Source organism: Calypte anna, chromosome 27 (assembly GCF_003957555.1).
Source record: "Calypte anna isolate BGI_N300 chromosome 27, bCalAnn1_v1.p, whole genome shotgun sequence".
Taxonomy (NCBI): domain Eukaryota; kingdom Metazoa; phylum Chordata; class Aves; order Apodiformes; family Trochilidae; genus Calypte; species Calypte anna.
The window spans coordinates 1,587,500-1,654,665 of NC_044272.1; the positions used below are offsets into that span (position 1 = coordinate 1,587,500).

At 45.9% G+C, this 67,166-nt stretch overlaps 8 protein-coding genes across 9 annotated transcripts in view; all 8 read right to left on the minus strand.

The window, feature by feature from the left end:
• Positions 1–970, minus strand: part of LOC103539184 (keratin, type I cytoskeletal 19) — a 4,604-nt gene extending 3,634 nt beyond the window's left edge. Inside the window, exon 1 of the mRNA XM_008505665.2 lies at positions 439–970. Coding sequence (XP_008503887.1) covers positions 439–900 — 462 coding nt within the window. The 5' untranslated portion in view covers positions 901–970. The remainder of the gene's footprint in view (positions 1–438) is intronic.
• A 6,584-nt stretch (positions 971–7,554) lies between these two features.
• On the minus strand, positions 7,555–10,963 carry LOC103539285 (keratin, type I cytoskeletal 15). The gene is made up of 8 exons (XM_030466073.1): positions 10,511–10,963; positions 10,075–10,157; positions 9,776–9,932; positions 9,430–9,591; positions 9,087–9,212; positions 8,750–8,976; positions 8,131–8,211; positions 7,555–7,806 (listed from the first exon to the last, which is right to left on the minus strand). The coding sequence occupies exons 1-8, from the start codon at positions 10,961–10,963 to the stop codon at positions 7,776–7,778; spliced, it is 1,320 nt and encodes a 439-aa protein (XP_030321933.1). The 3' UTR covers positions 7,555–7,775.
• Positions 10,964–15,053: 4,090 nt separating this feature from the next.
• On the minus strand, positions 15,054–17,773 carry LOC103539186 (keratin, type I cytoskeletal 14). The gene is made up of 6 exons (XM_008505667.2): positions 17,327–17,773; positions 16,488–16,570; positions 16,162–16,318; positions 15,861–16,022; positions 15,407–15,532; positions 15,054–15,308 (listed from the first exon to the last, which is right to left on the minus strand). Exons 1-6 carry the CDS (start codon positions 17,771–17,773, stop codon positions 15,054–15,056), a joined length of 1,230 nt encoding a protein of 409 aa, XP_008503889.2.
• A 2,631-nt stretch (positions 17,774–20,404) lies between these two features.
• LOC103539185 (keratin, type I cytoskeletal 14) lies at positions 20,405–24,953 on the minus strand. Of its 2 annotated transcripts, XM_008505666.2 has the most exons (8): positions 24,228–24,953; positions 23,771–23,853; positions 23,167–23,323; positions 22,865–23,026; positions 22,402–22,527; positions 21,944–22,170; positions 20,848–21,215; positions 20,405–20,477 (listed from the first exon to the last, which is right to left on the minus strand). In XM_008505666.2, exons 1-8 carry the CDS (start codon positions 24,951–24,953, stop codon positions 20,452–20,454), a joined length of 1,875 nt encoding a protein of 624 aa, XP_008503888.2. In that variant the 3' UTR covers positions 20,405–20,451. The 2 variants fall into 2 exon arrangements, with proteins under 2 accessions (XP_008503888.2, XP_030321931.1); XM_030466071.1 differs by lacking the exons at positions 20,405–20,477; positions 20,848–21,215 and having other exon boundaries at positions 21,940–22,170; positions 24,228–24,433; positions 24,509–24,686.
• Positions 24,954–31,021: 6,068 nt separating this feature from the next.
• Positions 31,022–35,232, minus strand: LOC103539286 (keratin, type I cytoskeletal 10). Its single transcript, XM_030465724.1, has 8 exons — positions 34,621–35,232; positions 34,233–34,315; positions 33,684–33,840; positions 33,323–33,484; positions 32,915–33,040; positions 32,503–32,726; positions 31,626–31,936; positions 31,022–31,179 (listed from the first exon to the last, which is right to left on the minus strand). Exons 1-8 carry the CDS (start codon positions 35,230–35,232, stop codon positions 31,022–31,024), a joined length of 1,833 nt encoding a protein of 610 aa, XP_030321584.1.
• A 6,345-nt stretch (positions 35,233–41,577) lies between these two features.
• On the minus strand, positions 41,578–45,607 carry LOC103539187 (keratin, type I cytoskeletal 13). Its single transcript, XM_008505669.2, has 8 exons — positions 45,119–45,607; positions 44,250–44,332; positions 43,538–43,694; positions 43,000–43,161; positions 42,419–42,544; positions 42,093–42,319; positions 41,764–41,888; positions 41,578–41,603 (listed from the first exon to the last, which is right to left on the minus strand). Exons 1-8 carry the CDS (start codon positions 45,605–45,607, stop codon positions 41,578–41,580), a joined length of 1,395 nt encoding a protein of 464 aa, XP_008503891.1.
• Positions 45,608–50,352: 4,745 nt separating this feature from the next.
• On the minus strand, positions 50,353–55,072 carry LOC103539188 (keratin, type I cytoskeletal 13). The gene is made up of 8 exons (XM_008505670.2): positions 54,488–55,072; positions 53,515–53,597; positions 52,837–52,993; positions 52,476–52,637; positions 51,954–52,079; positions 51,616–51,842; positions 51,141–51,286; positions 50,353–50,378 (listed from the first exon to the last, which is right to left on the minus strand). The coding sequence occupies exons 1-8, from the start codon at positions 55,070–55,072 to the stop codon at positions 50,353–50,355; spliced, it is 1,512 nt and encodes a 503-aa protein (XP_008503892.2).
• A 6,695-nt stretch (positions 55,073–61,767) lies between these two features.
• Positions 61,768–65,226, minus strand: LOC103539287 (keratin, type I cytoskeletal 19). The gene is made up of 7 exons (XM_008505780.2): positions 64,693–65,226; positions 64,260–64,342; positions 63,833–63,989; positions 63,571–63,732; positions 63,123–63,248; positions 62,759–62,985; positions 61,768–61,855 (listed from the first exon to the last, which is right to left on the minus strand). The coding sequence occupies exons 1-7, from the start codon at positions 65,224–65,226 to the stop codon at positions 61,768–61,770; spliced, it is 1,377 nt and encodes a 458-aa protein (XP_008504002.2).
• Positions 65,227–67,166: the final 1,940 nt, after the last annotated feature.

The window sequence follows — 67,166 nt, forward strand, 5'->3', positions numbered from 1 at the left end:
GTTCAAGCAGTGTGTGTGTGCCTCTGAAGTTTTTCAAGCTATGTGGCAGGTAACAGACTGAGGCAGGCAGGCTGCTGTCATTGTTTGGTTCTTTCTGTATTGATCAGTGTATACATATATCATGAGGGTGGATATGACCATGATGTGTGTATTTAGGTACTCTGTTAAATACAAATTATGAGAGGATTAAGTACTGTGGCTTCCCAGACTGACTGCTCTTTACATTCTCTTGGCTAACATTTTAAAAAGTAGACAATTCCATACTGATAATTCTCTTTATCCACCCCGCCAATGGTTACATATTAATTTAACCTTCCTCTCCTTTCACAGTCCACAATGCCTCCTGGATGTCTTCCTAGGAGGCTTTTCTCTTTGGGTTTTTATGCTTCTTTCCCAAATACAAATCCAAGATGATTTTTAATAAATATTAACACTTACCTGGTCTCGAAGGTCTTCAATAGTCTTGTAATATGGGCTGTAGTCCCGAGCTGGGCCTGGGCCTTGTTTTTGGTACCAGTCTCGGATTTTAATTTCCAGATCAGAGTTTGCCTCTTCCAGTGCACACACTTTGTCCAGGTAGGATGCGAGGCGCTCGTTCAGGCTTTGCATCGTTGCCTTTTCATTTCCTGAGAGAAGGCCATCACCACCACCAAAACCACCACCCAAACCACCACCATAGCCACCAGCAAAGCTGCTGCTAAAGCTGCTTCCATACCCACCACCCAGGCCACTTCGGAGACCTGAGGAGACAAATCTAGCAGAAGAGACTGACACACCCCTGCCACCAGATCCTCCGTGGATGCTTGGAGCCCTAAAGCCACTTCTCCCAAAGTGGATTGAGGACCCACCAGGTCCCCCTGCCACAGAAGAGGTAGTTTGCCTGAAGCTGTAACTGGCCATAGTGAGAAATGCCAAGGACCTAACCCAAGCTGCAGAGTTTGTGATCCTGAGGCAGGAGTGTGTGCTCCGTCCCCCCACCCCACCTCTTTTATGCCTGTGACAAAGGGAGTTGTCTCCAGAATGTGTTATCTGAGACCCGTGGAATTTATCAGCCAAAAGCCTTCTGCCAACACGGCAATTCCTCTTATTGGTCAGTTGCTCTGAAGTGGGCTGTGTTTCTTTCTCAAATACCCTCACCTACAGGAGCTGATTCCCTTCCCCTGACCAGTGGGATTCAGAGGAGGCGTCACCCTGCTGGGGGAGCACTCACAAACCCAGTTACAGTTCATTGACATGGAAACAAAAGGGCTGGGAGTGCCCAGTCCTGCTGCAGCCAAGGCTGTGTCCACAGCAAAGTCACACAATGACTTTATTCATGTGATCTCAGGAAAGAGGTTTAACAGACTAAGTTAATAGTTGGTAGACTGATAACAAGACTTGAATGGAGTCCAAGTCGTGAACAGTATGTATGGACTTTGACAAAAGGGGTTCCAACCCCTCTGGTTTCCTGGAGAAAAATTATTTTTTCAGAAGTATCATTTTCACTGTTTCTTTCTTTTCTCTTGATTGGTTTTGGGCTGACAGCAGAAGAGAGGGGCTGACAGAGAACATGCCTTGTCTCAAAATATCTGGTTTTCTACAGAAACCAGAATCCCTTTTAAGAACTGCTTCAAAGCAAGAGGCAGGCAGCTGGCCCACTGGCTTTCACAGCTTTCTGGGAGCAAATTCTGTCTGTGGCAGAAACTGCCACCTACAAGCCCTTCCACCAAACAGAACCTTTGGAGCACAAGATGCATGCTGTGATGTTTCAATGAGAAATCAATTTAATGCCAAAATAAAGAATGGAAGATAAGCCAAATGGACAGCATGCTCTCTGTGTGTGTCTGTCTAGTCCTTCTGCACCAATAAAAAATGCATCAGGTACTTCAGGCCACGCATGAGTGCTGTAGTGGCTTTGTACAGAGGAATGTGACACTGCAGGGCAGCTATAGGGTGGGTAAAAGAACAAATATTCATGTTGGCAGCTGCCTGAGGCACCTATATCAACAGCCCTGTTGGTCTGAGCTGTATCAGAAAGAGAAATTCTGCAATGACTCGGGTGCAGAATATCACTTGATATAAACAATATATGTACCATCCATTACCTGGCATTCACACAACTCTCCAGCATGCTCAGTAAAGCTGTACAGTCTTCCCTGAGAAAGAGGACACTTGTGTCTCCCAGAAATTCACTGCTCATCCCTTTGGAGATATGAATGTCCTGTTCAGACCTCAGGAGGAGAAACCTGCCCAGCAGGTAACTCTTCCAAATCCTGTGAGCAGTTGAAATAATAGTATCAGGCAGGGCCAGTCTTCCTGCAGCCAGAAAGAAAGCTACAGAGGAACAATTACTGCATTGTTAAATATAAAGTCCATAGCTAGAGCATAAGGAACTCGTCTGCTTTTCTTCACTGAACATGAATGCAAGAAGCTTGAAGGAGAAAAATACCAATATATTCTGATTTGCCTCCTGCTGCAAGGAGAGAGGACTATCCTTCCCTCCAGGTATTCCTTCCTCATTCCCTTGTGTCCCATGGCAGGTTCCCAGAGAATTGTATTTTGCCACTCCCAAGCTCCTGGCTGAGATCTGGTTTTGCTTCAGCTTTATCTGCTCTGCCATACTAATCACTACTGCTTTGCTCATTTTTATTAATTGTCCTATAAAGCACTTTCTGTTGCAGAACTTTTCTGTTCTTGAGTGACACTGGCATTTATTTTGTTCTTCTCACATCCTGCAAAATTTGCTTCCAGGGACTGATAATGCAATTACAATTAAATTATCTCTGTGCACATTTTTACCTACTTCATTGGTGTCTGCAAATCCATTCTTCTACGGATGAATGAGGAAAGTCATATTACTCAAATTTACCTTTTGATCTTTAAGTGTTTCACCCTTCTGATAATTCTTCCTTTCTACGTTTGCTTCCACCAGTGACAATGTGATTCGTGACTCTTTGCTATGTGCATCTTTGGTCTTCATCTCTCATCTTGGTCATCAAAACTTTGGCCACCCCACCCAACTGATCATGTCAATTGCCCATTAAACCCACAACTTAGTGTGGTTTTCTCTTCTTTTGAAGATCACAGGCATGAAACATTAGCATCTATAGAACTGAAAGGCAAAAATTTATATATTTTTTTTAATCTTCTTTGTGGAAAGAACCAAGGATAAAAAGAACTGATCTGCAGCTGTGACAGAAAGGACTGTCTTGAGTGTCTGCCTAAGATACAACTCTTAGCTTTCTTGGATTTTATAGCCCATCATAAATCTTTTTTTTCTTATCTTCTCTTCTCAAACCTTGCATTGCGACATATTTACTGACTGTGCCAACAGAATGTGCCCACTGAATGTTTACGTGCTGAAAAGGCAGGTCCTAGCACATCACACACAGCTGTTAACATTTTAAAAAGGGGATTGGGAAGAGCAGAGAGCTCTGTTAACTTGCTCAAAATTACTACTTTTGCTAAGTAGAGAGAATGTGATTTAGTGAAGAGAAATGTATGTGGGGACCCTGACTTCTGCAGTGCAAGAAATGAGAAATAAAGTAACTGAAGTGTTCAGTTTTAAAAGAAATGTTGGGAGTAAGGTGCAGAATTCATTTTTATCCAGGGGTCTGATTCTTTCATGGCAGAAAGGAAAGTGTTGAGTGATTTGAGCTGAACTTACAAAATGTGAATTCCTGTTGAGCTGCTTCTTTAGTGGTATTGGGGCATAAAATTTAGTTTCTCAAGGCTTACAATGTTTTAATAGATTAATTTGAGGAAAATACATAAAAAATCATGAAGAACTGAAATATTTGAATAACTGAGAGCAATGTAAATACTTGGCAAATACTTGAAACTGATGTGGTGTTGACTTTTGGAAATACTTCAGTATTGTCTTTGTTTCCTTAGAAACACAAATAGTTTTAGACTCTTGACCTCTCTGTCAATCCAGAACTGTAATGATAATGCACATCAGAGAATACAGTACCTCAGATAGGAAAATGAAATGTTTTTTTCTTATAGAATGATTAAAAATCATGTGGGAAGAAAGGATCAGTTAGGACACCAAACCCTGTTGAGGGAAAGGTAAGTATATTTTTACACTTCCTTTAACCTGTTATCTGGTTGGTAAATCTCAGCAAGGTATCATGGGGCTGGAAACTATTATTAAGAGTCAAACATCAAACTGACAAGAGGATGTGTTCCAAAAGTCAGGTTTCTGCAGGCAGCAGCAATAAACACTTCAGAGGCCATTGCCAAAAACACGTAGACTAAACCTGTTCCCCTCCAGAGGAGCAGGTCCCTGCTGCCTGCCCATCACCTGCAGGGACTGGAGATTGGGGCTGCTCAGGGGGCAGCTCCCCACAGCACACATGGAAATTTCCTACTCAAAAAAAAAAAATCCCAGACTTGGTAGAAACAGAGTAGATGGGTTTCAATGCCAGAGAACTGAGCTATTTTATTCTGTGCATGTCTGTAGAAAATTTGGGTAGCATATTTGGGTTTGTGTTGTTTATGATTATGTACACTTATAGTTGTATTTAGATGCAATAATTTATTTGTATTAATTAGATATTTATATGATTTACTTATATCTACCAGCTCAAAGTTCTCAGCTTTAAATCTTCTCATTAAACACTAAGGCCTGCACCAACTGTCTTATGTATTTTGGGCAGACTACCACCCCTAAATCAAACTGAACTACTTGCTGACTCCTTTTTCACTCTTTCTAATGGATTCAGCTTTGATATCTAACAAAACCTGTAAGATTCTGGTGAATGTGATTTCTAGCAGCATTCTCAACAGAAAGGAGGTGTCAGCATTTGTTTAAAATCTTTGCTTGTGTGTGATCATTATCAGCATTTTGGTACTGCCATCGTTTTTGTCAGTCTGACATCAGGTTGTGGGAAAGAACTGAACTAAGATTAGAAATGTAAGAAAATGTTGATTATTGAGGCTGCAAGCGCCTTGGCTCAGCAGTGGTGCTCCTGCTGCCAGGGCTGGTGGAGCAGGGGAGTGCCTGCCAGAGGAAAGGTGTTCCCTGCAGCCAGGCTTTGCAATGCATCCCTCAGCGTGGGCTCATAAATCCTGGGTTATTAGGAGTAATTGCAGTGTGCATAAACCTCTCTTTAGGCAGTACTAAATAAGTTATGAAAGTCAGCTCCAGTGCACCTGAAACTGTGTGTTCCCTATCAGCCATGAGAGAGCTTTTGTCCTTAATGTCTGTCATAGCATGAGAGTGCATGCATTTGGAAGTCTGTTGGGATTACTGCTCCAAAATGTTATCTGTTACATGAAGCTTCATAGGAATTTGTTACTTGGAATACAGATAGAAAGGTTTTTCCTACAAGAATCTCTGTACTTGCTCAACTTGACTGCTGGTATTTTTCATGATTGTGGTAGGCTGGTAAACGTGAGAAATGTCTCAAGAGTAACTTCCTTTCATCTGGTTTCTTATCAGAGGCATGGTGAATCACAGAGTTTCTTTTTTCAGTGCTGGAGAAGGTGGTGGAGGAGGGGAAGGTCTGTGCAGAAGCTCTCTGGAGTGGCAGGGCCTGGAGCCCTTCCCTTGTGCCCAGCAGTGCCAGAGACTTCAGCAAGGGTCTGCACAAAGCTTCAGGGCTCAGCAGCCAGGGGCTGTGGTACCTGTCCAGACCTGGCCGGTGCCTTTGCAAACAAAAACATTTGCTGTGAATCAAGACCCTTGCAAGTACACGATAGTCCTAATCCAACATGAAGCCCCTTTCAGTCCATTTCTTGTTCTATCCAGTGTTTTTCCCCTCCGATCTTCCCCCTCCTGTAAATCTTATATTGTGCAAGCAGAGATGATTCCCAGAATTAAGAAACTGCAACACACCCAAAGGTGCAGAATGCCTGTGGAAATAGTACCAGTACAAAATGTCAGCATCTCCACAGTCCCCCCTACAGGCCTGGTGTTTAAACACAGCACCATTTACTTGAACCTCATTCTTAAAAAAATCACTTGCTAATACCTGGCAAGAATAATCCATGAGGTTTTGGCTTAATCTGAATTTGTTGTTTTCTGATGGAATTACCTAAAAACATCTAGGCAGAATGACATGAAACATCCTCTCTTTTCTTCCCTGTCCTTTGTTTCTAGATAGTTTCTAACCTTATAACTCTGTCTGTTAATGTCACATTAATGGGGTAATGTCTTAGCCCATCTGGTATCACATTACCCCTTTAAAAGACTTATCTATTTTATTGGTATTTAAGCCATTCTTTCCTTGACTTAACCATTTCCCAAGTCTGAGTCTTGTAATTTAATTTTGAGGTAGTTTTGATCAGCTTCTGTCACAAACCCTATTGTATATTCCATATATTTTCTGGATGTGCCACAAGAGGATGTTGTGTGAGCCGACGTGTGAATGGGCTGACCTGCTACACTGCCAGCTTTGATTTTACACATCTCCTTTCTTTTGTAAGGAAATAGTTTCTGTGATCTGTCTCTTTTTCTGCTGTGCAAAGAATTCAGCTTTGGATTGTAACACGCAGACACTTTGGTGCCTTTTTAAAGAATATGTTGGTATCTAAAAAAGATTTTACCTGACTGCAAACCAAAATGGAAGTGCAAAGCTGTGGGACAGAACATGTTAGTGATTTATGTGCTATTCAGAGAACAATGAGGGCTTGTGAGACCCACCCTTCTTTGTTCCAGGGCAGGAGCTGAATCACTCACCTGGCATGTGGTAGCCCCTGTTCAGCTGCTTTTTCAGCCCATTGCAGATCAGAGACTGAAATGCAGATTTGTAAGTTTTAAATGTGCGAGATACTGCACCATTTTTTCTTCCTCTTTTGTGTCAGAGTGTTACAGAAGTACAACAGTTTTAGTAAAAAATTGAGTCTTGCCTCTACCCTCCATCCTCCACCCCTGCAGCCAGAATGCTGCACAGCCCTGGAGCTGGTACGTAGGGCTGCACACTTGCTTTATTTTGAGCCATCAGATAAAAAACCTGACCCCAGATCTTCTAACATGACAGGAGCAGTATTCCTAATAATTGAACTCTCTGTTACAAGGAGAACTTCTCTGCTTACTCGTCACTTTTTTCCTGACCTAATCCTTTGATTTTGTTGAACAAAATTAGATAGAGCCCTAATCTAAAAGATGGGATAGAGGGCTGCCTATGACTGATTTCTCATTCTGTGACCCAAAGGAAAATGCTTTTGATTTGCCAAAATTTTGACGAATTTTTGCTGTTAATTAATCCTGATTCAGTTTCAGTTCAGCTGCTCAACTGGCAAGTCGACTGCTTGCATATCCCTTGCAATATGCTCTGACAGAGGGTTTCACCCATCCTTTTGCCTTCCCTCTAGGTGTCACTCTTGAGTTTTCTGTGAATGGGTTCCTTTCTTTCGGCTATTTCATCCGGACATCTGATGAAGTTGGGATACCCAGTTCTCCTTGGGGCCTCAACCTCTCTGTGAAGGTCTATCTCATTTATTCCACCTTAATTAGAGTACAGTATTGAGATACCAAATAGATTGTTGCACACAGTTTTCTTTGCATTGCAGGAAAGTTTTATTAGAAGCATTACTGCCAGCAGAATGTAGATAAGAGTTGCACTGCAGGTAACCAATTGGTACACAGTCACTGCAGGTGAACAATATAAGAACACAGAAGAAGATCACTTTAGGAGAGTCCTGTAAATTATTCATCTCAGCTTCATGAATAATATTAGTAGAGCACTCTGTGTGCTGGAGGGCACACAGTGACTGTGCTGTGGGGATTGCTGTGCTGGAGGCTGGGCTGCTCAGATGGCATCAGGCAAGATCTGTCCGTTGGTGGTATCTCAACACACTCTTGATTGTCCTGTGGAATCAAGGAAGAAACCATTAATCTGATGGGGAAATCAAGAGTTCCTTGCAGCACTGCCATTTCAGATGTATCTTATTTAAATGTCCATTAGTGTTAGCAAAAGCATGGGAAAGGAGCTCAGCCTGTTTTGTTTCTGTAATTGAAGCTAAGACACCTTGAAATTAAGAGATTTGGGAGTGAATGATTTAATCCCTGTTGCAGTTGCAAATAGGGAAGTCATTAATACAGGACACAGTATTAACAAGAAACAAGATTAGACACCAACTATGAAAGCCATGGGCACAGGATAACTTAGGATTCTCTTGGGAAGGTGTTTCTTACCTCCCCCACCAGATGAACCTTGACAGTAGGAACTAGAAGAATAAGACTGGGAGGATGTTCCCCCTCCCTGACCAGCTCCTTGGCATGATCTGTGCAAGGAAAGGAGAATGATAAATACATTCACAGAGAAACATACTATGACTTCATGTGAAGTTCATGTAACAGCTTGGATTTTCCTGGACCTTGCAAACATTTCCTGTATTTTTACTTCATTCCCTTCAGCTATGTTTTCCTAGAAAGCTGTAGAAGCATAAATTACAAAAAACTGTGGAAGTATGATTTTTTTTCTCTCACAGTCCATCAGTGCTTACTCATCTGCTGACAGAAGGCAGTATGTTACAGTTCAGGTTTGTCTGGTGATTCAGGAAATTTCAGTCTGCACTAACAGGCAAAGAAGAACTGATTAACTGAAAATATCCAGTAACTGTGTGCTCCACGTTTCCCTCTGTCTTTCAAGTGCTTATCAAGCTTATGATATACACAGTTCATTGCACATGATGAGAAAAATCTGTTGTATTTCGATTTCAGCTGCAGCCTGATAAAATGTTCTATGCTGTCTTTTGTGAGTCCCAGTAGAGAAAAGATTGTGATAGAGTTTATGCCCTTAATAGCAGACAGAATACATACGTCATGCCTTGCTGTCCCTCCTGCAGCAGTGCCCGGTACTGAGCAATCTCCTGTTCCAGACGGGTCTTGATGCCCAGGAGCATCTGGTACTCCTGGTTCTGACTCTCAATCTCACAGCGGATGCTGGCCAGCTCCTCCTCTACACAGTTGATCTGCCCTTGGATTTGTTGCAGCATACAGCCATAGCGGGATTCTGTTTCTGCGACAGAGCTTTCCAGAGAGGATTTCTGGAAGTGCCAAAGAAGGAGTTTAGGGCCAGAGCTCTCCCCTTCCTGCCCCAGGCAGGAGTTTCCTGTTGGGAGGAGGGCCAGGCCTTTGGCCTCGCTGCCCCACGTACCGTGCTGAGCTGTGTCTGCAGCTCGATCTCCAGGTTCTGCATTTCCCGTTTCAGTTCAGTGAGCTGCTGGCTGCTCATCTCCATGTCCTGGCTGCTCGTGGTGACCTGGCGATTGACTTCTTCAATCTGCAGGAGCCAAACCCCAAACACATTTCCTGAGTGAGGCATCCAGTGAGGAGCAGATTTGCTGAGCGAGAACTAAGACATTCAGAGAGCCTGGCCCTCTCCTGGTGTCCTTCTGGAGGACAGCTTGGTCATTGCTCTATAGCTCCTGATTTTTCACCCTCCTTAGTGCCTCATCCCTGGCCTGATGCCCCTCTGCCACTCCTGCATTACTACATACCTTGGCTTCATACCACTGCTCAACCTCTCTGCGGTTCTTCTCAATGATCTGCTCATATTCACATCTCAGGTCATTCAGTATCTTTGTCAAATCTACTCCAGGGGCAGCGTTGACCTCCACGTTCACATCACCACCAGTTTGAGACTGCATCTGTCTGAGTTCCTGCAGAGAGTCCAAAGAGAAAAGAAGGGAGCACAGGTTATCTTCTGTGTGGGATCCGTGGGCAAAGCAGTCAGAAGGTACAAAGGACTGACAATCACTTGAGAAAGCTTGAACTGATTTGATACAGAACCCTGGAGAATCAAAGGACTGTGCCTTGGCCATGCTACCTATGATTGGATCGTACCTCCTCATGGTTTCTCTTCAGAGCCATCAGCTCATCCTTCAAGGACTCCAGCTCTGATTCCAGTGAAGATCTAACCAGAGTTAAGTCATCCAGGAGATTTCTCAAGCCATTAATATCAGACTCCACACTCTGACGGATGACCAGCTCATTCTCATACCTATACCAAAGAAAGAAGAATCATTAAACATTTATTTCATTACAGTGGCTTGGTCATTCCACTTGGTGCATTTTCACCTGCATTCACAAATCTCATAAAATTCATGACATGAAACATGCAAATCTCCCAGGGAGGTACTCACTTCATTCGGAAGTCATCAGCAGTCATCTTGCTGTTATCAATGTCCAGAACCAGTTTGTTGTTGTCCACTGTGGCAGAAATGATCTGTGAAAGACAAGTTGGAGGGGCATCTTTCTGTGTTCAAGACACCCCTGAGAAGAAGAAACAAGACCCAAAGTTTTGGTAGGGCTTTGTTGCGGGTCTTGCAATTGTTTCCTGCAATAATACAGGGGCCAGAGAAAGGTGATGGAATGGCATGCCCCAGGATGTGATGTGTGTGAGATTTTGGCTTCCCCAAATATTCTTATGAAATAATATGGGGGAAAGAAGAGTATTTACGTAAGGCTGTCCAGTAGCTCCCTGCCAGCCCTGAGAGGCAGTGCCAGAGGGCTTGGGAAGTTCCCACAGGGGGGAATAATGCGTGGGAGATGGAGCTGTGTTAGTTGGGGCTCTCCTACCTGGTTCTGGAGTTGTTCGATGGTCTGGTAGTAGGAGCTGTAGTCCTTGGAGTCAGTGGGTGCCTGTTTGCGGTACCACTCCCGGATGCTCTGCTCCAGCTGAGTGTTTTCTTCCTCCAGCATCCTCACTTTGTCCAGATAAGCAGCCAGGCGGTCGTTGAGGTTCTGCATGGTGACCTTCTCATTGCCACTCAGAAGGCCTTCACCCCCAGCACCTCCTCCAAGGCCACCCCCAAAGCCCCCAGCATGGCTGCCACCGTTCATGCCCCCTCCACTGCCAGTGCCGCAAGCTCCCCCGCCATAGCTGCCACCACCTGCCATGGAGGAGGCATATCTCCTGCAGGAGGCAGAGGAACTCCTGCCACTGCTACCACCACAGGCACCTCCACCACCACCACCACCACCACCGCTCCTGTAAGAGGTACTGGATGTTCTCTTCATGCTGCAGCTCATGGTGGAAGCAATCGGATTTTCAGCCCCAAATTCAAAGCCCACTGCACAGCTTGATCCAGGAACTCCAAGTGCAGCCTGTGTCCTGCACAGGCTACTTATACCCTGTTGGGTGGGTGTCACCTGCAAGGCATCCAGCTTCCCAAGAAGTTTGCCAGCCTTAAAGCTCATGCAGAAAGTGATGTGCTAAGGGGAATTTCATTTGGGGCTTGGGACAGCCCTCCCCACAGTTATTGTCTTTGCATGCTGATTCACTCAAAGCACGCGCTATAATTTTGGGTGGGTGGCTGTGTGTTAGATTTTGTTTCAGATACCGTGCTACTGGCTACTTAGTGAGACTCATGTTAATAGTTCCTCTTTGTTCTTTGTAGTAATTTTTTGTCCTGAAAACAGGTGGTGAAAGCACCACCCAGTTACTCTGGTTTAATTTCTGAGCTGGAGAAATATGAACTCGGGCACCCTGTGCCTGAGTCTTGTTTCATTTTTTCTGCAGACTTGCCAGTAACTGATGATTTTGGAAATGGAATCTCTGAGAATTTGATGTGTAGAATCTGTAAGGCATCACTGACTCTTTCTTGGGAGAGGAAAGCAAAAGGATTCAGCTTTTCGGCTTAGCAAAATGGAGGCCAAGGTGACTGTCAGCTTGGGCTCTGGGAAGGAGACACCAGGGACATTTAAATAAAGGACAATCCTCTTGTCCACATAGGAAAGGGTGTAATTTGCTTTTAAGTGTATTTGGGTTGGAAACTAAGGGCAACTTTTTATCTATGGAAGGTGTAAAGGTTTGGAAGAGATTAGGATGTGATGAACCCTTCTTTAGAAATGAAATTATGGCTTCTAGGTAACTTTTGGAAAACATACCTTTTAAGCCTGAAAGACTCCTTACATGAGAGTTAAACTTTGGTGGGAATTCTGCCTTATTTTCCGCTAAAAATTACCATTTCATTTTATGATTATTTTCTTCATTTACAATCTTACTTATCCACAGCTTGCAGCTGTGGCTGGAGCAACATTTTCTCTCTTAGCCACAATGATTATGAGACCCATGAAAGTTACTAATGTGTTTTGGCTGACTGAAGGATCATAGAAAACCTTTTACCCTCTTTTCTTGGTGCCCCTACACACATTTTCATAGATATGCTGAGGATAATGCAGTACTTTGATCTTCATAATTATAATTGTTCTTTTATTGGTAGCTCTCTAATTAGCTGCACGTCAGAACCAGTTGCTTTGCATATGTTAGTGAGTCATCATTATTAAAAAATAAAAATTAGTTTCTCACAGGGTGTGATTTCTTAGTCATGTTTTCCTCATTAGGTTGTTGAAATGCACCTTTATTCTTCCCTATGAGATGTTTATTGCTGATTGGCATTGATGCCAGAGGTGTTGATTTTATTCCTCCTTCTGAGCCACGTTGCATCATAACATCTGAACCAACAATTTCAAACATTTCCCAATGCTGTAATTCCACATCATTAACAGATACCTTTTCACTGGCTCTGTCCCTCACTTCTTTTTTTTTTAAACAGCTGATTTGTTGTGCTGACTGCTGTGACTCTTAGGTAGGGTGAAAACCCTTTCAATGACAGAAAAAGTTCAGACATTTTCTGTTGTAGAGGGGACAGAGGCTCCTCAGCCATTTGAAGAGACTATTAGATCTTTGAAATCAAATCTTCCCCTGGAAGGCTTTTTCCTCATAATGCAGCTTATGAACATCTGTAAATCAGAAATGTTTGTTTGCAGTAACAGTGTTGTGAAGCCTTTCCAAGTGCTGTTTACTGACTGGAGAAACTGGATGTAGAACCACAAACAGATACTCTGAATTGGCAAAGGAACCCAAAGTATTCAGTGGTTTTCACAGAAGCTGTGATGGTGTTACTGGATATATATCCTTAGTCACACAAGAGGGAGAGAACAACCTGAGAAACAATTACTGGAAATTAATTGCTCTACAACAAATGAATCAGCTGGGGTCTTGGTGAGAAGAGTGCTGCTCCCCTGGGTTTCATCAGGAACTCCATCTGTGTATTCCTCATCACCCTGCAGCATCACTCACTGAATGTTTCTGCAGCTGGCTCACAGGTGAACAATTTCCAGAGCCCCAGATTCTATTCTTATTTTTCTCTTATGTGACTCCCTGGGATGGACCCTTATACCTTGCACTTGTGTAGACCTACAGAACATCCTGTTAAATGTGAGTTAATTCTATAGTCTAAGTCGTTATTCAATAGTCTTTCCTACCACTGGAAAAGGAAAAGTTTAAAAGTAATTCCCAAGAGAAATGAAGCTCTTCCAGTATAGCAATCCTTTCCCATTCGCTTTCTCTCCATCTGCTGGAATAATAAACTTCACAAAGCCCTTACACAAACTCTTATTTCAGAAAGGGGGAAAGGCTTACTGCAGCTCTGGTGTCTCTTGAGTTCTCTGGACATGGAAGGTTATGGTTTTGATCTTTCTTATACTTTGCTTCTGGAAGATTAGAAGGAAGCTGAAGTAACCTTTCAGCACTTATATATGTGCAGTAACTGTACTTAAGGTTTCCACAGTCCTGCATCAAAGATCTCTGCTGAAGTTGTTTTGGCTGTGTTAGGTACACACAAAAGATTTCTGCCAGCCTTTGGAGAGGCAAGTCATGTTTGCATTTGGTTTAGGTCACTTTCTATATTGTTAAAATGAAAAATGAGCTTGTTTTTCTTTGGAGAAGTGCTTTTGCTCATACGAATTCCTGATGCCAGACTGGAAAAAGTCAGTCTGCAAACAGAGTTTTTCAGTGAGTAGAAGTTGCCCCCACTTAGTGTGTGTTTACTGCAGGCAGCAGCTACAATACTGGGATGGCAGAGCTAAGCCACATGATTTACTCAAATAACACCCTTGTAAGCTTTTTATGAGGAAAACCTTTCATTTCATTGTCCTAACAGAACAATACTCTCAGTCCTAAATGAAACAGCAACTAGAGACCAGGTTTGATAGGTGGGAAAGGGAACAACAGGCACTTGTAACTGAATGAAGTCTGGTGAGTTTTGTACCTCTGATGCACACAGTTATAGATTGAAAATGGGCTTCACTGGTTTCTTCAGAAAGCAAAACTTGCATAGAATAGCTGTTCTCATTTAGAATTGTCCTCTCATCTCTAATTTTATTGCATGTTTTATCTTCCAAAAAACACCCTGTATTTGCTTAGTTAGCTTGATAAATACCTGTTCAAAGTTTATTAAATTAAATTTCTCAGACACAACGTTTTTAGGTGCATTGCAGAAGTAAAGTTTTATTAAAGGTGGTGCTAACAGCAGAACTGAAGCCCTGAAACAAAGAAGCAGTTGCTAAGGATAAGCTGAGTAAGTCAAGCGTGACAGAGTGGCGGGCGAGGCGAAGGGCAGGTGCCCAGGTTCTGCTTCCAGAGGGCTCCAGAGGCATCAGCCCCACTGCAGGAGTGCTGGGCTGAGTGGGTGACAGTCCAGGGTGCCAGTGTCACACGCTCCTGTCTGTGTAAAGACAGAGCAAAACATTGCCTGAGGGGGAAGTCTGATCTGTGCTGCAGAACGGAGTTTTGTCCCAAGCAGTGGGAGAACTCAGAGGCTCCAAGCCCAGCAATCCTGTAGGCACTTTCTCAGAACTATATCTATTTGTATTCCAATAAGAAAAAAGCATATCCCAGCCTCTACAGCTTTAATTCGTGGTTTATATTAAGGAGAGAGAAGGGCAGGACTTACTATATATTAACCCCCAATTCCTCCATGACAATTATATTTTCTCACTCCTGGGCTACTCCCGGGAATCTTGCCCAGCCCAAAATACAAAGCTTTCTTCTGACAAAATATATTGTAGTCATTAGGGTAGATGTTACCCATGTATAACTATTTCATTAAAAAGCGTTGTCTTACCTGTCATGGAACCATAAAGGGGTTGAGATGAGGAAGCAGAGGAGTATGCATGGGAGGATTTTCCACCCTGGAAAGATGCTTGAGAGGCACTGTAAAAAGAGTAATCCACAAAAATTTTTGTTAACCACAGCGTATTCAGTCAACAGAGAGTGATGTAGCTCCATGGACAAGAAGTTTCTCTTAGAAATTAGATACACAAGGATTTCTTTCTCTTAACTTGCTATAATATGGGATACATACGCAAGGTCTTGCTGTCCCTCCTGCAGCAGTGCCCGGTACTGAGCAATCTCCTGCTCCAGACGGGTCTTGATACCCAGGAGCATCTGGTACTCCTGGTTCTGACCCTCCATCTCACAGCGGATGCTGGCCAGCTCCTCTTCTACAGCATTAATCTGCCCTTGGATTTGTTGCAGCAGGCAGCCATAGCGGGAATCCGTTTCTGCCACGGAGCTTTCCAGAGAGGATTTCTGGAAGTGCCAGAGAAGGAGTTTAGGGCCAGAGCTCTCCCCTTCCTGCCCCACGCAGGAGTTTCCCATTGGGCCCTTGGCCACGCTGCCCCACGTACCGTGCTGAGCTGTGTCTGCAGCTCGATCTCCAGGTTCTGCATTTCCCGTTTCAGTTCAGTGAGTTGGTGGCTGCTCGTCTCCATGTCCTGGCTGCTCGTGGTGACCTGGCGATTGACTTCTTCAATCTGCAGGAGCCAAACCCCAAACACATTTCCTGAGTGAAGCATCCACTCAGGAGCAGATTTGGGTGTGAGAACTAAGACATTCAGGGAGCCTGACCCTCTCCTGGTGTCCTTCTGGAGGACAGCTTGGTCATTGCTCTATAGCTCCTGATTTTTCACCCTCCTTAGTGCCTCATCCCTGGCCTGATGTCCCTCTGCCACTGCAGTCTTTGCTCAGCAGTGAGGTTTGGGAGAGCAGCTTCCTGTGCTTAGCTGAGGGCACTGCCTGGCCAGGGCCAGCCTGCCTAGGCTTTTCCACAGTGAAGACTCCGTTTGGGACATTACTACATACCTTGACTTCATACCACTGCTCAACCTCTCTGCGGTTCTTCTCAATGATCTGCTCATATTCACTTCTCAGGTCGTTCAGTATCTTTGTCAAATCTACTCCAGGGGCAGCGTTGACCTCCACGCTCACATCACCACCAGTTTGAGACTGCAGCTGTCTGAGTTCCTGCAGAGAGTCCAAAGAGAGAAACAGGGAGCACAGGTTATCTTCTGTGAAAGCCTGAACTGATTTGATACAGAACTCTGGGAACCCTGGAGAATCAAAGGACTGTGCCTTGGCCATGCTACCTATGATTGGATCGTACCTCCTCATGGTTTCTCTTCAGAGCAATCAGCTCATCCTTCAAGGACTCCAGCTCTAATTCCAGTGAAGATCTAACCAGAGTTAAGTCATCCATGAGATTTCTCAAGCCATTAATGTCAGCCTCCACAGTCTGACGGATGACCAGCTCATTCTCATACCTTCACCACAGACAAGAAAGACAGAGAAGCGGAGGAATGAAGTGATGTCAGCACACATCTTTCCTGGGTCAGTATCCCAGTAACTCATGAAGACTCAGTAAGAGTTTGGGAAGAGGTGCCCTGTCTCTTGTGATTATGGGGAAGATGTGAAAGGCAGGGAGGTACTCACTTCATTCGGAAGTCATCAGCAGTCATCTTGCTGTTATCAATGTCCAGGAGCAACCTGTTATTGTCCACTGTGGCAGAAATTATCTGTAAAAGAGAAGTTGAAGAGGAGTCTGTCTTTGGACACCCCTGACAAGAAACAAGACCCAAAGTTTTGGTAGGGCTTTGCTGTGGCTCATGGAATTGTTGCCTGTGGTACTGCAGGGGCCATATGCTAACACTCCAAATTTGCTTTTTAGGGAGGCTTGAGCTATCACAGATCACCCGTCCCTAGTGGGTGCTTCTTTTTTTTCAAGTTAGAGAAAGTTCTCCGTGGGTCCTGAGGGATGTCTTCAGCCCTTATCCTGCAGTTTTTTCTTCATGTGTCAATTTTCTTGGTACTGATTGTAAGGGAAGGCCTTGGTCCTTCCAGCTGGAGGTGTGCACAGAGACAAAAGGCAGTTCAGATCTTGCAGCCCAGGTGCTTTGGCTTTGTCTCCATCCAGCTGAACCGGGTGGGAGCAGAAGGAAGGAATGAAAACCAGAGAAGCTGGGTTTGAAGCCATCTGGACAATGTGGAATTTCAGTTATGTGCACCAACATGTTTGGGACTGGTGGAGCTCTTCCTGATGCCTCTGGCTGTGTCCCTAAAGCACATCCCTTTCACTTGTGGGGTGGTGTAGGGCTTTGATTACCCAAGAGATGGGAGGCCCAGCACATCAGGTTTCTGCCTGCAGTACCCCCAGCAAAGCTGTCCAGTAGCTCCCTGCCAGCCCTGAGAGGCAGTGCCAGAGGGCTTGGGAAGTTCTCACAGGGGGGAATAATGCGTGGGAGATGGAGCTGTGTTAGTTGGGGCTCTCCTACCTGGTTCTGGAGTTGTTCGATGGTCTGGTAGTAGGAGCTGTAGTCCTTGGAGTCAGTGGGTGCCTGTTTGCGGTACCACTCCCGGATGCTCTGCTCCAGCTGAGCGTTTTCTTCCTCCAGCATCCTCACTTTGTCCAGATAAGCAGCCAGGCGGTCGTTGAGGTTCTGCATGGTGACCTTCTCATTGCCATTCAGAAGACCATCCCCCCCAGCATATGAACCTCCTGCAAAGAGACCCCCAAAGCCCCCAGCAAGGCTGGCAGAGCTCATGCCCCCTCCATAGCCGATGCCACAAGCTCCCCCGCCATAGCCATAGCCATAGCTGCCAGCACCTGCCACAGAGGAGGCATATCTCCTGCAGGAGGCAGAGGAACTCCTGCCACTGCCACCACCATTGCCACCACTCCTGTAAGAGGTACTGGATGTTCTCTTGATGCTGCAGCTCATGGTGGAAGCAATCGGATTTCCAGCCCCAAATTCAGAGCCCACTGCACAGCTTGATCCAGGAACTCCAAGTGCAGCCTGTGTCCTGGCTGGTGGCTATTTATACCCTGTTGGGTGGGTGTCAGCTGTGAGGCATCCAACTTCCCATGAAGTTTGCCAGCCTTAAAGCTCATACAGAAAGTGATGTGCTAAGGGGAATTTCATTTGAGGTAAGAAAAAGGCATTACCATTCCCTTCAGGTATGTCTGTGTTGATTCACACACTGTAATTTTATGTAGGTGGCTCTTTGTTAGATATATTGTAAGATAACAGAGAATCTCATGGCTTCTATTAATCTGACTGCATATCACTAGGAACAGGTGTTAATAAAGGCTCCACCTTGCCTGTCTCCTTCAGCCTTCTGTTTGGTGAAAGTCAATATTTCAGCTTTTCTCTTCCTCCTGTGATCCCAGACAATGATTTGTGAGACCAGCAGTCTCTGAGGGACTCTTCAAGCATTAATTTATTTGAAATTTACACTAGCTATTTAGAAATCTACTTTAACTCACTGAAAGAAGTTACTAATTTTTTAAACAGCATTCCCATGTCTCTTACAGACAGAATGTGACACTGAATTTTTCTCTTTTGCCACTGCTTATAGTGAGGAAGGTCCTGCTGCTATTTAACTTCTGAAAGTACAGGGTGCTGACTGCAGTAATTTTTGTTGTTGAACAAAACTGTGTGACAGCCACAGGGGAAAACATATTAGATATTTTCCTATCAAATAGCTATTAATTTTATTTTAGCTGAATGACTCAGAGGAAATTTGGAAGGGAAGTGTTTGATGTTTCATATTCTCATAAACATATTTAAAAATATATATTTCTCAGAATATGCCCCTGGATTATATAAAGCAGTAAAAAATAAGCTTGGTGAAAAGGTACAGTGCCAAAGATTAGATCTGAAATATTATAATCATGATCTGGAGTTAGTACAGTCTCTTTGCCAAGAGTGAGAGAGTATCTTGCAACATGAAAAAGACTAAGAAACAAGTGTGTATTTTTTTCCACTGCCTGTGCAATATGGGAAGTTCAGTGAGTTGCTTTTTCCATCTTTACTAATCAACTATGAAACTGAGAAAAGCCTTGAACAGAAACAAACTCTCGGGTTTCCAGTTCCTACAGAGGAGTCAGTTGACTGCTACAAGGGAAGCACAAGGAGCTGGGGGCACTTGCTGTGAATTTCCACCTCAAAATCAGCTTATCCACAGTGAGAGAGGATGAATTCAACCTGGAAGTGGTTTAAGGAGGGATTCCGTGTTACAGAAGAACCAAACCCATTAAAATTAACAAATGAGGAGTGAGAAGGGACTGAGTCACCTTACTCATGTGGGTCCCCATCAGGAGGGAGCAGGATTGTTTGCATTTGCAGACAGTGGCTGTGTGTGCCCTGGGGATGGAAGAAGCTCTGGGGCAGGGGCAGCTCATGGCTCTGCTCTGCTCCTGGCAGGGGGGCTGCTGCCCTTCAGCTGTCCTGAACCCCACTGAGCCTACACTCCCACCCCCCTGGCACTGGGAGCAGTGGGATTCCTGCTCCTAGCCTGCCTCTGGGAACCAGCAGACACCTACCTGAGTGTGGCACAGCTTCACCCTGCTGAAGCCATGTTCCTGGAGACTCTTCTCCTTTGGGGTCTTTTAAACAGATTTATGATTTTACAGGAGGCTTTTGTACATCTCGTTTTCTTATTTTATTCTAAGAATGATATAGAAAGGCTTATCAACAAAATGTTGAATTGGAAGGGGAGGGGTGTGGGTAGCTGCCATTAGAATGTTCTTTGCTGTGTGTAGAAGAGCTTAATCTTTAGATGTTTAATATGAAGTAAGATACAAATGAGCTGAATCCCAGAGCCTGAATTTAGCTGCCGAAGGACAAGTCCTTGTTGGTACTACCAGTCACTTCCAAACAACCTCGAGATCTCATGTTTGTGCATTTCTAGCTTAAACTGCTAAATTTCAATTATCTTTTTGTGAATCAGAAATTGAAATCACAGTCTGAAGTCATTCCTGTTTCTTCGTGTCAGGCCTGAGTGGACACTCATAGAGTTCCATCTAGTGCTGAGGTTCTGCAGTCTGGGCTGATACTCAACTATTGAGTCCTAGAGCTCAGCTTCACAAGAGCATCTGGCACTTTATTAAAAACAAAGGCACAGCCCAGGATGCTCCAAGAAGATTATGATCTTCCCTGACTGCTCAGAAATTGTGCCTTAACTCTAAAATTTCATTATCAACTACTGTGGTGTATCTCTGACTTTTCTATCTGGGGGCACTTGTTGCCGTGGCTTTGTGTTTTCTTTTTAAGTGTTTACACCTACAGAATGGAAGAATATTCACACACAGGATCCTGATTGCATGAGACAGAAATGAAGTTTATTAGTGACATTTTCCTGATACAGAACAACCTGAATAAGAAGCAAGTAGTTCAAGTACCAATGGTCAAAGCCACAAAGCGTTCTGGGCAGAAGGGTGTAGCATGCAGGGCAGGGTGCAGGGGTCCAGATGAGAGCTCTGAAGAGCCCTTTGGGTCGATGGTGTCAGCAGCATTGAGGAACTGTTATAAGACTCTTGTCTTTCCTTGGGAGCATGGGGAACATGGAGGAATTTGGCTCCTGTTTGAAAGATCTTGCAGTATAAGGTCCTCAGTCCTTAGTCGAAAGATTTTCTCCCATACCCTGTTCAGAAATAAAGCAAGCATTAATTTCTTCAGTACTGGCACTGAATCTCTGAGGCACCAGTCCTATGGCAGAGAAGAAACTTGATTATGTGGTAGGTGACCAAAACCATTCCAAAAGAGTGAGGTGAAAAAAATAGCTGAGGGATTAAGTACATGAGTGGGAGATGTCACCCACAAAACTGACGAGAAATGGAGCTGATCCTTTGCACTCAAATAGGAAAACATTTCTAATAAAAATAAATCTAACATCTTCCAGCCATTGTAGTTTATCCTTGGTACTGTTTAGCTCCATCAGAGGATGTTTATGCAGGGTATAAATTAGTAAGGATGGGGTGGAGAGAACAGTGTGTCTGTACAGCAGCTCTCACCTTGGCTTTCACCACCGCTCCTGCAGGACTGAGACTGGGAAGACGAAGAGTAGGAGTGGGAACTGCTGATGCCTCCTGAGGTCCTTCCACCTCCTCCTCCTCCTCCAATGCTACTGCATCCACCACCACTTCCCCCTCCCATTCCTCCTCCGCCGCTTCCTCCTCCCATTCCTCCTCCCATTCCTCCTCCCATCCCGCTGCCGCCACCACCAGAGGAAATGCTGCCGCCTCCGAATCCACAGCTCATGCTACCACCTCCTCCTCCTCCTCTTCCTCCTCCAGAATGGCCACCACCTCCTATTCTACCACCTCCAATGCCTCCTCCCATGCCTCCTCCCATGCCTCCTCCCATTCCTCCTGATGGCATTCTGCAAAGAGAGAGAAAGGAGAAAAAGTTAATCAAATTCATTCTTTTGACCTCAGAAGGAAGTGTATGTACAGATGCTGCAGGGCTGCCTGCACTTCTCATGTCTGCTGCTTTTTAGAACCTAGCACAAATCAGCAGGAGAGCTGATGCAGTGCCAAAAATCAGTCTCCTTTTCAATTTCAGCTTGAATACAAGCGTTTTTTGCTTTTCCCACATTCTGTTCTTGCTGCTTTATCAGTGTACAGTGTCACTGTGCTCCAAGTTGGAAAGGCAGAACACGAAGCTTTAGCTGATCTCCCAAGTGCCAGTTCAGAAGCAGAAGCAGGCTCAGGGCACAAGCGAAACCAGTGCAGCTTCAACTTTCAGAGAACTGCACACTGAGACTTTTATGAAGGCTTGGAAAACTAAGGTCATTTTTTCTGCTCATGGTCATTTCCAAGGTGATTTCTGGCTTTTCAGTTCCTGGTCTTTTCTGGAAGCTGGGGAAAAGCAGGGATCTGTGTGTGGGATCCCTGTCCAGCCCTGAATCTTAACTTCTCATCTGATTTATATACTGAACAGGTTTTCCCAGGAATGTGTTGTACTTCAAACCTGGGAGGCAATCAGTCAGTACAGCTGAATTTGCCTCACTTCAGTACCAAATCTGATTTGGTACAAATCAAGACTTTACATTTCCTGCCTTTGTGACTGATGTAACAGCCCCAGGTGTCTCATTGTGCTATTACTTACACAAGGTCTTGCTGCCCTTCTTCAAGCAGTGCCCGGTACTGAGCAATCTCCTGCTCCAGACGGGTCTTGATTCCCAGGAGCATTTTGTACTCCTGGTTCTGACCCTCCATCTCACAGCGGATGCTCGCCAGCTCCTCCTCCAGGGGGTTGATCATGGCCTGGATCTGCTGCAGCTGCAAACTGTAGCGGCGTTCCGTGTCCTCCAGGTTGGATTGCAAAGAGTCGATCTGCAAGTTGAAAACAAAACCCAGTGTTTATGGGAATGGGGCAAGTTTAACTAATTTTGGTGGGGAAACTGGAGGTCTTCACAAACCAGAGTAGAGCATATCTTTGCAGAGAAGTAATCCAGTACCCCGCTCTCTACAGCTGGGGTACATTCCAGGTGTATCCATTCTTTTTTTGTATTGACACATTCAGCCTGTGTGACAGGTGAAGCAGAGGCAGACACCTGTACTTACCATGCTGATTTGGGACTGCAGCTCGATTTCCAGGCTTTGATATTCACGTCTCAGCTCAGAGATTTGTTGGTTGCTTGATTGTATCTCCTGGCCACTTGAGTGGACTTGTTGATTAACTTCTTCCATCTGAAAAATTCCCGTACAAAACTGAGTCATTGTGGATATTAAGAAAGCATTGTGGGGTTATCATAAAAGCACTGAAAAAGGAATTAGAAATAATGAGAAGAGCTGTAATGCAGACTGACTGTTTCCCACCTGCCACTCACTTGCTGCTGGAACATAGATTCTTCAGTCTTTCCCACAAACCTTAAACCTCCAGAACTGACCTCTTACAGTAGACTGCTTAAAGTCTTTTAAAATTGAGTCCCTTAAATAATACTTGGTAAGCTGCCTTTCCTTTGGCACATGTAAATAGGTCCAGTTTCTAATAGAAGATTTAGTGATGAAAAACCCTGTGCTTTACCTTGGTTTCATACCAGCTTTCCACCTCCTTCCGGTTGTTCTCAATGAGCCGTTCATATTCACAACGCATTTCATTTATTTTTTCCATCAAATTAATACCAGGGGTAGCATTGACCTCCACACTGACATCACCACCAGATTGTGTTTGCAGTCCTTTCATTTCCTGAAAAAAAAAAAAATCAATGTGAATAATCAAAGCCAGTAACCAAGATCTGGCTAGATCTTCTTAGTGGAAGAAATCCATAGGAAGTTCTCAGGGTTGAGTTTTCAATAGTTATTATTTTAAAGTCCAGAGAAACTTACCTCTTCATGGTTCTTCCTGAGATAGATCAGTTCCTCTTTTAGGGATTCAAACTGTGTCTCCAAGTCAGATCTGGCTAGAGTCAGTTGATCCAGAAGTGGACGTAATCCATTAATATCACTTGCCACACTCTGGTGAAGAGTGTATTCAGTTTCATACCTGAACAACAGACAAGAAAGAGTAAAGGTGCTGCCAGACCTTTGTTTGTTATCTGGATTATGAACAGTTCCCATCAGAACATCTTTGGTCTTTAATCCCATTGCTCAATTTTTAAAAGAAGAGACCTAATTCTCTTTATACCTAGTAGATTTGTTTTATTTTAGTAGAACTTCTCCTTAATATTATGAGATTTATATGATTCATACATTAGACTTATAAATCTACTTGCCATAGGGGAGAAATTTCAAATGTAGTACTTTAAATGGCATCATTCAGAGAGGGCATGAGGAGAAAAATAATAACTAACAGAATAACTAACAGAATGCTTTTCCCAACAATGATGGATTCTATCAGCAGAGCTACAGTGTCTACAAAGATAACTGGCAATGCCAACTCGGGAAGGGTGAAGGGAGGCACAGAGGGGTGAGACAGGCAGGGGGGACTCACTTCAGTCTGAAGTCATCCACAGTCATCCTGGTGTTGTCAATGTCAAGAAGGATCTTGTTAAGGTCCACATTTGCACCAACAATCTGAAAGGGAGAGGACAGGTGTTATTTTGTCAGTTGTCCTTGCAGCCCGACATGCAGGTAGAGAGAGGAAATCCCTGTGCAGATACGTTTCAGAAGATCTTGTTGGTAATGTCAAGAGAGAGAGGGACAGACAAGCAAGAGCACAACACAGAAGGAGCACTGGACAGGGCCCATAGTGGGTGCACAAGATCTACTACTGCACCAAACAGTGTCACCTGTACCACAACACCTGCAGCAGAGAAAAGTTTCTCAGCCTTTGTCACCACTCCAGTTTGCTGCCTGCAGCACAGGAGGGAATGTATCAGCCCAAATGTGCTGCAGGAGGCAAATGCCATTCAGTGGGACTGTTCAACGTCAGGCAGATTATGTCATACCTGGTTTTGCAGCTCTTCAATCGTTCTGTAATATTGGCTGTAGTCCCTGGTACCAGTGGGTCCTTGGTTTTTGTACCACTCCCTGATAAGGTGCTCGAGTTGAGAATTTTCCTCCTCCAAGTGTCGTACTTTATCCAAGTAAGAAGCCAGGCGATCATTAAGGTTCTGCATGGTCAGCTTTTCATTTGTGGAGAGCAAGCCACCATCTTCACCAAACCCTGATCCACCAAAACTACCTCCACCATATCCACCACTACTGAAGCTGCCACCACCAAAGCCACCACTACTCCCAAAGCCACTAAATCCACCTCCACTGTATCCACCACTGCCAAAACCACCTCCACCCATGCCACATCCATAACCACCTCCCATTCCTCCAAAACCACCTCCACCTGATGAAAATCCCCCTCCCATACTTCCACAGCTCATTCCTCCTCCATAACTCCCACCACTCATTCTGCCTCCGTAGCTACCACGGCTAATCCTGCCACAGCTGCCACTGCTAAAGCCCCCTCCATAGCTGCTCCTGGAAATGCCACCACCAAAGCTCCTGCCAGAAAAGCCTCCGCTTCCTCCAGAAGAGGTGTATTTTCTACTGGACATTGAGGAGTATCCACCAGACCTCCGTATTCCACAGCTGCTACCCCCTCCACCACCACCACCACCACCACCACCACCACTGCTGATTCTAGTGGTACTAGATGAAGACTTAGTGCCACAGCTCATAGTGACAGGAATCAGAGGTTAACCACAATCCCAAAGCTAAGTGCACAGCCTGATAAGATTCAGGACTGTAAATTTTCATCCCCAGCTCTCTCTATTTATACTTCTGACAGTGGGTGTCACCATCAGGGTGTTTCCTTCTCCCAGGGCATTTACCAACCTTGTTGTTTGTGCCAAGAATAATTTGCTGAACAATATTTTTGTGCCGATATCTCAGGCAATCTAGCCCATTGCTGGCTTTGTGGTGTTTGTTTAAGATGGAACATTTCATTTCTTTTGGGTGCCATTCTTTTCATTTAGCTGCTTCTGGAAGAGATGGGGTTTTGCCTCAAGCAGCCTGGATCTGCCTTACCATGGAGAAAGCTCTTTCCACAGTTCTTCCCTAAAGCAAAGGCTATGATTCCCAGATCTCTCATGCTTCACTTTGCATTTTACTGATCAATTATGAATCTACTTTCTTTGCTAAGATTTCTGTAGCTGTTACTGTCAGACTTGTTCTCTTTTACTCTTTCATATTTTGTGCATTTAAGATCTACACTGCTTCTGTTCTTTTTCTCACTGTAGATAATAGTACAAAAGGTTTATTAGTAGGACTGTATGTCTTGTCTTTTCAGATTGTCCAGCCTGTTTGTCCCTGCCATCACTTAGAGAACAGATTTAGTTATATGAGAAGTCTATTTCAAGCAATGTTGTAAGGTTCTTACTCCAAAATCAAAATCCTTCCTTTGTGAAGAAATAGGACAGCCCCCTAAATAGTCAAGCTCTAGAAATCAAAGAAACTGAAAATACTGGTTTTTGGGGTTTTTTTTGGTTGGTTGGTTGTGGGGTTTTGTGGGGTTTTTTTCTTTTTTTTGTTTTGTGGTTTTTTTTCACTAGCGAGCTGTTAATCCAAAATACTCAGCAGATTAAATTAATTGTTCCATAATTAGAGTCTTAGTTTGGGCCAATGGTGACTCTTGGACCCAGATGACTGTCATCTACACAAATACACTCATACATAAAGTTTCATCTTTATATATAATCTAAATATTCTGGTTCACATGCAGAATCTCATTTCCTCAGCATTCACTTAGCTCAACTCTTAGGCTGTGAGCTTTTATGAGAAATTTACATCTTATTTTTTAATCCAGTAGAGATTCGTGCAGACAGCCAGTCCCTGCCACTTAGCTGCAAACAAGAGCAAACCCATCAGCATTTATGGTCTTGCTGTAGATGAACCCCAGCATGTCACAGCTTGGAGGAAGGTCTGCAGTTTTCCAGTGAGAGCTTTGTTCTGTGTTGCTGGAATCTTTCATTGCCTTCCTTGCTCTTGGCTTGGTTACTGATCCCCTAAGGACTGTAAAGTGTTTGTGAAAATTGGTGATCTCCCCTTAAACCTCAGGTGCAGGGAACAAAGAAAAGCTCATCACAGGAACTGTCTTCTCTGCTGTTCTTTTCTCAGCATCATCACAAAGGCCTCTGGTAGATGGCACCCTGGTGCAGTCCTTGCTTTTATAAAGGTCACCTTGATTTGGAAGTTGATTCTTGCTGCTGGTTTTTACACTCTTCTGTCAGTCTCCATGGACAGGATTCTTCTACAAACTGCATTTCTGCCTCTTGATTTGCAGCCTTTTTGTGTGAAATTAAGGATTATTTAACATTTTCTGATGGAATCCATTCTCCTGTCCTTTGCACTGTGCTTTTGCCAGCATTGCTTTATTGCTGCTTATGCAATCTCTTTCAAAAGCTCTCTGATTTTATCTTGCTATTTGATACACTCAATAGCTCAAAGATGATGAAAGATTTCAAGTAGCGTGATGATGTGGAAATTACTCTTTGATTCCCAGCTGGAGGATGGCACTGTCCCCTCAGCAGCATCAACACAGTTTCTGGGTTTCTGCAGGTTCTGTTGGTGGTGCTGAAAGATGCAGTTTACTACAGGCAAAATGTTTTTCCTTTTTAGTGTTGTTTTGTCTTTCTGAGCTCATTTTCAGAGCTTTCAAAATTTTTCATTCTCTGCTGCTTTCTGCTTATTTATCATCTGGATAATGTAAAGTACTTCATTTCAGGAATTACCTAAAAGAAACCAGCAATTTTAGGATCTCTACCCATCTCCCTCCTGTGTGTGAGGCACAGTGTAAGTATCAATGTCCTTGTGTGCTATACAGCGTGGCTGTCAGAAGGCAGAGCAGAGCAGGAACATTTCCAACCAGGGCAGCCTGCAGAGGATCTGGATGTTTTGACACTGCCCAGCTTCTTGTTAAGCTCAGCACATGCCACATTTCAAGCACAGCTGACATTCCTTCACTCTCTCTCTGTTATTGTTTTCCTTTTAATCAGGCCGCTGAGATCCCTATCAAAGTCACTGCCTGGCATCAGAATGAAGACAAACTCTGGGAGCAGCCCACACTGATGTGTATTTTAGCAAAACCAGGAGGCTTTTACAACAGGCTGGTGCTGCTGCATTCCAAACAGGCCTGGAGAAAATGTATTTTCACTCTTGTGTCTGTGCACCAAAAAATTAGAACATTTCCCCTTAACTCAGCACCATTAAGATGCCTCAGGGAGGTGTCAGACTTTATTCTCTTAGTCTTTTCAATAACCTTTTCCCATTGCTCTTACCAGACATTTCTATAGGAAAGAGGATCTGTTTTCACCTAGGAGTCTGTCCATAGAAAACCCATTAGCACAAAGATCTCCAATGCATGAAGCAAATGACAACCTGAGCAACCTGTGCTGCCCTCATAAAAGTGAAGAAAAACTTCACACTTTTTGGATGTTCAGGTCGGGGTGGGCTCTAGGAAGATCTGCTGGTTTCTTCCTTCCCTCCCAACAGTGCAGTCAGATGACAAACTTTGCTGTATTAATTCTGTAGCCCATGAGCAGAGCCCATGCAGCATTTGAGAATCAAGTGGGCTGGCAATGTTAAAAGAGAGATCAGGGGAATAGATGCACAGGCAATTTTGAAATTGCATCTCTGCTTTCAAATGGACAAATAAATTGCTCTGGGAGTACTGAAGCCAAACACATAGGAGTGTGTGTACACATTTATTTTTGCCTAAGGTTGGTCTGAAGGTCCTGTTCCAACATGTACCACCATTTTCTCCTCAGAGCACTAACAGATAAGTATCCAAATTGCAACATTTTGTGCTCGTAAAATTAAAGCTTATTATGCTGATTAATGCCTAACAAAATGCATGCAAATAAAAAGTGTAAGGTTCTCCTCGCTACTCTTCATGTTGCTGGAGTCCTGCACTAAGTATTCCCTAAGCTTTGACTCCTGACACTCCAATATTTGTATCTTTATTCCTGCTTTCCAATAGTTTTGGGTTTCTAGCTCTGCTCCTCCACATAATTTTTTAAAATCATTGTTGTTATTACAAGTATGTTCCCTCATTAAGCAAATGCTAGTCATAACCTAGATGCAGATTTTCTAGATACAAAATGAAAAAAGGAAATAATACTTAAACTGGTGCTTTATTCCAGAGTATGGTAAAAAACCATCTGAATCCAGTCTTCTTTTTGTCTGCAATGAGCACTAATGCCATCATTAGACAGGTGATTTTTTGAGTTTACTGGTGGTTTGTGTTTATTTTGTCACGTATTGTAAACTGTAGCAAAGAAACTTTACTATTAGTCTTATTTATATTATAGATACAAACTCATTATATGTGAGGAACATTGTAGGAACACCTTGTTAGGAAAGAACAGATTTGAGGTAAGAAGAAGGCAGTATGATCAATGCTGAGTAGTAAAAGTAGTGATAATAATAGCCTATTATTTATCATAATTACTCAGAAATTTTTAATTACTTCTGTTCGTGATTCTAACATGGCAATGGAAGCATTTCAGTCATCCCATTGCAACACCCTTGTGTTTGCTGCTGTCCCATGGTGCTCTGAGCTGCCTCAATGCCCTGGAGATTCTCCTTCCCACACTTCCAACTCTCCAAGTTTCATTCTGCTTTGCTCTCACAAGGTTTTATTTGAGTGGAATTTTTTCTGCAGGGTCAGAGGCACAAATGTGAGAAAATGAGACAACTGGCAGTAAATTACTAAAAGAAAGTTATATTTTTTGGAAGAAAGGACAGGATCAAGAGGTATCTGCAGTCCCTGGAGCTGCAGAGCAGCAAGGGTCAGCACCAGGCTGCTCCTCCAGCTGGAGGGGATCCTACATCCTGGGGATCTCCAGGGGCAGGGCAGGGGTCAGGTGCTGGTCTGGAAATCCCTCTGTAGAAGCCAAGAAGCAAGCACCCAGCAGGAGCATTTTTTAGATTACCTTGGTGGGCTCGTCCAGGAGGTTGAGAAGCAGAGCTCTGGTATTGGGAGCAGTGTTTAGTTTGTGCTGGTAGTTTAGTGTCCTGGAAAGGGAGGGTTAGGGGACATCTAGCAACATGGAGCTGAGTGTGGTTCAATGCTGTAAGGGTTTTAAAAATTAAGTGGGTGAATTTGCAATAGGAGGGAGATGGGGGCACCCACATAACCTCTTAGCAGGCTCAGGCAGGGATATCAGTGCTTGGTTCAGGATTCAGCAGCCTATGAGGACTGCCCAGTTCCTCAGGCCCCCAGCGAGACACTGGTCAGGAAAGAAATAATTCTTACTGTTTTGTTTTGGTTTTTTTCTTTTCAAATCCCAGTGACCTTGGCTGGGAGCCTGACAGAAGGCAGTGCAGTGAATCACTGGCACAGATCTGCCGAGCACTTGGGCGTTCAGGATTCCCGTTCCCACAGTCTCCCACTCAGTCTGTGTTTCTCAACCTTCTCCTGTGGGTGATGCCTTCCTCAGAGGGAAAAAAAACGAAACTCATGACTGTAAAAGTGAGAGAGAAAAACCACAGTGATACTCCTGTCTGGTGCCTTTGTTTGTGTTTAAGAACAGAGAAATTTCTGAGCTGTGCAACTCGCCTGTGAATTCCTTCTCTTAAGACCAGATGGGAGCAATCGGGTTCATCCTCCAGCCTTAGGGATTTATTTTACACTACAGGTAGCTACTGTCCCAAAACAGGGATACTCCCCTACTGAACTTGCTATCCAACGTGTACCCAAACAGGGAACACTCAAAATGTGCTTGTTTTGGCTAACTGATTGTACATGATTTGAGTTCTGCACTCAGGGGTGTTTTGGTGCTTGAAACTGAAAATTTCCATCTTTGAATGCCATGATGAAAAGGTTTCATAATGCATTTAGTGGACCTTTAAGAAGATTTTTTCACAGGGCTTAAGTCAGTGCCTTAAACTGTGTCTTCCCCAGACAGAAGTCAGTACCAGTAGTTATTCAGTTTTCTTATTGCAGGGACCACCCGAGCATTGGGCCTGGTGTGTGTTCTTCAAAGGTTTTGCCCAGTTAGTCTTAACTGGTGAGTAAGCTGCTGCAGACTTCTGGGTTTTAGGCATAATCTGACACACTGCATTTTCCACAGGTGGGGCATGAGATTTGTAACTGATTCACACAAAAAAGAAATTTCTCCCCAACATTCTTTCTGGTTGCATTAGACAGAAGCAAAGATTTATTAGCATTGATTTTTTTTTTTTTTCCCCCCCCACAAGAATCCCAATCACAATAGAGATGAACTCAGGTAACAGTGATTAGGCACAGCAGCTGGAAGCAGCAGACAGGCTTCAGAGAGCTCTGGTGACAGTGACAGCCTTGAGTAACTCAACCAAGTGCTTGTTCTTGCTCATCACAGAGATGGGAGAGCAGGGGCTGGGGACAGACTGGCTGGGTCCAGGGGCCTCAGTGGAAGATGCTGGGTTTGCCAATCAGTCCTCAGACTCCCTGTTGTTTCTAAAACTCCCTGTTGAAAGATGAAGGGAAGCAAGGATTTATTTGAAGTGTTATCTCAGTCAGCACCAAGAGAGTCTGAGCAGTATCCTGACATTCTATACTGATGGTTTCAGGCCTTTTGGTCTCTGGCCAATACTTTCATGACCAACTGTGAGTTGTTGATGGAAACCAGCATGTTTGTGAGACAGACCACAGTTTTAACTCAGGTTAGTGTAACTAATGGAAGCTTCAAAGTAGGATAACTTTCCAGCCTTTTTTAGAGAAAAAAAAAATGCAGAAGAAAACCTTTCTAAAGATTATAACTTCGTGTTAACTTTCAGCATTCAAGCATTTGTTTGAGATGCTGTCAGGACCTGGAGCCTTACCGGATCTCAGTGTTTTTATGGCTTCAGACACTTCCTTTATCGTAGCTCCTCTCTCCAAAGTTCTATTCCCTTCCAGGCAGAGCTTCATGTTTTCACCACCTCCTGGAACCACAGCCATGAAATCAGACATGGAGAAGACCTTGTGGTCACTCCCCATCTTTTGCAACTTCAGGATTTTGCAGCTAATACCCCTTATATTTCAAATGCCTTGAGTGTCCCAACTATTTCACCCTGCTTAAACTATTTTTTCCCCCTTAGTGTCAGTTACATTTCTAACATTTGGTTTCATTCCAACACTACTGACTTCTCTCAGTCCCCTTGGACTGGGCATTGTTTTTCCTTTCTTCCCTTCCTTTGCTCTTTCTACACATCTTCTGATACAACTCTTCCTGACAAACTCTTCCTTTGAGTCACCTGTGAAAGTGCCACCACGTTGGTCTGTTGCTGTGTAAGAACAAATGTCAGAGTGGACTTAAATACAGGAGGGAGTTGTCATATCCTTCCCTGCTATTCAGAGAGAAAAGTGAATGTGGGGGATGTGTTTTTACCTTGGCCTTCACCAGAGTTGCCAGACTGGGACTGGGAAGATGAAGAGCGGGAGAGGCAGGATTTGCCCCCTCCTCCACCACTGCCACCTCCTCCACCTGACATTTTACCACAGGTTCCACCTCCTGTTCTTCCTTCGCTACCTCCTCCTCCACCTCCAGAAGAGGAAGTTCTTCCATGGGATCCTCCACCACTTCCTCCACCTGAGGACCAACTACTTCCTCCTCCACTGCTTCCTCTTCCAGAAGACCAGCTCGTTCCTCCATGACCTCCTCCTCCTGAAGATCCACCACCAGCTCCTCCCTGTGAGATGCTGTAAGGAGGAAAGGTCCTTTATGTGGGTGACTGATGGCAGCATCACCAGTTCTTAAACAGTAATCCTGTTGGCTGCATCGAGGCAACTTTCTGACTCTGAGCTCCTGGAATGGCTGAGGAAGTACTTTCATGTGAAACATGTTCTAGATAAGTGGTTTTAAGCTATCCTGAATTAAAATTTACTGGTCTACACAGAAAAAGAAAGATAATGAACAGCTTTGGAGGCCTTTCAAAGTGTATACCTTGAGAATTTATGAAAGACAGTTATTTTCTTTCTTGCCTTTCATTTTCCTATGTAACTGTATTTCCTGATTGTAGTTAGGAGAAGGAATAGCAAATGATAGTTCTAAATACTTTTGCAAATATTTTTGTCCAGTTCATAATAACTCAAGAACATCAGAGCTTTTTATCCTGCCAGCTATGATTCAGATTCTGTACGAATCCTTCTGGTTGTACTAAATATGGTGATGATTAATTAGCTGCCCTGGTTCCTAACATAAATATTGCCACATTGATCTTGCCTGTTTGCAAAGAGGGGGTGTTAATTACTTTGAAAGCACATACTTAATATGCTGCCCTTCTTCAAGCAGTGCCCGGTACTGAGCAATCTCCTGCTCCAGACGGGTCTTGATGCCCAGGAGCATTTTGTACTCCTGGTTCTGACCCTCCATCTCACAGCGGATGCTCGCCAGCTCCTCCTCCAGGGGGTTGATCATGGCCTGGATCTGCTGCAGCTGCAAACTGTAGCGGCGTTCAGTGTCCTCCAGGTTGGATTGCAAAGACTGTATCTGGGAATGAGAGAAGAAATGCAGTGTTTATGGGAAATGGGGCAGGATTAGATCATTCTCATGCCCCAAATGAGAAAAATGGTACGTGGTGTCAGATGCACCCAGCATCTTCATTAAAGGCCGTGCTGGCTACAGCTGGTCTGCACCCCCCTGTTCTTTGCAGATCAGAGGATCAGAGCAATCCCTACCATGCTGATCTGGGACTGCAGCTCGATTTCCAGGGACTGAAAGTCACGTCTCAGCGCAGAGACCTGTTGGTTGCTTGATTCTACTTCCTGGCCACTTGAGTGGACTTGTTGGCTCACTTCCTCCATCTGAAAAATTAATATAGAGAACTTTAATATTGAGCTCTACTGTTAGCATGGTGATTTATCATGGAGCATCTGGAAACACAAGTTGAAGCAGTACTGCTTGGCCTACAGGTGATGTTTAACCTTGTTTATATGGCCAGTGCAGTTCAAGACCACTTTTGATTTTGTGATCAACAAGACTCTGCCATTATATCCTAAAAATGTTGTTGTTCAGAGTGTCATTTATCTACAGCTCTTAACAGAAGTTGGTATTGTTTTGCTTTTTTAACGTGGACATCCATTTACCTTGCCTTCATACCACCTTTCAACCTCTTCACGGTTCCTCTTGATAACATTTTCATATTCTTGTCTCAGAGCATTGAGTTTTTTCAGCAGATCCTCTCCTGGAGCAGCATTCACCTCCACATTCACATCACCACCAGACTGTGCTTGCAGCAATTTCATTTCCTGCAGAGAAAAGCCAAAGACAAATGAGCAAAAATAATGAAATTGCTTTGCAAAAGAGTTCTGAAGTCAGTTAACTTTCTAGGAGAGCAGGAGGACTGTTCAGTCAGAGGATGTTACCTGCCAACCCTGCCCACATTGCCAAGACTGTAAGATTTCTTGTTTTCCACTGCTGTTTGCATTGCAAGGAGCTGGCTCTTACCTCCTCGTGGTTCTTCTTGAGATCAATCATCTCCACCTTTAGAGACTCAAACTGCATTTCCAGGTCAGTCCTGGTCAGAGTCAGATTATCCAACAAGGGTCTCAAGGTGTTGATGTCAGCCTCCACGTTCTGCCGGAGTCCATACTCTGTCTCATACCTGTGGCAGGGGCAGGAGGGTCAGCCCTGCTCTGGGGCTCTCAGACCTTCTGCTGACTGCTGATGAAAGTTCATGTACTGCAGTATCTCAGTGTCTGTACTTCATTGCTCATAGCATCTCTCAGCCAACAGAATTATGAAATTAGCAGCCAGTACTTAAGTATAATTCATGCTTTCATTCATTAAGGATCATTAATTCATTAATTCATTAAGGAGCACAAATAATGAGGAATTTCAAAGCCTTGCAGAGTGTTTCAGTTCTGCTGCCATGGAACCAGGAGGAACCCTTGTCTTTGTGGATTGATATTTGTTTATGGAATGAATTTATGAAACTAACTTGAGGAAAGCAGGAGAAAGAAAGTCAGTGAATGGAAAAGAGGAATATATATTTACTTTATCCTGAAGTCTTCTGCAGTCATCCTTGTGTTATCCACGTCCAAAAGTATCTTGTTGGTTTCCACAGCTGCAGTCACAAGCTAGAAGAGAAAATGATGTGCTGAGCAAAATTTCCCTTGTGAATCTCTCAGGTTTGCAGAAGAGACAGAAATATGAATGTGATCTTCTTGTTCTGATTCCCAGGTGTCCCAGGGGAACAGCACTCCCGACATACAGAGGCCTGGAACAGTCTTCTACAGTACAAACCAGATGCACCCTGGTGAAAATAGCTTTAGAATGGCAAGAACTGTTCAGAGACTACAAGAGTCCTATCAAGAGCCTTGGCCTCACCACCATAGCTCCATCTCCCTCACAGATCTGTCAATGCTGACAAAGAACATCCTACCTGACTTTGAAGATCTTCAATTTTTTCATAATAGTGGCTGTAGTCCTTTGCACCAGTAGGGCCTTGCTTCTGGTACCATTCCCTGATTAACTGCTCAAGCCGAGCGTTCTCCAGTTCCAGGTTTCTGACAGTGTGCAGGTACGCAGCCAGGCGCTCGTTGAGGCCCTGCATGGTCAGCTTTTCATCGCTGGAGAGAATCCCCAGGTTCCCTCCAGGAAAGCCTCCACTGCCAAAGCTGCCACCACTGAAACCAACACCACCTCCACCAAAGCTTATTCCATAACCAAACCCGCTCCCACCTGGTCCAAAGCCTCCTCCCATGCTGCCACAGCCCATTTCCCCTCCATAGTAGCCACTGCTCATCCCTCCTCCGTAACTGCTGCGCCTCATCCTGCTATAGCCACCGCTGATGCCTCCCCCGCTGTAGCTGCTCCTGGAGCTTCCTCCACCACAACTGCTGCCAGAAAACCTGCCACCACCACTTGTCCTGGAAGTGATCCTTCTTGAGGAGGCAGAGGAATGGCTACTGCCCCCTCCACCGGCACCGCTGCCGGCGCTGCCACTGCTCCCTCGCAGGCAGCTCTTGGGGGTCTGCTTGGAGCCACAGCTCATGGTGGCAGCAGCGAAAGATTCGGGTTCAAACTCAAAGCTGGTCTTACAGTTGTGCTGGAATCATAGCTCCAACTTCCACCCTCCTGGTCCGCATTTATACCGGAGCAGTGGGTGTCACCAGCTGAGGGAGCACCCCTTCCCATCTGCATTTGCAAGCTGGAGTTTTTTCTACCAGGGATAATTTGCCAAAGTGAGATGTTTGGTGGTGTCAGGAAGCTTAACCCATACTCAGACTATTGGTGACCGTTTGTTTATTAACACAAAGCATGTAATTTCTTATGGGTGGCTCTAAATTAGGCAGATCTTTTCCGTGATCTAGTTCACTGCCTTACAGTCATCTGAATTAAATTCATCCCACTCACCTCATCTTGTTCACATGTCTTTCAGCACAACAAGAAAACACCACAATACGGGACAGTAACGAGTGTTACTATCTCTTGTTTACAAAACCATTCCTTATGCTCTTTCCCCATCCAGATATTTGCCAAAGGATCCCAGCTGATTTTTTTATACTTAAGTGACATTGTAATAGGCTCTGATTTGTAGCTCTCTTATGCTGTAGGTGCCTTATTTGTGGCCTTTGTTGATTTATGCCTTTTGAAAACAGGCTGTATTTTGAAGGGACACTGAGCTCCCCTCTGATGTCTGTGTAATTTCTCATAAAGACCTAGAGAACATTGGCAGATACCATACATGTCAGCAATTTGTTCCAAACATACATCTACAAGTTTGTTTTGTAGATAAAAATTTATTAATGAAAAACAGCTCTGTGTAAGACTGCAAGGAAAAGAAGTGTGCCAGGGAACAGCTCCTCCTGTGCTGGCACCAAGCACAGTTACAGGATGGTCAAGAGACCTGAGGAAGCATCCTGGCTCTGGGATAGTCTCTTAGACATGTCTGGGAGTATGAGAAGTAGTGTTCTCACTGCAGAAGGGATTTCCAAATTTCAGTCAGGATGTTTTCCTTCAGCAATGCAAATACAAACGTATTTACTTAGAGGAGGAGGACAAGTCCCTGGCTGGCTGGGGGATAGAGTCAGTAGGCTGCACATCAATTAGAATTTTCCCTTTAGTTTTGTTTTGCATTCATGGACACAGCATGGCCAAAAGTAGGAAATATCTTGCATCTTGCTCTTTTGCATCTTTTTCAAATACTTAGCAGTGCATTGTTCAGCTGAGCATCCCCTTTCTGCTCTCCTACAGCACCCTGAGTCTCAAACATCTGCAATGTCTTCCCTGCCTGTCCTGCCAGCACCACTCTGTTTGCTGCTGCTCTTTGCAGGCTGAGTTGTGTGGTGTCCAAGTGCTGCACTGCTTTGGTCTCCTCTTGCTCAGCCTTGGTGATGTTGGTTGTTGCTAATTGAGAGGTTTGTTTGTTATGGCTTATAGCAAGTGTTTGTGGAAACGTCTTTTTATAAACACCCCTCCCATCACACCCTCACCCACACAACAGGACACACCTGAAGTTTCATCCTCTGCCAACCTTGGTATCTGAAAGGTGTGAGGAAGCCTCCTCAGGCTGGGAGAAATTTACACAGTTCACTACAAAATTTATGGGGTCTAAGTCATAGTTCTTCCTTGTTCCAGTGAGAAATCCTTTTCCCTTCGGGTGTATAAAATTCCACACTAACAGCTACGTTGGTTTATGAAACTTTTGGGTTACGTTCCATTTAGCTGTTGGTTCCCTGTTGCTGATGCCCACGTTGCAAGGACACGGGTAGGTTTTGGGCATCTGTGTTGGGCATCCTGAGCCCTGGCTGCTCATGGGTGTCCAGGCAGAGTCTCAGGTGTGTTGGTTTTCAGTATTAAAGAGCTCCTTTGGATTCTCTCCTTCTTGAGATACCTCTGAAAGGCTTCTCCAGAAGCTGCAATTGTCTTTGCCTCTCACACTGGTATAAAAAGAGAAGTGTGACTTGAACTGCAAGGTGAGACTTGTTTTAGGCTGGATTTTTTTTTTTTTCCTTTTCACTGGGCATAGCCAGGGGCAAGAGCCCACAGTCACAGGGTACCCCCATTGATGGGAGTGCAGTGGCAGTCAGGAAAACCTGCCTTATGTGTTGACTGACAGTATTCAGGTCACAGCCAAAATAGGAGAGGGTAGAGAGGAGGAAGATGCCCTGAGGGAGAATGACACCATAATTGTTTGCAATGAAGCCTGTTGATTTTCCTGTCATGAAACTGTCAACAGCTGCTGCCCAGAAGGGGATGGTGGACTATTAGAGCCCGAGGGCTCACCCAGTGTGGGCATGAACTCCCCCAGTGCCCTTAAATGGCAGAATTGTCGTGTGCATCATGGTGTGTTGGCTGAAGGCAGAGGCTGGGAAGGAATGGAGTCTTCTTCCTTTGGGGTGTGCGTGGCAGCAGTGAGGGGTGAGGCTGAAATGGGCTCCGCAGCATGCTGGGGTGATGGCGTGGGGATGGGTGTGTGGGCTGAGCTCCTACCAGCTCCCATGGCACCACCTTTTCTGAGCACTCACAGCCTCCTTTGGACTGACGTGTTCGGGAGAGGCTGCTAAGCACAGCTTTGGGGTACGCCTGGGTTGTTACCCCTTCTTTTCTGTGTTTCAGTGGTGGTGAATCCTCTTCATCTTTTCTAGCTCTGGTTTGCTCTTGTCAGGAAAATTCAATTTACCCATGTTCCTACACAGAAAAGCTGTGGAAGGTCTGTATGAGGATATGACTCACTCTGGTAATTATAAATTATAAACTAACTTCATTATACAATCATCAGGCAATTCTATTAACACCAGATAATCCCATGGAACATTTTTTCTCCACAGTAGAAAAGAAACCCAGGCCCTGAAGTACGACCCCGTGAGAGCATCTTGAAATACTTTTAGCACTACTTAGTTAAACAGCATGTAGGATGTATTGTTCATTCTGTTTCTTTCCTTCTGTGTATATTTATGGCTACATCTAATAAAGCACAGCAGTGTGTTTTTAGAACTCAGTGAAATTCAGTGAGAACCATCTCCATATGGTCATTCCCTGCGTGCCAAAACATCCTTAGGCTTTGTTTAAGTGAAGCTTTTAAAGCATCGGTTTTTAAGTGAGAGAATAAGTCCCCACCCCTCCTGATCTCTTCTCTAAGACAGGGTGTAAGTCTTGACACCTGCCCACACCCCAAGGTGTGTGATCACGGGCAATCTCCCTGGGATGGATCCTTCTTGTGTCTGATGGTCCTAACACCCACAGGCACACGCCTGCCAGTTCAAACTGGGCAGCAGAACTGGGAGATGATCTGCTGCCCTCCATGTCAGGGGTTTCAGGTATCCCACCCAGCAGGTATCCCACTCAGCAGGTATCCTGCAGACAGCTCTCCTCTAGGAAAAAAAAAAAGAATTCTTGCATTCATTGTGCTTGGTCTGTTACTCATTCGCTATTGCAAGGGCTGGTTCTGATGACACATTAGAGGACACCTTCAAAGATCCACCACCCAGTGGAACGATGGGGATTATGATAGGAACTGTAATTAGGTGAGTCAGGGCTGTAAGAGACCTTCAGAGCACAAAGCCTTTGGTGGGGAACTTCTTCAATTTGGGTCTAAACAGCCCCTTGCCCAGTTGGCTCCTTGGCAAGACCTTCATCAGCAAAGGGTCTAAACTACATCTGTGACACTGTAACGCAATCACAGGCCCTGCGGAGGGCCTGGGGGTCTCTGTGCTCCTGCCTAATGGCAAAACATTCCAGTGCCAGTCACGACCCATGAGCAGGGATCAGCAAATCGGGAGTTTCAGGCTGAGGTCGGTGCTGTGCAGGGAGACCCAGGGGAGGGCAGTGCTCACACACCAGGATCGGGTCAGGCACTGCTCTGCTCACTGCTATGTGAGCACTGAGCAGAGGGAAGGGGGCTGGAGGGGTGGCCGAGCTGCCTGCCGAACCCCCAGCACCTCCCTCCCGCGCTGCTCCTGCTGGTTGCCCAGAATCTCTGTTGGGAGGAGGTGAGGGGAACGTTCCCAGATGGCCCCTCCCCTGAGCACCCTCCGGCATCTCGGTGAGAGCCGAGTGCCCTCTAGAGAGCACTCCAGAGCTCGCTCTGCTCCTGCATCCCCAGGGATCCCGTGCGGGAATCCCCCGAGCCCGGCCAGGGCAGAGCCTGCACCCCCTGCGCTGCGGGAGCTGCAGATTCTTGCGGCTGGCCCGAGCCGGAGCTGACAGTTCTGTGGGTGCTGTAGCCCTGCATTTTTGTGTAGTATTAGTTAAATTACATATTATTCTAGTTTTGTTGCACAGTCTAACAGCACGGACAGTGCGGCTGTACCAGCCCCTCCGGCCCCTCGGGCAGACGCAGCTCCTGTGTGCGGTGTGGGACTGAGCCCAAGGCTCTCCCGCATCCTCCCGCTGTGCCACCTCCCGCATCCCTTCCCTCTGGAGCTGAATAGGGCGAGCAGATGACACCTGATGGCGACAAGTGGAAGCCGCTGAGGTGGCTGCTCGGCCGCCCCTCGCCTCAGTGCCTTGTTCTTGGCACAAGCAGCATCTGCATGTCATGGCAATTCATTATTCCAGCTCTTCGGAAGTTTTTATGTGAAAACAGCTACAATGCTCATGCAAAACTGCTGCTTGAGTCTCGGTGGAGCCGGCCGGACTGCCAGGTTTGCCCTCTGCAGGCAAACACGTTCAATTTCTCTGTACTCGGATAAACCAAAACAAAGCAAACCAGTGTAAATATTTTCCCAGTGGTTCAGGTGGGTGTCTCGTTGTGTGGACACAGGAGGGAAATGCCCGCGTGGCGGCAGTTAGAAAGTGAAACCTCAGATGCCAAATTCACGGGAGTTCAGTTTCGATGTGGAAACCCCCTCTCAGCTCAGAGAGGATCCTGCAGGACTGGTGCTGGCAGTGCTGGGCTGGGGACGAGCTGGGGGGCACAGGGCTTGTACCGGGGGGCAGCCCCTCTGCTGCCTGGGGCCCCTCAGCCGGGGCCGCCGGTTCTGCCCCACCGCGGGATCCACCAGGGGCCGCCCCGGGACCGTTCTGATGCGGAGCCGGAACCTCGTCCCCGCCTCGCTGCCCCGAAACCCCGTCGCCCCTCACCCCCTGCCCGGTCCCCAGCTGCCCTGAGCACAGGCAGCGCTGCTGTTCCTCCAGGTGTGCGCTGGAGTGGGATTTGCGTAAATGTGCTGGATTTAAGATTCAGGTATTTTTAAATTTCTCAGCAAAAGATTCCAAAATATTTTCCATGTGTTTAGGTGTGAGGAATGTTTGTGCCATGTTATACAGGCTGTAGAAAGGGCTGACAGGTCATCTGTTTTTTCCACTCCGTGTGTGTCTGCCCAGCTACCCATGTCCAACCACCCCCTTGCTGTCACGAGAGCAGATTCAGGGTAAAAACTGAATGCTGTCATTGCAGAATCTGCCTCCCAGCTCTGCTTACAGTCATCCAAGAGAAGAGGTTCTTGTGTTGCACAGTCCCTGTGCCCTGGCAGATGTCTGGTACTGAAGAGATGGGATTAGCTCCTCAGGGTCTCGCTTGGACATGGTTACATTACAGAAGTCCAGAAGACAAGTAAGGTCAGAAGACACCTCTCTCGCCCAAGATGATTGCCATGCAGGTCTGATGAGAGGTTTCTGACTGACACTGGACTGCCCAGCAGCCAATGCATCTCACAGTTTAATGCCTGGCACATCTGAAGAGCACTGGGAGATGTGCACCAGGGATGGCTGCTGAGCCACGGATATCTATGGGAATGGTGTATGGATGTACACCATCCTCAGCTTGCTTTTTCATGACTGGTCTTTCTGTTCTCCTTTAATTACAGCCTCCATCTCCACTTGCTTCCTCCTCTGTTGTTCTGCAATAAGTTTAAGCACAGTGCTCTGTGGGAAGCAGGCAGGCGTCTGCCTGAGCTGACTGTTGGGGTAGATCCTGGAGGATCTCATGCAGGAACGGGCAGCGTGTGCTACAGGTTTGGACAGGCAGGAGATGGACAAGATCTGCAAGGTCAGCGGGGCCATTCTCTGGCTCCCAGTGGCAAAGCAGCTTTGTTCCCAGTGGGGTGTGATCCTGAGCAGTGGAGATAACCCGTGTGCAGGGTCAGCTTTTTAAAGGAACTCAGTTTCTAGACACAAGTTTCTTGATTGCATCAGGCAGAAGCAAGGTTTTATTAGAGAAGTTTTTTCACCAGCAGGTACATTACTGATCCTGACTAACTCGAGTAACTTCTAGAGATTACAGCATTACTGAACAGAAGCAGCAGAACAGAGAAGGTGGCCCAAATGGGCCCCTTTAGATACATGGCAAAGCATCGCTGAGTTACTTCTACTTTCTCTGCATAAAGGTGTGCAGAACAGTGTTCTTGTTTTGTCTGTGGGTTGCTCTGTATGTCATCTTCTAGTCCATTCCTCCTTAATCACAAATTCTCCTGCAGGTCACTGGAGAAAAAATACATAGCAACATTATTTGATTGAACAGAGATAAAATCATTAAATAACAAAAATTTGGTCTATGTAGTTCCCTTACTGGTCAACAAAAAGAGTTGCCAGGCAATCCAGAAACCCCCAGAAATTCTCTTTGTGGAAACACAGCTCTTACCCTGTATGTCTCCAGTCTTGCAGGGTGGGACTTGGGGCTGGCAATGGGAAGCTGTAGTAGTAGTGTAAGTGTGGCTTGTCCTAATGACTCCTCCTCCTACATTCCCTCCGATTCCTCCTCCATGACTAGTGGGATAAATTTGGTGAAAGAAAAAGGGAATTTAGGATTTTACATGACACTAAGAAGGCCATAAAGTCTCAAACTGTGACTTTTACAGAGGCTTAGGTTCTTAGTTTGACTGTTCATCACAGGAAAGTTGCATTCCCAACCTGCAATGCAGATCCTAGGCATTTTCATTTATTCTCTAGTGGATTTAGAGATCTACATACATAAGGTCCTGCTGTCCTCCTTCCAACAAGCACCGGTATGTCTGAATCTCCTGCTCCAGACGGCACTTAACGTCCAATAAAGTCTTGTATTCTTGGTTCTGGCACTCTATTTCTGCTCTTATTTCTGCCAATTGCTGCTCCACACACGTGATCTGGGTCTGTAGCTCACCGAGGAGGTTGTTGTATTGACACTCAGTCTCAGCCAGAGAGGATTCCAAATTATTTCTCTGAAAAAACGAGACAACAAGTCTGTTATTTCCAATGCAAAACCAAAAGAGCTGTTCCCCACCATCCCACTGCTTGGTAGGTTCATGCTCAGCACCCACCTGGCTGAGCTGAGCCTGGAGGTCGATCTCCAGGGCTTGCAATTGGCGTCTCAGTTCAGTGACCTGGTTGTTGCACGTCTCTACCTCCTGACCGCTTGTAATAACCTCCCGATTCACCTCCTCAATCTGAAAACCACAAATCCAGAAGAAAGAAGGTCAGAGAATACTCTGGGTTGTAAATTGGGCTTGCTTTTACAGAAACAGTGAGTAGCTAGGAAAAAACCAGTGAGCCAGGCAAGTGCTCTGTGCGCTGGGCGCTAGCCACCGGCTTCAGCTGTTTGTTCTTCTTACAAATCACATTAACCTTGTGGCTACTAAGTCTCTTTAATCCAAATGTGGGATTTCTCAGTTTCAACAACACACCACAAGGCCTTGCAGCAAATGTGGCTGTTCCAGGTGGGACACAGCAAACTGGTCAGACAGGGTTGTGTCTGCTTGAAGCACAGGGTATAATGAGTGCTGATCTCGGGCTTCACTATAAAGCAAGAACTGCTTATTATCTATGTATCTGTTTTCTGGAACTCTCCTGTGCCCTGTAACTTAGACAGCAGTTTGTTTTGCAGCAGGTGTGTGTCACTTACCTTGCACTCGTACCAATCCTCAACTTCCTTGCGGTTGCGCGCTATCAGTGTTTCATACTGGCATCTCAAATCCTCCAAGATTTGCCTGAGATCTGGTCCAGGGCAGGCATTGACCTCCACACTCACATCCCCAGTTGATTGTTTTCTCAGACAATTCATTTCCTGGAAATATAACCCAGATCAGATATGTTCTGGTTTGGGAATGACGGGCAGGAGCGTGGTGCTGAGAACAGCTCTCCCTGAGGGAACCCTCCCAGCTCAGGCTGTAAAAAGCACTGGAAGATGGTGCAAGTGTTTTTCCCAAGAAATCAGTTGGGTAATTTCTCATCCACTGCAGTCTGCAGCAGTTTCATCCCCCTCTGGCACTCCCGGTGGAGAGCAGCAGCTGGATCTCCCACGCTCACCCACCAGCTGAGCCCCACAAGAGTTGGGTGGGAGAGCTGCGGTGTGAAAGTGCTTTGAGTTTTGCTTTTCAATTTAGAGCAAATTCATGTAGGTAAAACTTTATGTCAGAGCCTTGGTACTCCTTGGTACCTACCTCCTCGTGGTTCTTCTTCAGGCAGCAGAGCTCCTCCCGCAGTGACTCCAGCTGTGCCTCCAGGTCAGACCTGCAGAGTGTCAGCTGGTCCAGGACTTGGCGCAGGCCGTTGATGTCAGCCTCCACGCTCTGGCGCAGGGCCAGCTCCGTCTCGTACCTGATTTGTGCAAGAAAGCAGAACTTGAGAGCAGGAACCTCTCACACGCTCAGTTGGAGCAGAGTTCTCCTTCCCCACCTCCCTGCTCTGACTTGGGTTCTGGTGCCTGAGCCGAATGTGCTGGGTGTTAGATCCCTGCACTGCACTCCATGTCTGTTACCTGAAAGCTTTTCTTCCACACTGATTTTTTTCCTGCTGGTGGGCACTCTATACTTGGTGCCACTCATCCAGCTGTGTTTCAGTTTTGCTGATCTGTGCTGATCTACACTGGTCTGTGGTAGAAAGGCACCAACTATACCACTGAGGACCACTCCCTGCAAGGTTGGTCCCCAGCCCTCACCAACAAACATTGTTGCCAAAAGTTTTACCTGAAAATATTAATTAAAGGAGGGCTGGTGACCAAAACCAAATGTGTTTCATCACTCCACGCTGTCCTAATGTGGTGGTGTAGTGAGACTCCTCTGAAGTCTCTAATTAGTGCACTGAAACTCCACAAGTACCATGTAGGGGAGAAGGGAGGAGGCAGGGGGGTCAGCGGGGCAGAGGGACACTCACTTCACACGGAAGTCATCGGCAGCCATCCTGCTGTTATCAATGTCCAGAATGATCTTGTTGTTGTCAATGGTTGCACAGACGATCTGGAAGAGAGCAGATCATGAGAGATGTCTCACTTCTCTCTGCTGTCACACTCTACAGGTGTATCTAGATTGCAGCTAGGTAGTGGCTCTTCACAATTTCCTTTTTTTTTCTGTCACCTTCTGACTTAAGTAACCATACACCTCGAGCAGAACAGTTGCAGGAGGCAGCTTTGCCTCCTTAACTCATAGGAAAGAAAAGAGCAGATGTACAGGTTGGGAGTTGAAGTGTTGTGAGATGGGACTTCTCAAGTTCAAGGTCTGAGGGCAAGGTCTGCAGATACTGCACAAAGAAGTGAACCTAAAGAACACTCTTTGAGACATTAAGTCTCAGCTGACATTCAGGCTGGCATGATCTGAGCTTCAAGCTTAAGGACCTTGAGGGAAGATAGTGGGAAGGTATCTTTAAGCCTTAAGATACCTTTAAGCCATAACTTTCACTGTGGGTATATTAGTCTCAGGCTCTTTGTGCCACTGCAGCTATCGATTTAAAATGCTCAACTTTTCTCACCTAGGATTTATAATGCTTCATGTGATGCAGCATTTGATAGTGGTACAGTCAAAACTCAAGGTAGCAAAGCATCCTTTTCCTTTTGGAGAGGATTATTCCACCTGTGCCTCCTTGCAGCATCTTTAATCTGCACCCACAGTCAACAGTGTCACAGGGGAACTTGCCAAAATTTATGAAGATATTTAACAGCACTAGAGCTACCTCTAACAGTTTCAGTAGGTTCTAAATACAAATTCTGAAATAATCTTTAAATAGAGAAGGAACAAAAGGGGGTTTACCTGATTTTGAAGATCTTCAATCTCCTTGTAATAGCAGCTGTAGTCCCGGGGCTCACAGGAGAGGCCCTGTGTAGCATACCACTCTCTGATCCTGCATTCCAGCTCAGCATTTTCCTTCTCCAAGCACTTCACCTTGTCCAGGTAGGAGGCCAGGCGGTCATTGAGATTTTGCATGGTGACCTTCTCATCGCAGGATGAAAGCAAACAGTCGCCACCAAGACCACCAACAACCACACCACCTCCAAGGCCAAAACCAAGGCCGTTGCCATAGCAGTTGCCACCTCCATAGCTCCCACCAGCCAAGCTACCAACACTCAACCCCCCTCCATAATTCACTCCACCGCAGTAACTCCTTCCAGAAAAACCTCTGGCACTGCCTATCCCATAGGAAGAAATCCGTGCTCCGCCACCACCACCAATGATGCAGCTGCCACCACTGCTCCTGCCTTTGCTAGACACAGTAATGGTCTCCTTAATGTTGCAACTCATGGCGACAGCAGCTGGAAATGCAAGCAGAAGCCTAAAGCAAGATGCACAGCTTGATATTAAATCAGACTGCGAGTTGTCCGTGGCCACGAGACTCTATTTATACCTTCTACAGTGGGTGTCACCACTGTTTCTTCTTCCCATAAGGCTGGCTACTCCAGCCATTGGTGCCAAGAATAATTTCTCAAAGGGAAGTTTCCTTTCAAGAATCCTGGTAGACAAGGAAGATACTTTACATGTCTCTTGCTAATTTCGAAAATACATTAGCAATAATGTTTTATGAATCATCAGCTTTTTGTTTATGATGCAAACTTTACAACATTAAGCCAGGAAAAATACTGTTCTAAATTACATACCAGGAAGAAATCATTAAAGGCTATTGCATCAAAGAGCTCTTTATCTCTCATTAATTTATTTTCATTTTATTTTGAGTTGAATAAGCAGTTTTCCTGCAAGGTGCTGACGTTGGAATATGCAAGATGAAAAAGAAAGAATAAATATGAAGTTTGACTCTCGTATGATGTATGAGGAATGATGTAAGAACTTTCTGTAAAGACCTTTATGTCTCTCCGTTGGCAAAACAACAGCTCCAGAACACTGCTACAAGACAAGGGAGACCATGGAGTGGTCTCTTCATGGACATAGATGAAACATTCTCCATCTATCATTGTGGCTCTGCAGTAATTCACACAGGATTTGGTTTTTTATGTGGAGGGGGTAAAGTAAAAGTACTTTAAATATTTCCATTAAATATTTCACCTGTTCGGTGAAAGCTATTTCTGCAGTTTTGATTATGGATTGCTGGGGAAGGGTGGGTGTTTGGAAATAGTGAATGGGGGTGGAACAGTTTCTCTGCCCCATTCTAATAAAAGGCTTGGGGCTGCTGTCCTAGGGAACAGAAAGACAGGACTGCTGATGCAGCTGGCAGACCACACCTTGCCCAACAGAGTTCTGCCTGGCTTTTGGGAGATAAATTAAGTACAGGCTAGAAGTTGGTCTCTAACATTAATGCCTCCAAATCTTACCTAGGCAGAGAAATTGAGAAGTAAGAACCTTTTCACTCTTGTCACATCAAAGTAAAGGCTAAGCTCATTTTTCTGAGTTGTTTTGCTAATGCTCAAGAGCAATGGCCTTCTCTCTAGGGACAACCTGCTTCTAGTGACCAGTGAACAAAAGAGGGGTGTTCCACAGCTTTCTGAAACTAACAGTTCACTGTAAGAACTCTTCCAAGCCTCCTTCACCAGAGAACGAGTTCAACTCTTGCTTGAATCCTCATGCCAGCCAGGATCATGGACTGGGGCATCTGCTATCAGGTATGGTAAATAATCCCACCTACTGAAGGACTGGAGTATTCCCGTGTTCATGGATTTGCCCATCTTTTTTTCTCTCTTATTCCTCTTGTTTCTGTGGAAGAGATGCCTCCCCTTATCTCTGGATCCTCGGATGTTACTTATCCAACTCCATGAAAGCTGGCACCATGCCTGTGGTATCTCCAGCAGGCTGGAGACAGAGGTGTGGGGAGCCCTGCCTGAAGTGGCTTATGCAAAGGCAAAGAGCTCCCCTCTGGCAGAGTCTGCAGGTGAACCAAGGTCTCCTGGAGCAGACTGTGGTGCCTAACTGTCAGCCTGCCCTTCCATCCCATCTGGGCTCCTCTCACAGTCCCTAAACACGAAGCTCAGAATAGGTAAAAACTCCAGTGTGTACAGGAAGGAATACCTGGATTTCATTGCTAGGACTGGAGAACATAATTGGATTGGGGTGTGGTGGCAAGAATGGACTGAAACTGATGTAATGCTGCATCACTGGGAGCTTCACCTGTCCTGCTGATGGTTCTACAGTTTCCCAACAGTTGTCTGCAGCAAGCATCTTTTCTGAGTGCACACACATTCCTGCCTCTGCTCCACAGTTATCATTTTAGCACATCACACTGATGCTGGCAGAAGATGGAACGCCTTACTCCTTGTGGGAGTAGAGGATGTCTACATGGCTGTTGTGATAATTATTGCAGAAGGCAGAGATGATGGCTCCTGCTCTTCGGAGATATGTTGGTCCCCTCTGGGCTTGTTGCTTTAGCCCCTAGACCAACCTCTTTCTGTTGCAGGCCTCTCTCCAGCTGGCCCCTTTGCCCAGGGTCCTTGCCTGGCACAAACTTTGCTCTCTTTCTTCCTATTTGTCCTTTTCGTCTTTCGGAAATGGGTGCACTAAGTAAGCTAAGACAAAGTTAAGTAAATGTTCTGAAGACCTTAAAAATAAATCAGCCTCTCCCTGCTATTTTTCTTCTGTTATATGAACTCATAAACTTCCTGTCTCATTATCACAAAGAAATATGGAAATCTTATGGAAATATAGTTTCCAGCCCAAGGTTTGCAGCTCCATAATTTGCAGTTCTTTAATATATGGTTTGTTTCCAGGGTGTTTTCTGCTGGGGAGCTGTTTATCACAAGCCACCTTCTCAAGCTTTCCAGACGCATCCCAACTTGCAGGTCCACAAACAACATCACAGCGTCCTAAGAGCTGAGTCTGTACTCCCTGGGGGCTTTCCAGAGGCATATTCAGAAAGTCTGGACCATTAGAGTCCTTCTGGTCATGTTATTAAGGTCTCTTTCACCTCTCAGGAATTTAGGACAGCTGCTTTATGAAAGTGCATGCTTTGCACCTGCTGGACCCAGTGGGGAGGGTGGGATAGAGAACAGGAGAATCAGGAGGAGCAGCTAGATGTCAGCAGCAGTTCACATGAGAAGGAAACTAGCCCAGACCTGGTGGGAGTCAGCTGGGGCTCCCAGGAGAAAATGGCAAACTTTCTGTATTGTGGTAGCCTGGAATTTCCAGAAGACTGAAAACTGGGAGAGCATCAGGACAGTCTTTATATTTTCAGAAATGAAGGTATGAGCACTCACGGACTGGAAAGGACGGAGGCCAGAAAAGGCAGCAGGGGGGAGTTATCTTCCTGTCTGTCTTTGCACTGAACAAGGCAAGAAAAGACAATGGGAAAGGGAGAGGGAAAGATTTGCCTTCTGACTTCTCAGCCAGAGCTCTGAGAATGACTGGGACATACTCAGAATAGTCCAAACAATACAAATTTCTCATTATAACCATGATAAGTATCTCTTGATGTCTCGTGAAGCACTGGCCTTACAGTCTGACTCTAGAAAAGTGTGCCACACTGTGCTGTATAGATGGACCTGAGATGGTTTTGTCTTTAAATTCTTTTTTCTCCTCCCCTAAGGATGGCTGCTCCACAACCTTCAGCTTTTGATGGCAAAGGTAGAACCAGTAGTTTTACTTTGCCAATTCACTTCTTTCTGTACCAGCCCCATCACAGTGTTCCAGTCACAGCTGCCAGAGCCAGGGCTGCACTTCCAGCTGGGATCCTGCAGGGTGGAGCAGACCTGTGAACCCCATCACTGCTTGGTTTTCTGGACCAACAGATAATTTAGTCCTCGAAATACCTTCCAGCTCATAATGGTTTTTCACTGAACATCCTCCAAACCCAAGCTCCCACAGCTGCACCCACCAGAAGTGCTGCAGGGTCCTGAGTCCCCAAACTGCTGCCCTGGCTTCTCTGGGCAGGGGAGCTTGGGGACACATGCCTGGACATGCTGACTGAGCCACAGCCAAACAGCTTCTGTTTGAGGCCCAAAGGATAGGGTGATCTTTACCTTGCCTGTGAGGTTCAAGACCTTACTGCTCTGTGAATCCAAAGGCCCTTGATGGCTTTTTTTCTCTGTTGTATTCTCTGTGGAGCTGCACTTTTTCAGCTCCCATCCTCTCCTCTCCAGTTCTCCAAATAAGGTATGTTCAGTGTAAGGGTGATCTTTCTACGTTTTTTCTGGTTGATATTCAGGTTGAAACTCTTTGAAACAGAAGCATGACCAGTAAATGACTCAACCATTATGTTAAAATAGATAAGAAAGAAAACTTTTGCCTCCAGGCCTTTTCCCAGTGGGAAGATTCCTACAAAATTAAAAGGGTAACTCAGAATACATAGCATGTCAGCAGAAACTGGATCAGTTGTGGAGACCTGGAGTTCCTCTTCAACCTGATCCCTATCCCTAGGCTGGATGGTGAAGTGTGAGCAGGCACAGCCCAGATGTGTCAGCACTAGAATGAGACCAAGGTCTCCAAATGTTCCATCACTGACTTTCAAAATCTTCCTAAAACTGTTTGTTAGCACAGTGCTCTGTGGGAAGCAGGCAGGCGTCTGCCTGAGCTGACTGTTGGGGTAGATCCTGGAGGATCTCATGCAGGAACGGGCAGCGTGTGCTACAGGTTTGGACAGGCAGGAGATGGACAAGATCTGCAAGGTCAGCGGGGCCATTCTCTGGCTCCCAGTGGCAAAGCAGCTTTGTTCCCAGTGGGGTGTGATCCTGAGCAGTGGAGATAACCCGTGTGCAGGGTCAGCTTTTTAAAGGAACTCAGTTTCTAGACACAAGTTTCTTGATTGCATCAGGCAGAAGCAAGGTTTTATTAGAGAAGTTTTTTCACCAGCAGGAACATTACTGGTCATACTACTGGCTGACTCCAGCAGTAGTCATGGTGGTTGGGCACACACAGCAATACAGACTGGAAAAAGCAAATAGCAAAATAAAGCAGAATGTGGCCCAACGCTCTGACACATTGCTTAGCATTGTTGAATAATACAAAAAAGCAAACTCCTTGCCCTTTTCAGGGGCATACAGTAAATATTTTCTCTCTTTATGCATGGCTCTGCTTCAGGGTTCTCTTGTTGCGTATTCTCATTTCTCTGCTTAATCACAAATCCTTCTGCAAGGCACTGGAGAGATCAAAGGAAACATTACTTGGTTTGTAGCAAAATTAGATTCTTTCCCACACTGTTATTTTATGCACGTTTGTTTCACAAGCCAGTTCAATTACAATTTCAGACAAATACTGTCCCTTCCTGGAAAGATCTGGTTGTTGCCTGCCATTGGGATTTGTAACTAACTTGAGAGTGGTTTGTCCTTTTACATAAAAATTCCAAATGGGGGAATCTGCAGACACTGCACCAGCAGCAATGTGGGGGAGGAACAGTACCAGGGTCCTTGACAGAACAATACTCCTGCTCACTCTCATTCTTCTGGACCAACTGTTACCGTATTTCTTTCTTTTTCTTTTTCAGTTTGGCTGGAAGTTTTCCCATGAAATAGTAGTGATAGTTTTCTGCCAGTATTCCCATGCTTCCTGCTTTTTTGTCTTATTTCTGGGCACTCTGCTTTCTCCTGCTCTTTCCTTTGTCCCAGATTTCACATCAGTCCTTTCTCCAGGTTCTATTTGGTTTCCCTGCCTGCTGACTCTCTCCTTGCTCTCTCTGTCCCTCTCCCTCCTCCTCCCATTTTGCTGTTCTCACACTTCCCAGCTCCCTGGCAGCACTTGCAGCCCCTCTGCTGTGACCTCCCTTTGTGTATTTCCCAGTAACCTCACAAGAAAACTTTCCATAGCACCTGTAACTTTTGTGGGAAAGATCTTTGTTGCTGCCTGTCCTTGGTGCAGTAGGATAGAGAAGACTGTGGAACTCTTGCAGTGTTGCAGTTCTCACCTTGTATCTCCGCAGCTGCACAGGCTGGCATCTGGGCAGATGATGTGTAAGTGTGGCTTGTCCTAATGATACCTCCTCCTCCCATTCCACTTGTTCTTGCAACTCCTCCTCCTAGACCTGAAGACTGACCAATTCCTCCTTGCTGACTAAGGCAACAAGAAAATAACAATTTAATAAACAAAATGACAGATAAATCAGAACTACAGTTTGTTCCTTGTCACTGCTGCTCTCAGCCTTTTTTCCTCTTTGGCACAAAACAGGCAGAACATTGCAGTGACCTTTCCTGTTGTCACAAGGGCTGGCTCAGGGCAGGAGAGCAGCTGAGCACCACCGGTTACCAAGCAGCCAGAACAGGTTGGTGCATGTGAAGGAGCTGGTGTAGTGCCTCCACCTAGAGCCCACTTTGCTTTTATATCCAAATATCCAGGGCACGGGGATTTTATTGTATGGTTCAGTGCATCTCAAGCCTACTTACATCAGGTCCTGCTGCCCACCCTCCAGCAGGCAGCGGTATGTATGGATCTCCTGCTCCAGACGGCACTTGACATCCAGCAGGATCTTGTACTCCTGGTTCTGGCACTCCATTTCTGCACGCAGGTCAGCCAGTTGCTGCTCCACACAGGTGATCTGGCTCTGGAGCTCAGCAAGGTGGTTGTTGTAGCGACACTCTGTCTCAGCCAGGGAGGACTCCAGGTTGTCCCTCTGAGGAATGACATGTGGCACAATATCAACTCAGGGGTAAAAAACGCTTCGTTTAAACTACAAACATCAAAGCTGAGCTGTGGCTCAGCTCTGTGCTAGCTCAGCACCCACCTGGCTGAGCTGAGCCTGGAGGTCGATCTCCAGGGCTTGCAATTGGCGTCTCAGTTCAGTGACTTGATTGTTGCACGTTTCTACCTCCTGACCACTTGTAATAACCTCCCGATTCACCTCCTCAATCTGAAAACCACAAATCCAGAGTAAGGGTGTTCAGTAATATTTGGTGTTTAATGTAAGGCAGGCTATGTATTCAGGGAAGGGCAGAGGAGCTAACAAAAAGCATGAAATAAGGAAGGTTTAGGTGAACACTCTAATCCTAATGAAATGTAAACCCTTCTCATCATTCCCACTTGTACTTCTCTCCAGTTCTTCTCACTACTTGCTGCTTTATAAAGAGTTCCTGCCTCAAGTGTCACTAACATACAGCAATTGCCAACACACCATGAAGAGGACAGTGTGGCAGTATCCCTGGTGTCAGTTGTGTGATGTTGTGCAGCTTTAAAGTGTAATGAATCACTGGGGAGTCATTGCCTGGGTGTTAGCTGGGGAAGGTCAGAGCTGTGTGAATTTACTCACCTTGCACTCATACCAATCCTCAACTTCTTTGCGATTGCGTTCGATCAGCGTTTCATACTGGCATCTCATCTCCTCCAGAATCTTTCTGAGGTCTGGGCCTGGGCAGGCATTGACCTCCACGCTCACATCTCCAGTCGATTGTTTCCTCAGACAACTCATTTCCTAGAAACACCCCCCAGACGATGGCATTTTTCAAAAAGAGGGAAAACAGTGAAGGAGCTCAGCTCCTGGTTCACACATATCATCCCCATCAACCTCTCGCCCCTTGCAGGCAGCACCCCAGGCGTGGGGACCACAGAGAGGGAGGTTGATGCATCCTGCATGAACTAACTCCTTTAACCCGAGATGGGCAGGGCCCTACCTCCTCGTGGTTCTTCTTCAGGCAGCAGAGCTCCTCCCGCAGTGACTCCAGCTGTGCCTCCAGGTCAGACCTGCAGAGTGTCAGCTGGTCCAGGACTTGGCGCAAGCCGTTGATGTCAGCCTCCACGCTCTGGCGCAGGGCCAGCTCCGTCTCATACCTGTGTGTGGGACAGGAAACAAGAACGTGTAGGCAGTGTCTGACACCACCCTTTGCTCTTCTTTTTCAGTTGTCCTTCCATCTTTCTGACTGTTTCCCTAGCTAGCCTAGCAGGATGCTAAGGGAAGCAGCCCAGGCTTGCTCTGTCAGGGCTTCTCCCTGGCAGAGGTGTTACTCATCCCCTTCCTGCACTCCCAGAGGAAAACAAAAAACTTCCCCTTTGAAAGACACAACGTGCTGGAATGACAGCTCAGGTGAACCTGTTCATCTCCTGTCTGCAGATCCGTTCTGCTTTCTGGAGAACTCTGATCTCTACTCAAAAACATCTTGTCCCAAACTTTCCGTCCTAAACTGCCACTCATTAAGGCAGGTCCCGAAGCAATGGATCAAAGAGCTTTTCTGCACAGCCTCCAGCCTCTCCTGGCCAGAGCATCTCAGGAGACCTGCCCAAGAGCTCATTGTCACCAGCTCTCCGAGCAGGAGTGTGGTGGCAGAGGGGGGGGACAGCCGAGGGGTACTCACTTCACTCGGAAGTCATCAGCTGTCATCCTGCTGTTATCGATGTTCAGAATGATCTTGTTGTTGTCTATGGTTGCACAGACAATCTGGAAAAGGAATATTCACTCCTGAAGTCACTTCCCTATATTTTTTATACTGGGTCACAGACACAGAAGAGTTGAGGGGTGCAGCAGTCCCAGGGGTGGGAGTTCAGTGCAGTAGAGTGAAGGCATCAAAATGATAAAATCCAGGGTTCAGCTCCAGACAGGGAGGTGCACGCAGTGCTGTCCAGCATATGCCATAATCCAACAAACCTTTTAAATCTTAATCTTTCACAGATAAGAGATTTAAAAGCTTTGTTTCAAGACTTAATTACAAGTCTGTCTCGTTCTGTCTGTTTCCTGGATTCTTTTCACTTTCTTCTTCTCTGAATAAAGGAGCATTGACATCCTAGAATTTTTGCCAAACACACTTTGCAAGTGTTTTTAATTTTAAATTGCATACATAAGATGTGTTATGGCAATGCTCTCTTTCTTCTTGTTTTTAATTAGATGGCTGATATTTCTGTATGAAAGAGTAAACTTGTAGAAAAATAACATTTAACTGGAATTCTGCATGACTGGTGGCTGAATAATTCACATTCATGCAAATTATTGCAATCCATTATTTCACTTTTAGTTGCTTTCTTGGCATATATCTGTTTAAACACCTGGCACAAGCCTAGTTCAGAAAGACTACTGAGCCAAGCCAGATGTATTCCATGGAGATAACATTTTCCCTTTCAAATATATCTGATGAACAGAAGCAGTGGAAACAATCCAAACACCCAAGGTTTTCACCTTGGAGCTCTGAGGCTTTCTACAGGCAGTTGTCTCAATGCTATTTACAAGAAGCTGCTTACAACAAGGAAATGTTACTTGTGGTAACTGCTCCAAGTTGTGAACCAACAGCACGGGAGAAGTTTACAAAGGAAAAAGCATCTGAGAAATGATGTTACCTGATTCTGAAGATCTTCTATTTCTTTATAATAGCAGCTGTAGTCCCGTGGCTCACAAAAAGGGCCCTGCTTGGCATACCACTCCCTGATTCTGCACTCCAGGTCAGCATTTTCTTGTTCCAGGCACCTCACCTTGTCCAGGTAAGAAGCCAGGCGGTCATTAAGGTTCTGCATGGTGACCTTTTCGTCACCAGAAAGAAGAATTCCATCACCAGCAAAACCACCTCCAACTACCCCTCCACCAAGACCAATACCAAGGCCACCTCCAATGCCACCGCCAAAGCGAGCGCTGCCACCGCTGAATCCAATGCCTGAGCATCCTCCGAGGACAGCAGCTCCTAAGCCACCTCCATAGTTTCCACCAACCAAACTGCCAGTGCTCAGTCCTCCTCCATAATTCACACCACCACAGTAGCTTCTACCAGAAAACCCTCGGCTACCACCTATCCCACAAGTCGTGTATCTTCCAGAAGAGACCGAGGAGATCCGTGCTCCTCCACCACCACCACCACCACCAATAACACAGCTGCCACCACTGGTCCTTCCCCTGAAAGAGCCAGTTGTCTGCTTAATACTACAACTCATTTTGAGGACAGCTGCAGATCCAACCCAAAGCCCAAAGCAAGATGCACAGCTTGATATTGAATCAGACTGCAGGGTGGTTGTTGCCGCAGATCTCTATTTATACCTTCCAAAGGGGGTGCCACCTATGGGGTGTTTCTTCTTCCCACGGGGCTGGCTAGTCTTGCTGTTTATGCCAAGAATAAATAGCCCATAGGCAGTTTCCCTCTAGAAATCCCAGTTCACAAGGAAGATACTTTACATGTCAGCAGCTTATTCCAAAAAGTAAAATAAAGATTTGTGAGTCATCAGCTTTTTGTATGATGCAAACTTTACAACAAGTCAAGAAAAAAAGTTGCCCTAGATTATGTACAAAGAAGAAACATTGGTATTTATAACATCAAAGTGACTTTTATCTTTTATTCATTTGTATTTATTTTATTCTTAGTCCAATAAACATTTTTGTATCACATGCTCAGGTAGAGTATGTGGAACAAAAATGGTAGTAATGTAAATTCTCACTTCTGAAAAATGTGAATAATAGTGAGTGTAGTAGTGAAAAGCCAGGGATGGTGCTGGAGATGTCTGTCACCTAGCACAGACAGGCAGTAGCTCTGATACATGCCTTGCTGTGAGATTTCTTAAATCACTGAGGTGATTCCCTCCTGGGGTCAGTTCCCCATCTGGGGTTTGTGCTTCTCTGGTCCTGCAAGCACAAGAAGTCGCCACACTCACAGTCTGAGCAGATGACACCTGCTAACTGTTGAAAGTCCCCTGTGTCAGGATGTTACACAGGCTTGGTGTAAGCTGAAGTGTAGGAAGTGCCTCTCTGAAGTTATTTTTCAGTTACTGTAACTGCTGTCCATGCTGCCTCAGTTTGTGATCCTCCCAGATAGAGAGATGAGAGGAAGGGAGTATCCATGGGCGGTGTATCCAGTTCCCTGGATGGACTGAGATGTGATCCTGCAGGTCTTTGGCATGACCAAGGTTGTGCCAAGCACAAAATAAGGTGGAGAAAAGCTTTCCACATTTCCTAACTGAGTTTGTCAGAGTTGTATCAGTATTAGCTAAGCCCAGGAGCCACAGGAACAGAACCTCCCAAGCCAGGAGAGCAATAGCCAGAGGAGTGTCGGGAGAACTGGATCCACCAGGGCAAGAAGAATCTTTCTCCAGCAGACTCCCATCATGAGAGGATGTTCTGCTCTCCAGGGGATGGAGCCTTCTGTTCCCTACAGGGTGGAATTTCCAAGTAGCTCTTACTCACAAGCAACCTTGACTCAAGTTTGTCCACCTGGAGAGCAACAGTTGTGATAAATCCTCTGTGGCATTGAGAGTGAGACCTGAGAGGGAGCCCTGAGGGCAGCCACTACCTCTGGGCAGAGAAAACCAGAGCTCATGGGTGCAGCCCATGACTGGGAGAAGGTGTCCTGTGTGTGCATCTCAGTGGCTTCTGCCACCATGGTAGGACAGTGTCCCCAAGCATAAGTAGATCATCTTCTCACCATCATAAGTTAGGACTCTCCACTCTCCAGCAAGATAAATTATTTCTTTACTTAGATCAGAAATGATAAGAAGACGCCTACCAAAGGCTGGCAGCATCCTAGAATATTCATTATTCATATGCAGTGAAATAACTTGCTCAAGGACAAAGCTGGAGTCTGTCAGAGCTCAGATTCCTGGCTGAGATGGCAGTGCCTGAAATACGAGTCCATCCTCCCCCTGGAAACTCATCCCCCATGATCCCCACACAGCCTAGACTCAGAGAGCTGAAAATCATTAGCAAAAACGAGGACAGGGAGTAAATCTGGCTTTCATCCGACATTTTGAGGAATATAATTGAAGGCAAGGTGTGGCTGTAAGAGCCAACAGAAATTAAAATAATGTCTGGATTGCTTGGAGCTTTGCTTCTGCTGTGTAGGTTTTCAGAAGTTACCTACTAGCAATGTGCAGAGAGCTGTGCTCTGGGCTGGGGTTGCCTTTCTTCCCCTTTCAGACTCTTAGGTATAGAAGGAGACGTTGCACATATTGGAGATTTCTCTACAGGAGGGTAAGGAGCACCTACACCTCCTTCTTTCACCAGTTACCTAATAGGAAGAAGGAATAGATCTTGCTCTCCTCTTAAAACAGACTGTCCTAGCACATGTCCTGGCTGAAAGGACCACAGGCAACTGAATCCCATTTTACCATTGGAACTGAGAAGTGACCACACAATTCTTCCAAAGTACTCACATTTGGGATGTAATGACATTCTTCAGAGCGTTACTGGGCTCCTTCCAGTTTCACTGGGACATGGAACATGGGACTGATATAGCAAATGCATCCCCAGTCCTGTCCCTGGCTAACCAGACTGTTTGGTGCCTGGTCAGACTTTTTCCTCTCCCTGTGCTGGGTGGCTGCAGCAGTTGCTGAGAGGCAGCAGCCAGGGCTGAGTCAGGTGGCATTGCCTCTCTCCTGACAGATGTGACAAGGCCAGAGGCACTGGGACATCAGCAGGGATGTGTGTGTGTGCTGACTGGGTGGCTTTCAGCTTTCTCCAGCAGGAAGCCACCACCTTGTTCTGACACATCCATCAGTTCCGGCCTTTTTTCTCCACTCATCTGATTCCTTTACCTCCACTTTTCTTCATATTTGTGTTCCTCTACCCAGGGGCAGAGCCTTGGGGCAGAACAATGTGTAGGAAAGGACTGTGCAGACCCGAGACATAAAAATGTCCCAAAAGGATTTAGGAGGAAAGGAGTGGTTTGGTGCAGGTGGAGGTGCAGGAGGTGCTGGCAGGGCTGTCCAGAGCCAGTGCTGCTGAGTCCTGTGGGCATGCTGGGGAAAATGAGAGGTCAGAAGGGGGGTAAAGAGGTAGTAAGTGTAAATATTGACACCTTGGTGATGGGCAGCTAGGGAGGAGGCAAGGGCATGTGGCATTTTCCAGTGATGTTGTGGGCAGTCAGTTTGGACCTGTGGGAACTGCCCTGTGCCTGTGCAAAGCCTTTGTGCAAAGTGTCCCCTGTCCTGTCCTGTCCTGTCCTGTCCCCCTGTCCTGTCCATGCTCTGCTCGCTTTACTTATCAAAGTTGGAGATGTTCTCTTGTGTCAACTACAAGAAGGGTGTGTCTGATTTGACAGAACTTTGCTTTCACAAGCATTGCTTCAGTGATGTTTGTGCAACCACACTGGAATATGATTTTATCTTGTCACTTGTAATTACCATTAATGATTTGCATAATAGCCATTAGGCAGCACTTATTAAACAGTTCTTTGAAGTGATACTGAGCCGGCTCCAGACCTCATGCTCCCATCTTTCAAATGCAGACCATGAGTTTTTCCTGGCTAATGACTCACTGCTTTATACCACTGTGTTTAGCAAAATTCCTGTGAGGCAAGTGAAATAATTATCACCAGGAGTTTGGTAACAGCATGAGCCTAGGTCTTAAATAAGCCTCAAGAGACCAAGGGGATTACTCTGCTTCAGTTTCTTTCTTGCTGACTGTTCACATCTTCAGACTGCCTCTGAACACTTGTGAGTGATCAAGAAGCAGCTCAACATGGAGGTGGACAGCACCAGATTTCTTCCTGCTGAAGTTCACAATTGGTTCATTTTGTGAAGGTTTTCCATTCCCTTCCTGAACCTACCAGATTCAGAACCTACCAACTCTGTCTGGTTGACAGTGCAACCAGACATCCCAGCTTTAGCATCTCTGGCAGCACCACTGAGTCATGCCAAAGGAGAGCACAGGAGCCCTGGTGCTGGGCCAGGGATGCTGCTGGGGGAAGAGACTCCAGAATTCCCCTCCTGCAGGGAGCAAAGCAAAGCTGAGTCCTGCAGTCCCTGCTGGGTCAAACCTGAACCTGACAAGCAGAACTGGAGTATTCAGGAGCTTCCTGTGCCCAGGAACCAGCCAGGGTACAACAGAGACAGGCAGCCAAAGGTGTAGGGCGGGCAGAGCATCCCCAGAGTGTTTTCCCCTTACCTTTATTTCATACTTGTATTAAGACGTCTCTGAATTTCAATGTATTTTCAACATGTGGTTCACACTGGCAGTTTAAATTATTTTATTCAGTGTACTGAGTTGAGAAATCTCCTGCTTGATTATAGCAGTAGTTTACTCTTCTGTATAATTCTTTATAAATGTTACACAATCCAGTAAACAAAAATGCCAACCTCACAGATAGTTACCATGGGTGTGAGAAAGGCTGTATTTGACTGTGTATTTTATAAAATAGATTTTTAGACAGAAATTATAGTTTATACATCAGACATGAATATGGCCTACTATTAAAAAAGTATGGTGCCTGTAATCAGGTGTAATTACCTGTGCAGTGCAGTCCTTAATTCATGGCTGATTCCAGCACTGGCAATTTGCAGAACTAGTTGTTTTATTTCTGTTTCTTCACTGGTGTCCTAAACCTCTGGTATGTTCACTCCTCAGGGGTTTTTTCTGGTGGTGGTGTAATTCATCTGTGTCTTCACTCTGTGAGGCCCCATATGTGTCACCTACAGACTCTGCTCATGGTGGTGGCAGCAGCTCACCTCTCATCCTGTTGTCCCATGCACTGAGTCCTCCACATTTCATTTATTTTCTCCTCCCCTCCTCTTCCTATGCTATCTCCACAGCCATAATTTCCCTCACTATCCAGGTTATAAACTCCTTGGGCAGGGAAGGCATCATTTTAGTTCTGCACAGCATTTAATGTGGTGACCTTGGAGGTGCTGTGTAAACACCAAGGGAGGTTACATGGTACTGAAATGCACATTATGACTTGTGTCGCAGGAACTGGAGATGCAGAACTTGGTAGAAAAAGTATTTGACACAGAGACTTATTGGAGCAATGACCTTGCAGACCTAAGTAACCTCTCCATCACTTGGTCAGGGACTGGGCAGAGGCCACCCCCAGCTGGAGCCCACCCAGTGCTGGTGCAGTCATCCTGACATGATGTGTCACCTGGACATGATGTGTCACCTGGATCTGAAAGCACAGAGCATGAAAGGTGACAGAGGAGCAGACAAGGCTTTCTGCAGAGCAAAGACCTGGAGCAAGAAACCAAAGTCCCATTTTGCTGTAATTTTTGCCAAGAGAATAGCTCTGTGTGGTCAAGCTTTGGCTTGCCCCATGCTGTTACTCCAGAAACATCTGAGCTGTTCTTTTCTTTAGAAATGGGCACTAATTCAGGGCCATTCTTTCCGCTGAAGTCTTCTTCTTGGAAGCCTTTACATTAGACCTCTGTAGAGGGTGAGCTGGCAAACCCCAGCCAGTATTTCCTGCAGATCCACAGCATGAGGAGCCAAGGCATAGCTGAAACACTTGTGAGATGCTGCTACCAGTGAGATCTTGGGTCTTTGCTTGCACAAAGTGCTCCTGACTGTGTTTGTGATTCCTTACTCTGGTAATAAAATTACCAGCATCTTTTTTTTCGTGGCTGCTTATTGTATCTTACTTTTAAAAAAACTCTCTCCCACATATTAATTTGTCTCACCCTTTTATCTTCCCACATGTTGCCAGCTGGTTCTTCCTGTTTGCCTTTTTTTAAAAAAATCCATTTAGAGTTTCTTCATTTAGCATTTTCTCTGGGAATTGTTTTCTTCCACCAGAAGGGTATGTCAAGCCCAGCAGAGCTTTGCTTTCAAATTATTTTGCTTCTATATTATTTGGGAAAACTTGTTGTTCTTGATTTTATCCTGTGGCTATACATTCATAATAACTGAGAGGTGCTGTGTGGTGCAGACACTACATTAGCACACACCTACACTAATGAAAACTCAATTTTTGCTTAGAAGTCTCTTTCATTAGAGGATCATCAGTCAGACTGCTGTGAAACTCTACGCTCTGTCCAGCCTCCCTGAATGTTTCTTTCCTCATCACCTTCTACTTTGTAGCTTAGCTTATGCTTCCTCCTCTGGTAGCACATGTCCCTTTCTGCAGCACCAGATGGTCCCTTTCCTCCACCCTCCAGCAGCTGCTGGGGTGGGCAGGAGCAGTGGAACATTGCTCGTTTTTCTTTTTCCCTTTTAATGACTGCATTGTGGGTGTAGATCAAAGGTAAGTTTCTAACCAAAGGTGTATGATAAATGTAATTATCCGTGTAACCATTTTTTTTAACTACTTGTGTGTTAATTGACTTGTAGAAATTATTTCGCAGGTTCAAGGCTGCGTCAGTAGTAGCAAAGTTTTATTAGAGATTATTAGCTTTGGTAGGTGTGAGACAAGTGACCACAAACCAGGTTAGCCCAAGTGAAGAGCAGTGCTTGGCTGGAAGCAGAGTCAGAGGGTGAAGGCAGCAGGGAGGAAGCAGCCGCTCTGCAAAGTCCCTTCTGACTGGTGCTGTAAGCAGAACTGAGATCTGTCAGGTTATTTTTGCCTTGCTTTTTCCAAAGGGTTTGTTCTTCGAAAGACCTCATGGGGGTGTGCAGCGGGGCTGGCAGGGAAGCTCTGGTCTGCAGAGACCTGCCAAGGGAGGGCAGGAAGCAGTTAAGTTTTCAGGGGATTCCCCCACAAACCCCTCTGGCTTTCTCTTACATCCCCCTGCCTCTTGTGCTGACCTTTCTGTTCCCCCTTCTCCCACTCCAGCACTGCCACTCTTTGGGTAAAAGAAACTGCCTCCAGCCCCTCTTCACCACCCAGAAGAGCCCAGAGATCCCTCAGCCTCCTCTTCCCCAGGGACACAGCAGCTTGTGGTCACACTCCTGGCTTCTCGAGGCCACCTCACCTCACACATCCTGGCCCAGAGGCTCAGGGCAGGCATGGCTGGCACAGGCTGGCTTTGAGCCCACCACTTCTTCCAGCTGATGTTGAGGGGACTCCTCTTCCCACTGGCCCCCTGTGGAAAGGAGACAAATCTGGTAACTGCAGCCCTCAACACCCCTGCCCTGGAGATCTGTCCCTGACCTGCAGTGTTGGCTTGAGCTCTATCTCCTCATCCACTCTTGGTCATTTCCCCTTCCAACCCCAAAAGTCATTAAGAACAACAATTATGCTTGTGCTTTTCTGTCACACAGGATTACTTGGGGCTCTAAGCCCAGCTCTGATTCTGCCATTTCATCCATTGCAACAAGCATTTGGGAATAAGAAGTGATTTTGTATTGTAAGTAATTTAGGACTGGAGAGTCCAGGAGAGCCCACCTCAGAGCACCACCATCAAACACCTCTCCTTCCAAAGGCTGGTTGTGTATGTGTGCAGCCATTGAGGAGATGAGCAGCATGCCTCACTGTTTCAAAATCTCAGGCAATTGGAGGCAGGCAACAGCCAACTGCTTTGCATACAAATTAAATTCCCCCAAACTTTAATTAAAATTGTTGTGTGAAACTGAAAATGTTTAGATAATTTATTGTTTCAGTTAATTTAACTGCCAGTCCTAATCCTGTCTAGCTGTGGCAAATCCAATAAAACTCCATTAAATGACAGTGTTCATAAAAGCCCTTGCCCAGCTGGCAGTGACAGCCACATGTCACTGAGCTGCCCTGCTGCACCTTGCCCGGGTGGCAGAGACAGCCCTGGGGACCTCCCCCAGCTGCCTGCACTGACCCAAGAGTGAGGAATGGGCTCTGGCTTCCACTCTGGACATTTATCAGTGCCAAATCCTGAAACACCATGTAGTTTCCTAATAGGCTCTGGTTCCTCACCACAACCTTGGCTTTACCACTGGTGCTGCGAATTTTCCCATCCCTGTGACTCAAAACTTAGAGATTTTACTGTGCCCGGGTCTGCCCATGGTCTGCGTACGCGATGTCGTGCTGTCCCCCCTCCAGCAGGCAGTGGTAGGTCTGAATCTCCTGCTCCAAGCGGCATTTGACATCCAGGAGGGTCTTGTATTCCTGGTTCTGGCACTCCATCTCTGCTCGGATCTCAGCCAGACGTTGCTCCACGCAGGAGATCTGGCTCTGGAGCTCAGCCAGGTATTTGTTGTAGCGACACTCGGTTTCCGTCAAAGAGGATTCCAGGTTTTCTTTCTGAGAAGGGAGAAAACGCAGAGGTTCCTGGGTGTGTAGAAGACTCAGACTGTCAGGTTACAGGCACGACTCTGGTCGTGTGGCTTCTTAAAGAGAGACAGGGAAGCTGAGGTGTGAACCCTCGTGGCATCACCTACCATGGTGAGCTGGGCTTGCAGATTAATTTCCAAGGCCTGCAGCTGACGTCTCAGCTCAGTGACCTGTTTGTTGCTTGACTCGATCTCTTGGCTGCTTGTGACGACCTCCAGATTCACCTCCTCCACCTGCAAAGTCAGAAAAGAGAATCACAGAAGAGCACCCATCCCATTGCCTCACCTCCTGCAGCACCTGGGGGTGCAGGAGAAGCCCCCACAGCCTGTGCATGCCATGCAGCACACCTGAGCACCACGGGTTCCCTTGTCACCCTGTCACACCCTGAGGCAGCCCCTCTGCCATGGACAGAGGAGCACTGAGAGCAGGCAGTACAATTAGATGCTGAGCACATCTACAACAGAATTGCCAATATTTAGTGTAAGTGTTCTTGGTCTCACTTTTCCCTTTTCCTCAGCAGGCAGAGCAGGGCACAGCTCTGCACAGCTCCAGTACCTTGCAGGCATACCACTGCTCAGTTTCTTTGCGGTTGCGCTCCATCAGCGTTTCATACTGGCACCTCAGATCCTCCAAGATCTTCCTCAGGTCTGGCCCAGGACAGGCGTTGACCTCCACGCTCACATCTCCAGTTGCCTGTTTCCTCAGGCAGTTCATTTCCTGCAGAGAACACGTGCACCACATCAGAAACATTGACATGTGGGGTGAGACTTGCCTTCCTCTTTCTTCTTGTTTCTCTAAGAATAAGAGGCAATCTGACCTCCTCGTGGTTTGTCTTGAGATAACACATCTCTTCAGTCAAAGCCTCACACTGCAGCTGCAGGTCAGTCTTGCAGCTGGACAGCTGATCCAGGACGGGGCGTAAGTTGCAAATGTCCGCGTCCACATTTTGTCGCAGGCCACATTCGGTCTCGTACCTGAAGCCACAGGCAACAAGAACAGGTCAGCATAGCATGACCATAGCAGGCCTTGGAGTTGAGTTAGTGGCGGGACAACCTAGGACCGAGTTCTTTCACTTGGCACCCAATGCCATGACCACTGTCGATGGCATCCGTGCCTCTGATGGGGCTCAGCGCTGTCACACGGCAGCACCGTGAGCAGAGTGTGAGGGGTTCCCCATCACTGCTGCTTGCCTGCCCTTCTGAGGGCAGTGCAGACCCCTCGGTCCTGGACAGGACTGTACTCACTTCACTCTGAAGTCATCAGCAGTCATCCTGTTGTTATCAATGTTCAGAAGGATTTTGTTAGTCTCCATGGCTGCACACAGGATCTGGAAAAAAAAAATGCAGGAGGGAGATTTGGGCTTGTGGCTTCCTCTGCTTACAGAAAGCCCTGGAGGAAACACATCTGTGGGGTAGTGGAGTCTCTAACAATTCCATATATCAGGATTATTATTCAGTCAGGTGGAGCTGCAGTGGGGAAACCTGTGTGCCAGCCAGGTGGAGCAGGCTGTGCTGGAACTCCAGTTCCCTGGAAATGCAGCAGAGCATCCCTCCCAGAAACGCTTCATGGGCATGTCGAGAGGCATGGATGTTCCCTCTGCCATTTGACATTAGTCTATGCCCAGCTGAAAGCAAAACCCAAAGAGAGAACAAAATTTCTTGAAAAACAATGATTTACCTGGCTTTGAAGGTCTTCGATTTCCTTATGAAAACAGGTGTAGTCCCGTGGCTCACAGCTGGGCCCCACCTTGGCATACCACTCCCTGATCTTGCACTCCAGGTCGGCGTTGTCTCCCTCCAGCAGCCGCACCTTTTCCAGGTAGGAGGCCAGGCGGTCGTTGAGGTTTTGCATCGTTGCCTTTTCATTGTTAGCGAATAAGATCCCATCGCTGCAGCCAGCACCAGCCCTGGTGAAGCCACCTCCAGCCCCTCGGTTGCAGATGCCTCCACCGCCAAATCCCAGGGCAGAGCAAGCCCTCTGGGCAGCTCCAAAGCTCCCACCGGTAGCACTGCCGGCACTCAGCTGCTTCCCAAGTAATCCCTCACTTAAACTGCCACCAGAAAAATTGGCAACCACTCCACCGAAGTCATAGGCAGCGTGTCTTCCCGAGGAGGAGGAGGAGACCTTCACGGCACTGCCAGCCGCGGAGCTGCCCGCGCTGCTCCTGCCCTGGGAGCAGGCAGTGAGGACCTGCCTGACAGCACAGCTCATGGTGAGAGCTCCAGGACCCAGCGAGGAGCCCAGGAGAAGCTGCACGGATCACTGCGGGATCCGGTTGTGATCCCTCTGTCCCCACAGTCCTCTATTTATACCATTCCTCATGGATATTGCCACCAGAGCAGGGCTGTTTATTCTTCCTCCTTGTGACCTGGCTAGTACTTTATTTTTCTTCAGCCGGAAATATTTCCCCAAAGGCGTTTTGTCTCCAGAAATCCCACAACAGAAAGATGCTTTGGTTAACAGAAGCGTGTTTCAAAACTACATCAAAAATGTTACTTCCTGAATCATCAGGTCTGACTTGTGATGACAGCTAAACAACAGTGACACAAAAACGACAATACCCAAGAGTGCCCGAGGAATGAAGCCTCATAGCAATTATCCATCCCTGGCGTGGGTGAGTCTACCCGGAAAGTGAAAGGTGTGGGAAAGGCATCCTATCTGCCAGAGCCTGCTCGACCCCTTTGTGACCAGAAGCAAGGGTGTCCCTCTTTCAGCTGCCCTGGGGACCCACGCTGGGTCCTGCTGCCTGTCCCTGTGCACCCCAGTGAGAGGCTGTCCCATTCTGCTGGGTATTACACCTGGAAATGCTCTTGGGGAGCCCAGAAAGACATTGTACAGGAGCTCCCAAGGATTGTTTGTTTGTTCTGTGTGCATCAAAACATCCTCTGCCAGAGGGGACATTCCCTCCTGTTTGTTTTGCTGCTTTTGCAGGTAGACAAAATACTCAAATATATCAAAAATAAAAGGGAAAATATTACTTCCTGAGTACCCAATGTTGCAATTAACTGTGAACATTCACTGCCAAGGGAGGGCAGCTACCTAAGGCATCTCATGAGGTTTCTGAAACAGTAACATGGAGAATTTCAGGAGCAGCCTGATCCTGCATAGTTCTGACCCAGTTCCAGCCAGCACCATGGACATAATCTAGGGGAAATTTAGGTGTGTTAAGGTTAGAAAAGACACTAGAGAAGATCCTTTTTAAAAAGATATTGAACCTGTTTTTATTCTTGGCACTCTGAAATGAGGAAGAAGGGAAATAATTAAAATAATTAAAATGTTTTGTCATCTGAATCTTTCATTTTATTAATACTGTTAATACAGCCATGCTAATATTGGCTGCCTTTCCCCTGTGGGTTGTTCAGCTTTGGTTTTGGCATCCAAGTCACCTGGACTCATCCCATTGAGATGCATCAGGAGCAGCCTGGTTCAGCAATATTGTTTATGCCATTTGGGTAAGTTCATTAGTCTTGATTTTATCTTGACACTGAAAATCCAGAACCTTAAATGTGGGATGGCTTCTGTGCATGGTCATGCTTTGTTACATCCATAATTAGCAAGTTCAGCCCATGCCATGGTGCCAAGGTGGGGTTTTTACAGTTATTGAAAACTAAGTAGAAACGTCCACGTTGCTTTCTTACTTTATGACCTTCAGACCTTGCCATGGGTCTCTGTAGCAAAAGGTGATTAGAATTACAGCAGATTCTGTAAAGGAGAATAATGATTTTACTCTTGATTTTCCTGGACTTTTTTGTTCTTTGTGGTAGCTTTTTCCTTTCCAAAATTTGCAACTTTTGAAACCATCTCTTGCTTTTATACCAGAGCACACCTCAAGGTCTGCCCTTGTTTACAGGCCTCATTTTATTAAAAGAGATTTTCATTTTTTTATGAGATCTGTTAATGATGGTATCTACATGCGTAATGGAAGGTTCTTTTCAGAATTAACTTTACTGACTTCCAGACTGGAGTCTGCAGAGGGAAATTTGCTCACCACAGCCCTGCAGCCAGCCACGGGCAATGCCTCTGATGAGCCATCCTGGGCTGACTCGGGAGCCCCTCGCAGGCAGTGCTGGGCCCCAAGGGCTGAGCAGGAGAAGGTGATGGCACCAGGATTTCCTGGCAGGTGTTTCAGAAACAGTAGTGCAGGCCTGACA

Coding starts and splice junctions, on each gene's coding strand:
- LOC103539285 (XM_030466073.1), bottom strand. CDS start 10,963: ATGAGCTGCAGCATGAAGAGAACATCCAGTACCTCTTACAGGAGCGGT. Junction 10,158..10,510: donor TCGAACAACTCCAGAACCAG/GTAGGAGAGCCC, acceptor TGTCTTTCACAG/ATCATTTCTGCCACAGTGGA. Junction 8,212..8,749: donor GAGGGACAGCAAGGCATGAC/GTATGTATTCTG, acceptor TTCCTTGCACAG/ATCATGCCAAGGAGCTGGTC.
- LOC103539186 (XM_008505667.2), bottom strand. CDS start 17,773: ATGAGCTGCAGCATCAAGAGAACATCCAGTACCTCTTACAGGAGTGGT. Junction 16,023..16,161: donor TGAAGAGAAACCATGAGGAG/GTACGATCCAAT, acceptor GACTCTCTGCAG/GAACTCAGACAGCTGCAGTC. Junction 15,309..15,406: donor TGCAGACACAGCTCAGCACG/GTACGTGGGGCA, acceptor TGGCACTTCCAG/AAATCCTCTCTGGAAAGCTC.
- LOC103539185 (XM_008505666.2), bottom strand. CDS start 24,953: ATGAGCTGTGGCACTAAGTCTTCATCTAGTACCACTAGAATCAGCAGT. Junction 22,528..22,864: donor AAAGCTGGTATGAAACCAAG/GTAAAGCACAGG, acceptor GGAATTTTTCAG/ATGGAAGAAGTTAATCAACA. Junction 21,216..21,943: donor GAAGGGCAGCAAGACCTTGT/GTAAGTAATAGC, acceptor CTCTCTTTGCAG/AATGCCATCAGGAGGAATGG.
- LOC103539286 (XM_030465724.1), bottom strand. CDS start 35,232: ATGAGCTGTGGCTCCAAGCAGACCCCCAAGAGCTGCCTGCGAGGGAGC. Junction 34,316..34,620: donor TTGAAGATCTTCAAAGTCAG/GTAGGATGTTCT, acceptor TTTCTCTTCTAG/CTTGTGACTGCAGCTGTGGA. Junction 31,180..31,625: donor CAACTCTGGTGAAGGCCAAG/GTAAAAACACAT, acceptor CTGTGGTTCCAG/GAGGTGGTGAAAACATGAAG.
- LOC103539187 (XM_008505669.2), bottom strand. CDS start 45,607: ATGAGTTGCAACATTAAGGAGACCATTACTGTGTCTAGCAAAGGCAGG. Junction 43,695..44,249: donor GCCGATGACTTCCGTGTGAA/GTGAGTGTCCCT, acceptor TGCACAAATCAG/GTACGAGACGGAGCTGGCCC. Junction 42,320..42,418: donor TCCAGGCTCAGCTCAGCCAG/GTGGGTGCTGAG, acceptor TCGTTTTTTCAG/AGAAATAATTTGGAATCCTC.
- LOC103539188 (XM_008505670.2), bottom strand. CDS start 55,072: ATGAGTTGTAGTATTAAGCAGACAACTGGCTCTTTCAGGGGAAGGACC. Junction 53,598..54,487: donor TAGAAGATCTTCAGAATCAG/GTAACATCATTT, acceptor TTCCTTTTCCAG/ATTGTCTGTGCAACCATAGA. Junction 52,638..52,836: donor TGAAGAAGAACCACGAGGAG/GTAGGGCCCTGC, acceptor GGGTGTTTCTAG/GAAATGAGTTGTCTGAGGAA.
- LOC103539287 (XM_008505780.2), bottom strand. CDS start 65,226: ATGAGCTGTGCTGTCAGGCAGGTCCTCACTGCCTGCTCCCAGGGCAGG. Junction 64,343..64,692: donor TCGAAGACCTTCAAAGCCAG/GTAAATCATTGT, acceptor TTTTTTTTCCAG/ATCCTGTGTGCAGCCATGGA. Junction 63,733..63,832: donor TCAAGACAAACCACGAGGAG/GTCAGATTGCCT, acceptor TGTTCTCTGCAG/GAAATGAACTGCCTGAGGAA.